Here is a 72,089-nt window from a genome sequence, read left to right as displayed (position 1 = left end):
CGACGAGGGCCAGCCTGGATGTGGTTTTTAGGCGGTTTTCCACATCCATCTAGGTGAATACCGGGCTAGTCTTCACGTCCCGCCTCAGTTACACGACTCCCAGACCTTTGAAACACATCCGCACTTTTCCATGATTTACACTGGACGCATACAGATGGGGTACTCTGATTCCGTCCCGTGGGGTGGGGGGGGGGGGGGGGGGGTACGGGGTGGCGGCAGGAAGGGAATCCGGCCACCCCTTCACATTAACATGTCAATTCCGATTTAACCACGCCAACCCCGCGGGACAAAGGTGCAAGCGATAGATAGATAGATGGGCTGCCCTGCTAGGTGGCACCCACTGTTCGTTGAGTGATTCGGTATAGTTCCGCGTTTATTCAAATCAGTGCACAATAATCGTTAAGTTAGAATGTAATATTGGCTACACGCGTTGCTTTAGCAGCGACCCAGTTATATGCGTTAATTACACACGTGATAATTGTCTTCGTTCCTACAGGAATAAAAGCACGGTACACAGTTTACTCAATAGTAATAACTGTTTTTCTGAAATTCGCATCGATACGGCTCACTTGCTAATTTAAACATACCATTCCCGTTCCCTAGCACTAAAGCCAACCCACCAGTCATGCCGTCACGTCAACAATCGCCGTTTCTGTCGTCATCGATACTGCCCCTCGACTGCTGTTTTGATAGTCGGAACATACTGTCCTACAGCAAAGACGCATTAAAACATTTATGTTCAGATAGAAGTATTTGCAATGTTTGAATGTACTGACACTTTTAACTAAATATAACGAACGAACCAAAATAATAAAAATGAGAAACAAACATTTATGTAGACATTCTAGGCTTATAATTTCACAGCTCTCAGACTGATGAGTAATATCCAAGAACTGCTAGAACAAGAGATTGGTAGGGCACCCCATTCGTGTATGAAATGCTTTTCCTTGATATTATTGCTACAATACAGCATTATTTATTTAATTTTTTCGAAGTAATTTGCGCCAGATTGAATACACCTCTCCAGCCTCCGAAACCAATCCCTAAACCAGTCCTCCCAAGTTACTGTAGGGACTAAGGCACACTCGTCATCCCAAGTTCTTAGCCGGTCCTCATCACTTGAAAACTGCACTCCCTTCAGGCTCATTTTTACAAGCGAGTACAGTGCAAAGTCACAAGGAGCAAGGTCTGAACTGTAAGAAGAATGCTCAACAAGTTTCAGTCTTGTACCTCGCAAATATTTGGTGCATGCTTTGGCGCGCAAAGCTGGAGCGTTGTGACGATGGAGGAGCCATTCTTGACTTCGGTCACAGGTTCTTCAAAGATTGAATGACTTTGGACAGGCACTGCCGAGTGTATCACTTAGCTGTGACTGTCTTCTGTGTGTCCAAAACAACACGCTGCACAATTCCACTCTGATCGGGATTTTCTGACAGCTACGAGTGCATCGCCATCTTCTATATCTACATATACATCTACATTGATACTCTACAAATCACATTCAAGTAAGGGTGGCAGAGGGTTCTCTATTATTCCAATCTCGTACAGCGCGCGGAAAGAAATAACACCTGTATCTTTCCGTACGAGCTCTGATTTCTCTTATTTTGCCGTGATGATCGTTCCTCCTTATGTAGGTCGGTGTCAACAAAATATTTTCGCATTCGGAGGAGAAAGTTGGTGATTGGAATTTCGTGAAAAGATTCCGTCGCAACGAAAAACGCCTTTCTTTTAATGATTTCTGTGACACTCTCTCCCATATTTCGTGATAATACAAAACGTGCTGCCTTTCTTTGAACTTTTTCGATGTACTCCGTCAGTCCTATCTGATAAGGATCCCACACCACGCAGCAGCATTCTAAAAGAGGACGGACAAGCGTAGTGGAGGCAGTCTCCTTAGTAGGTCTGTTGCATTTTCTAAGTGTCCTGCCAATAAAACGCAGTCTTTGGTTAGCCTTCCCCACATTTTCCATGTGTTCCTTTCAGTTTAAGTTATTTGTAATTGTTATACCTGGCTATTTAGCTGAATTTACGGCATTTAGATTAGACTGATTTATCGTGTAACAGAAGTTTAACGAGTTTCTTTTAGCAGTCATGTGGACGACCTCAAAGACCCAAACTTTGTTTTGAGTCTTAGTTGGCAAGTGATAATAGTACAGCCAAGTGTCGTCACCTGTCACAACGTTATTCGCATACTCAGATTGTTCCCTAGAAAACTTCTTTAACATCCCCCGGCACCAAGTCATACGTCACGTAATCTACTCCTCCGTCAGTCTATGCTGTACCCAGAGGAAACATAGTTTTTTTACTTGAAAATGAACATGCAGAACGAATTGCTGGTGCATTTAGCCCTAAGGTATCCACTATCTGCTTATACATCACTCGCCTGTCTTCGTCTAGCATTTTCCTCACAGCGTCAATGTTTTCCTCCGCAATTGATCATCGTGGCCATGCCGTCCTCTCAGCATCCTCCAGAGTGTAATTTACTTTTTGGAATTCTCTGTACTACCTGAAATAGTTGTACGATGTGGACACACATCACCGAGTGCAAGAGTCATTGCTTCAAAGCACTGGTCCATGTTTAAACCGCGCGCGAATTGGTACCACAAAACTGCACGAATATCACTTCGTGACCAGTATGCCATAGCAAGCACTTCGTACTAACCCTGCTGATGAATGACTGCGCCGACAGACTCTGCACAATGGAAAAAATGCAAGTATGAAGTATTCTCAACACAGCAACAATCAGCATCCTACGACTTATTGTTGCATCGTATTGCAAAACTTTGTATTACAGGGTCGGAACTGGAACATTTTTATGGCTACTTACAAGTCGCCATTCATCTTCCAGAATATTAAAAATATTCCATACCCTCAGATCTAGCCGCCTCTTCTCGCCTACGAAGTATCATCTCGACATGTTGCCTTGGCCTGCTCGATCACCAGATCTGTATCCAGCCGTCCATGAGCGACGGTAACGACTAGACCACAAGCTGCGCACTTCATATAATCATTTTACTTTTAATAGCTCCAAACAAATATTTCTAGGTATTTCGTAGCTATTATTGTTGCAGTGATTTATCGTCAGTAGCGTAATCAAGCTGTAGTGGATGCCTTCACATATTTGTGTACGATATGTGTAAGGTGGCAGAATAAATCAAGGTCAATTTTGCACCTTACATAAGAGTTTTATACATAGTAACAGGAAGGTGAATATGACAGCTAATTTACTTTGGTGGTAATGACCAGATTTGCCTGTAAGTATGTAATGGAAAAGGGATGACACTCAATTGGCGGTATAACACACTTCTATATAATGCATGTCAATGAGCAGAAGGTGAAACAAGTAGCGCGAGGGAACGTTATGTGTGGAATCATGTGCGGGCAAATGCAGAGGCTACACCCCAGGAGGCACTTCGGAAAGCTCTTAAGGGAATGGCGTCCTGCGGTGGGAGTCATCGACCGGACAGGTGACACATGCTGCAGAGCAAGTAACGGGCCACCACAAGTAGGACAGAAAGAAGCTTTAGAAAACTGTGTTTCGGAATTCCAAATGGATACGCACAAAATCAGTGACGCAATTCATCACGTGAAAAGCGAATGCTACACATGTGAGTGGGCAGCAAATATCCGACTGGCGGAAACGAACTAGGAAATAGTAAAGTGCTGAGATTTTGACACAGTTCAATGGTAGGGCCCTTGCGACTGGTAAAGAGAGTTACCACAAAATAAGAGGAACGCTCCTATTGGTCGAAAAAAGCCGTGGAGAACGAAAGAACCCAGGTGGGGAGAGAGTTCGGCTAGGAGAAAGACGAGAGTGAAATTTTGGTGGACTCAGCTCTGAACTGGTGTCAAGTGTAGAACGGAGCGCGTAACACTATGTACGGCGCAGAGGAGAAATTTGAGTGAACACTGCGTTCACAGCAGCTAACATTCAGCTAGATATTAGCTGTAGCATCATTGAGCTCCCACTGTGGAGAAACGAACCAGCCAGTTACTTAATTGTCCTTGCGAGAACTGAGAGGGCATTTTAATATGCACGCTGCTCCAGCTATGCGCGTGCTTATCACCATATGCCAACACTAGGGATGAGTGCATGTTTTCACGCATCACAAGAAATATAGGAAGAATTTCTGCTGAAAAAGTCAGCAAAGGATTAATCAGATTTTATAGGAAGTTCAGTGGACGAGAGCAACCATGCAGACGACAGCTCATCGCAGCTAAGGTAAATATCGCGCGCAGACGTGTACACTTGTTGGTTCATCACCTTGCGGTCACTGTAAACTCGAGCGACCTTGGGTAATCTTTTGCTCAATTTGTCACAAAACTAACCATCCTCCATACACTTGATTGTCATCCTAAATAGTACCAAACTTTGAACCAGAATCAGATGACTTATCGTAGTAGTGGCCAACATCATGACGTAGCCATAAGAATAATTTTGTAAAGAAACTTCTAGTTAAAATTACCATTGTTGTGTTTAGGATTATTTCACTTTCTGAGGACGCGATGCGTTCTTTTGACAACTGTCTTAACATTCAGACATTGCAAACTGTGTAAATGCGTGTATTTCTGTGATAAGTTAGCAGCATTAAACCAAAGTTATTTACAGTTTACACAGTTGTTGATCAGACACGAACCTTACACATGTCACATTTGTTTACATCCAGGCTTGGCAGCCATTCCCTATACTGGGCGTGATGTTGCTGCAGTTCGTGAGAGCCTCCTGGCGTTGCTATTTTCTTATAAACAACAGCATCGTCTCTGAACTGCCTCGCAGAGATTCTGATACTATCCACTACATCATTTACACAGATTAACAACAAATAATCCCGAGAAAATAGGAAGCATTATCATACAAGGATTAGTGGCCACAAGGTTGTTGTTTCTTCTTTTCAAGCAACTGCAACCTACGTCATCAATTATTTCTTGGATGTATTCCAATCTCTGGCTTTCTCTACAGATTTCACCTTCTGCAGCTCCCTCTAGCACAACAGAAGTTAATTCCCGATGTCTTACCGCATTTCCTACCGTCCTGTCCCTCCTTCTTGTCAGTGTTTTCCATATATTACTTTCCTCAACGATTCTGTGGGGAACCTCCTTATTTATTACCTTATCAGTCCAAGTCGTTGTAGGGAGACTGAATACCGTAAACACCCTAACGCAATGTACAAGGTGTCTGTTTAACTTGAAACAACAAAATATATCGTAAAATACGCACCGTACGAAAAAAAATGTTCCAGATGAAAAGTAAATATGTTCTAAGAGGACATCTGCCCATGCTAAAACTGGTCACTCCTAGTCCCCACACGAGGGACAGGGGTGGGGGCGGGGGCGTTCTACTTTTTATTTTCCATTGGGTACCTGCCCCTCTCCAATTTTTATTGCAGATTCGGATTCTATGACAAAAATTACTTAGAGTTTACTAAAAATAATTTTTTTTCCATTAGTGGTAAATAGTGTTGTAATCTACAAAATAAAATTTTACCAATTAACAACCGATTCTTTTGAATTTACATTACAATTTCCATAAAAATGTGAACTGCAGTTTTAATTAACTAATACTATCTTTAAAAAATTGTTGTTTTGCAAAGTAGATTGTACAGTAGAACGTCTACGTTAGACATTTAAAAATCTGGCATATAAGATACTTTTAGCGTAATATAGTTTTCTGTTCCATTCAGGGTCGGTTCGGTGAATTCCCTTGCTATTAGGATGCTTGAGCCCAATCGAATCTCACCATCAGTGTGACTAATTTCGGCGTGTCTTTTCGTCCAGCTGCCGTAACTGTCAGACCGATTACAGCACCATCCAACACGAACGGAAAAAAGGACAACGTACATACCTCTTCTATGTGGTAGCAATGGTAATCTTACTGATGACAGTGCCACTGAAGCAGAGCGGCTAAATACAGTTGTCCGAAGTTCCTTCTCTAAAGAAGACGAATTAAAATTCCAGAATTCCAATTAAGAACTGCTGCGAAACTCAGTAACTTAGAAGCAGACATTCTATATGTAGCAAAGCAGCCTAAAGCACTCAACAGAGGCAGGAAGTCTTCCGATCCAGACTGTATAGTAATCAGATTGTTTTCAGAATATGATGATACAATAGCTTCAACTTAACGATCATATACAACCGCTCGCTCGACGAAAGACCCGTACCTAAGGACTGGACAGTTGTACAAGTCACACCAATACTCGAGAAAGGAAACAGAAGTAATCCGCTGAGTTACAGATCCATTTCACTGAAGTCGATTTGCAGTAGGATTTTGGAACATATACCGTGTTCGAACATTATAAATTACCTGAAGGAAACACTCTGTTGACAAATAGTCAGCACAATTTTAGAAAATACTGTTCTTGTGCAATACAACTAACTCTTTAGTCTCATGAAGTAATGAGTATTTTCGACAGGGAATCTCAAATTGATCCCATATATTTCGATTTCTAGAAAACTTTTGATACCGTTCCTCGCAAGCAGCTTCTAGCCAAACTGCGTGCCAATGGAGCATCGTCTCAATTATGCGACTGCATTTGTGGTTTCCTGTCAGAAAGGTCACAGTTCGTAGTAAATGTAAATGTCGTGTGGCTAGAGCCTCCCGTTGCGTAGACCGTTCGCTGGGTGCAGGTCTTTCGAGTTGACGCCACTTCGGCGACCTGCGCGTCTATGGGGATGAAATGATGACGATTAGGACAACACAACAGCCAGTCCAGGAGCGGAGAAAATCTCCGACCCAGCCGGGAATCAAACGCGGGCCCTTAGGATTTATATTCTGTCGTGCTGACCACTCAGCTACCAGGGGCGGACAGTTTGCAGTCATTGACTGAAAGTCATCGAGTAAAACTGAAGCGATATACGCCATTCCCCATGGAAGTGTTATAGGTGCTCTGGTGTTCCTAATCTATGTACACGATTTGGGAGACAACCTGAGCAGCCGTCTTAAAGTGTTTGCGGATGTTGCTGGCATTTGCGGTCTAGTAACGTCATCACAAGATCAAAAAGAATTACAAAATGATTGAGACAAGATACCTGTATTTAAGAGACAATTAATTGCGAATAATGAGAAGCGTGAGGTAACACACGAGTTCAAGAGGAATCCGTTAAATTTTAGTTACATGATAAATCGCACAAATCTAAAGACTGTCAATTCAACTAAATGCCCAGCGATAACAATTAATACAATTGAGCTGGAAAAATCACACAGATAATGTTGTGGGGAAAGGGAAAGGAAGACTGCGTTTTATTAGCAGAACGTTTAGAAGATGCAACAGGTCTCCTAAGCCGACTGCTGACACTACGTTTGTCCGTCATCTGCTAGAGTAGTGATGCGCGGTATGGGATCCTTACCAGTAGTAGTGACAAAGGACATCGAAAATGTTCAGAGAAAAGCAACTCGTTTTCTATTATTGCCAAATAGGGGAGAGAGTGTCACGGATAGGAATGCAGGTTGGGGTGGCAGTCATTGAAACAAAGCCAATTTTCAATGGGGCGAGATCTTTCACTAAATTTCAGTCTCCAAATTTGTGCTCTGAATGCGAAAATATTGTGTTGGCGCCCACCTATATAGGAAGAAATGTAATAAAATAAGAGAAATCAGAGACAGCAAGGGGAGATATAAGTGTTCGTTTTTCCCTCGCCCTGATCGAAGAAGGAGCGACAGAGAAATGGTGTCAAAGTGGTTCGATGAACGCTCTGCCAGGTGTTTAAGGGTGAACAGCAGAATAGTCATGTAGATGTAGATGTAGAATGTAAACAGAAATGGCCTTATTACACTCCTTTACCTGAGCTGATTTCGTCTCAACACAATGTCAGCGAAATGTGGTAAGATTGTTCCATGTACATACACAATCTCTCGGACAGGGTGGATCCTAATGTCATCCTGTTTTTTTTTCTTTATTAATTTCATTCCCCTGCCCCACACGGGCACGGAGGGCTGGCACCAGCACAGTGTACCACTCTCTAGCCAAACGGCTTTATAAAATACAGAAAGCGGGATTCTTACATAAAAATGGAGATAAAAAGAAGGACATAAAAAACACTGGAAATGGAGAGGAAGGGAGTTAAAATACACACTAATACGGGGACATGCACTAGGGGACAGTTAAAAAGTCGACATAAAGTTAAAAGAACATAGCTGGCAATTTGAAGCGCACTTAAAAAACACTGGAGGCAAAAACAAGTTAAAAGTTGGCCACGTTATAAAAAGCACACGAACAATCACGGACTATATACAGGTCGAGTATACAATTAAAACCACAGCACTTGATGACACTGTGTAATGGCACTGAACACAACACTAACGCAGCACACGTGATAATGAATAAAAACCTGGGAGAACCTGCTGGGGGGTTGGGGGGGGGGGGGACAATGGAGAACGGGAAAGGAGGCGAGAAGGAGGGGAGAGAATGGGGGATAATATGTGACCCTGTTTGCTTTGCTGTTGTTATAGACAGCAAAGTGTCATAGTTGAGTGACTATGATGTTCAAATAACTCGTGGGAATGCAGCCAGGTGACGTCATCGACAGCTGCTGATGTTTCGACAGGAGACCACTTTGATATTTTTCAGGAAAAAGTCCAGCAGGAAAGCGTAGTGCAAAGAAATTGAAAATTTCGAATCGCAAAGCAGTTCCAGAAAGATAACACACACACTAGCACCACCACACCAATGAATGACGACCGACGCCAGAAGTTAACGGTAGTGAAAGTAACTGAACAACAGGAGAGATAGCGTTAACTCTGTCCCTTTTCTTTTTAACGAGGGAGGGCAGCATTCCACGCAAAACTTAAGCAGAAACATCCATCTCTATTTACAAGGTAACTTGCTAATTTAATTTCAACTGCTTCCTTAATAACACTATCCCACTAGCTGGAAGTGCATGTCAGAATTCCGTGGTGATATATCCATGGAGTGTCCAGTGCCAACACATTGTTCCACAACAGCCGTTTGTGACGCTTATGCTTAGTGCACCGGTCCCCCACGGTGCTGACAGGCTGACCAATACAATGAAAATGACGGGGTGGTCTCCGGTCGAAATATCAGCTGTTGTCGACGACGTCAACCCGCTGCATTCTCGTAAGTTAGGTGAAATAAAATTCGGGACTCATAGATTCAGGATGATTTGCAAAGTATCTCTATTTGGTACGACGAATGTCAGCTTGTTCTAAAGACGAACAAATATATGGTAATGTAGACTGGAAGGAGAAACTTTCCCGTAACGTAAGAATACAGTATTAATCGAATGCTTTCGTACTCTGTCACTTTGATTAAATATACAGACGTATCTTTGCGAAACGACATGAAGCGAAGCGAGCACGCAAGTAGGGAAGGTGAATGGCCAACTACTGCTTATTGCGAGAATTGTGACAAAGCGAAGCGTACCAGTAAAGGTGCCCGCGTAAAGAGAACTTGTCCCCCGTGTTCTACATCTACATATACATATATACTCCGCTAGCCACCAAGCGGTGTGTGGCGGAGGGAACAATTCGCGCCAAAGTTATATTTCCCCTCCTCTGTTCCACTCGCGGATCGCGCGAGGGAAAAACGACTGTCTGAACGCCTCAGTACGAGCTCTAATTTCCGTTATCTTTGAATGGTGATCATTGCGCAATTTGAAAATTGGTGGTCATTATATATGCTCTACATCCTCGGTGAAGATTGGATTTCGGAATTTAGTGAGCAGTCCCTTCTGTTTAGCGCGTCGTATATCTGCAAGTGTGTCCCACTTCAAACTTTCTATGAGATTTGTAACGCTCTCGCGATGGCTAAATGTACCAGTCACGAATCTTGCCCCTCTTCTTTGGACCTTCTCAATCTCTTGAATCAGACCCAACTGGTAAGGGTCGCATACAGACGAACAACCCTCCAAGACTGGGTGAACTAACGTATTGTAAGCTATTTCCTTTGTTGAAGGACTGCATCATTTAAGGATTCTACCAATAAACCGCAATCTAGAGTTCGCCTTACCCGTTACTTGCGTAATCTGATCATTCCATTTGAGATCATTTCGAATAGTCACACCCAGATACTTGACTGATGTTACCGCTTCCAAAGACCATTTATTTTGTATTCATACATTAATGAGGATTTTCGTCTTGTTATACGCAGCTGAGTAATGCTCCAATGTCTGGGATCCCCTCTACGTCGCATCAAACGAACACATGGAAGCAATTCGGAGGCGTGTCTCTGCATTCATCACCGGTCCGTTGCATTACAACGGGAGTATTACGAAAAATCTCAGTAGCCTTAGATGGAAATCCTTGGATGAAAGAAGACAGTCTGTTCGAGAAACGGTACCGAGCAGCAGAGTCGCAGTGTCCTGCAGAAGGATTCTCCAAGGGCGAAATATGGGACATTACGGCTGACACATATACATAATTTTCTTTTCCATCATCAGTCTTTCTACTGGTTTGATGCGGCCCTCCACAAATTATCCTCCTGCATCAACCTTTTCATTTCAGAGTAGTAATTGCACCTTACGTCCTCCCTTACTTACTGTATGTATTTCAGTCTCTGCCTTTCCCTACAATTTTTTAATTCTCTACAGCTACGTCTAGTATCATGCAGGTTATTTCCTGATGTCTGAACACACGTCCTATCATCCCTTCCGTAATTCTTGTTAGCATTTTCCATATATTCTTTTCTTCACCGATTCTGCGAAGGACCACCTCATTCCTTATCTCAACAGTCCATATAATTTTCAACACTCTTCTTCAATTACACTTCTCAGAGTTTCGATTGTGCTCTGTTCAGGATTTCCCCACAGTCGATGTTTTACAACCATACAGTTTTGTGTGCCAAACGTACATTCTTAGAAATTTCTTCTTCAAATTAAGGCCTATGTTTGATACTAGCCCAGGAATGCCCTCTTTGCGTGAGCTAGTTTGCTTTCCGTGTCCATCTTCCTTCGCTCACCAGGGTGTATTTGCTTGCAAGGTAGCAGAATTCCTTAACTCCGTCCACTACGTGCTCCCCAATTTTGACGTCATATTTACCGCTAATCTCATTTATGCTACTCCTCATTAGTTTCGCCTCTCTTCAGTTCACTCTCAATCTGTATTCTGTACTCATTAGACTGTTCATTCCATTCAACAGGCTCTGTAATTCTTCATCACTTTCACTGAGAACAGAAATGTCATCAGCGAATCTTATCATTGATACCCTTCCATCCAGAACTTTAGCCCTATTCTTGAACCTACCTTTGATTTCCGTCATTGTTTCTTATATGTATAGATTGATCAGTAGGGGCGAAAGATTGCATACCTGTCTTATATAGTCTTAATCCGAGCACTTCGTTGTTGGTCTTCCAGTCTTATTGTTCCCTCTTGGTTCTTGTAAATATTGTTTACTACCCTCCTTTACCATAGTTTACTCCTATTTTTCCCAAAATTTCAACACCTTGCAGTATTTGCATTGTTGAACGCTTTTTCTATGTCGACGAATCCTACGAATGTATCTTTACCTTTTTTAAACCTTGCTTCCATTATCGACTGCAACGTCAGAACTGTCTCTTTGGTGCCTTTACCTTCCATAAAGCCACACTGATCGATATCTAACATACCCTCAGTTTTCCATTCTCCTGTATATTATTCTTATCAGCAGTGTTGACGAATCACCCACTAAGCTTACTTGTCACTCTTATCTGCTATTGAAATCTTCGGATTTGTGTGGATTATATTTTTTCCGAAAGCCTTATGGTATGTAGCCAATCTCACAGACCCTACGCACCAACTTGAGTAGTCGCTTGTCTGCTATTCCCTCCAATAATTTTAAAAATTGGGAAACAATGTTATCTACCCCTTCGATCTTATCTGATCTCAAGGCTTCCAGAGAGCCTTTAAATTCTGACTGAAATACTGGATCCCGAAGGTCTATTGCCGGTCGAAGTGGTCGAGCGGTTCTAGGCGTTACAGTCTGGAACCGCGCGACCGATACGGTCGCAGGTTCGAATCCTGCCTCGGGCATGGATGTGTGTGATGTCCTTAGGTTAGTTAGGTTTAAGTAGTTCCCGGGGACTGATGACCTCAGAAGTTAAGTCCCATAGTGCTCAGAGCCATTTTGAACCTAAGGTCTATTGTTCATATGCAGACCTCTGGAACCATATAGTTTCATATGATGAAATATCGTTGTTGGCATTGGTTCTCTGTCGATTTTGATGAGATGAACCCTATTGCTGAACTGTTCATGTAACTCACTCTCCGCCCTGGCTTTCTGTTCATGGTAACTCTATACTCGTTATATAGTCTGTTGTTGCTGTTATTATCATATGTTCGTCTGACCAGAAATCCTTACCTATCCATGTCCCTTCACTGGCCCACATCACATATCTAGACTGAGCCTTTGCAGTTTGCTTTTTACATTTACTAGCTTCCCTACTATGTTCAGACCTCTGACATTCCACGATCCAACTGGCTGAATGTTACCCTTTTGTTGGATATTCCATGTTTTTCTTACCGCCACCTCCCACTGGGCAATCCCCATCTGGAGTTCCTGATACTGAACTAATCGAGAATCTTTTGCCAATGGATAGATCATCATGACACTTTTTCTCTTAGGGACGTCATGCCTTTTGGATACAAATTATATGTTTTTAATTCAGTGTTTTCCATTGCCTTCTGCTTCTTGATGCCGATGGTCATTGTTTCCGCCTTTTGCATGCAGTTTCCTATCCCAAGGGCGAGGTGTTGCCCCGAATATCTGTCCACTTCACCGCACTCTTTGACAAAGTCACTGGTAGAACGAGGGTGACTTCTTACGCCTAAAGGCTTCGGCCGCCCTTGCTGATTTTTATTCAAAATTTAAGCAGTTCGACTTCCAGTCAAAGCTGCTACCCATACAACAGAGGTACCCACAGATGCGCAGCCAGTAACTTTTCCCTCCCTCCATTTCCAAGTGGAACAGGAAACGGAATGTCTAACAGCTGTACGAATTAAAGTGTAAGCCTAATGAAGCTAAAAAGTACTCCGATGCGAAATAAAAACGAAGCAAAAGCGAGTTCTGTTCCAGCTCTTTGCTTCAAATTCGGATAAAATCTCAAGCTTTCGTCAGGAGCTGTCTGACTGTCGAGAAGCGGGCGATGTTCGCTGGTTGGCTAGGTTGCGTCGTGGTGATACCATGGAGATGTTGAGTACTACTGAGGTGGTTGCCTTCCATAAATTACATTTGTGCTCGTCCTCCAGAGTCACTTGCAGCACTACTACTCATATGAGGTGGTGAACTATGTGACTTCTTTCTCTGTGATAGGTGCATGTTTTTGTGCATTCCTACAGGCATTGAAGCTCTTATTGTTGTGACTTGACAAGACAGCCAAGCCACTAGGAGGTGAAGCCGAAAGGCACGCGTTTAAGCTCACGCAGGCTGGCGTGATGTCTGGAACAGTTAAAGGATTTGAGTCTAGCAAATAAAGTACGTAGCTGTTGGAATATTTAACTTTAATCCATAATTGGTGAACATCGGTCTGACGGTACATGCATCACAAGATAAATAGCAATTGATAATGGCGCCTTGCTAGGTCGTAGCAAATGACTTAGCTGAAGGCTATGCTAACTATCGTCTCGGCAAATGAGAGCGTAATTTGTCAGTGAACCATCTCTAGCAAAGTCGGCTGTACAACTGGGGCGAGTGCTAGGAAGTCTCTCTAGACCTGCCGTGTGGCGGCGCTCGGTCTGCAATCACTGACAGTGGTGACACGCGGGTCCGACGTATACTACCGGACCGCGGCCGATTTAAAGGCTACCACCTAGCAAGTGTGGTGTCTGGCGGTGACACCACACTTATCACACAGCCTAATTTCCACTGCTTCTCTAATCACACACTCCCAATAATTATAAGCACGGGCCAGAATCCACATCCGTTCAAACATAGTCTTGTGTTTGTTCATTAGACTGTGCTCAGTCACCGTATTGATGCTGCAAGTGATACTAGACAATGAGCACAAACTTAATTTATGGACGTAGAGGGCACCACCTTAGTACGACCCATTTCTGTTATGTCATCATGACGTAAACTAGCCAATCAGACACGTTCCTCTGGCCATAAAAGTGCGAGGCTCCCCAGTTTCAGTCAGGCTTAGCACATGATGGAAGCAGTCAACGAAAAGTTGGGATTTTATCCGAATTTGACGCTGCAAGTTAACCGAGGTCTTTGTATCCAAGGACTCCGTCGCGAAACACTTCGTAGCAAACCGGAATAACGGCTGTCTGTTGGGAAGTGTGCATCTTCACTCACACGTGAAATCGAAATCTGTTGGTGGGTGACAAGGGTTTGACACCTTTGTCGACTCAAACAAAGGCGTCAGTTAATATATGAAATGTGCAATTGTTACTAGCTTTCGTCACTTTTTATCCTCACACCAAAACGTAACTACAAATACCATGCTTGAAATTTAAAATATTTAAAAGTTAGCGATGTTTACCTTGTACATACATTGGTGAAAATCAATTCGCTGGAGCTGGAAATTAGAGACTTACTGCTGTCTGCTGTGGCGGCCTTTAGAAGTTCTTCTTCATTTAGAAGATACTGACGGAACTCTGATCAGCTCATAATTATTAGGGTGAAATCTCAGCAAAGTGAAACTATAATATGAACTGATAAATAAACTATAATAATTATGAGCTGATCAGGGTTCTGTCAGCATCTTCTAAATGAAGAAGAACTCCTAAAGGCCGCTACAGCAGACAACAGTAAGTCTCTAATTTCCAGCTCCAGCCAATTGATTTTCATCAATGTATGTACAATGTAAACATCGCTAACTTTTAAATATTTTAAATTTCAGGCATGGTATTTGTAGTTTAGTTTTGGTTTGAGGATTAAAAGTGACGAAAGCTAGTAACAATTGCACATTTAATTCGTTCATCAATCCATACGCTATCCACCAGGGAAAACATTCGTACAACGTGTGAGGTGTTCTCAGGAATAGAAAGCACAAATTTCAGTATCTTTAATAAGTTTGAGGATTTAGTTTTACTAAAGAAATGAACTCAGTTTTGGCCTGTTGCTAAATTCGAAGTGTTAAACATTTGAATAGCACTTATTAACGCTGCAAAATATATTCTGCAATTCGTCTCTGTTTTTTTTTTTATACTGTGGTCATTTACAGTGTCTATAAGGCTGTGAAAGATCCTTTCATATTTCATGCTCATGACAGCGAATTTCTCAAAAAGTGAGGTTTCGAAATTAAACCACATATTTAGATAGTTTGTGCTTCTGTGGTAAGCGCTAGCGACATCTTTCCTATACTTGTTCTGGTCTGATTTGCTGAGTCTCTTGAGATCTGATTCACATTAAACAAAAGAAAAAAAACTTCTGATCTCGATTCAACATTTTTCTTCAAGTGTTGTAAAATATCATAAAGACCTATAGGTAGCGTTTTCCAGTTTTCGATATGTAAAATTGTTGATGGAATAAAACTCATATGGGTATATGCGGACTGCTTGTAAAAATAGGGACGTGACCATTAATCTCCTTCGCCCACGCCTTTCATGAAAGACCATATCAGACGTCTGGTCTGTTCTTCTCCATGAGAGAAAAAGCACGATCGAGTAGTTGTTCGGTGTTTTAGTAAACGCCCAAGAGCTGGCAACAAGGACGACCACCATACAGGAATACGCCGCAAAATTGTTGAATATACTTGTTTAACAAAGTCAAACATCTTTCTGAGTCCTTGCGTTTCATTACGAGAAGACGAGGAGTCGTTGTAGACTTTCAATACCAGTCTCCCAAAATCGAATTTATTTTGAATGCATTTATGGCCATCTTATGAATAACACAACAGTTACAATTAGCTTCAATTATGTTACTATTTAAAAATTTTAAATTTTGGAAAACTGAGTACTGTTTTTCATGGTTCACTGCTGGATAAACTTGATATATGTAAATGTCCCAAACTGAATTCGTCTAAAATAAACTGCTGTCATAGAAGTTGAGTATTTTTTCCTTCATCTCCAGTATCTCAGAAAAATATTTTATCGACACATGAAAGCATTTATTATTACTTTCATTGGAGGGTTCTGTCGAAAAATGTGGCATGTTTTAATTAATTTTCTGTGAGTTATACCGAACGCGGAACCAACACATTTTGTATCAGTGTCTCACATTTTTTATGCGCACAATGAAGTTTTTGACTGAGTCTTTGAAAGTTGTACTTCCCAGTTCAACGCCACAATCAGTAGAAGCACAACTGTGATTGTTGGGTTGGCAGAAGAGCCAACACCGTGTTACTAGAGGAGGCCGAAATGCACGCGTTTAGCTCACGCAGGCTGGCGTGAGGTGGGAAGAACTATACTGACGTGAGTTCTGGATCATGACAAGGAATTAGAATTCAGAAAGCGGACGTAATTAGTTGGATACTTAACTTTAATCCATTAATGATGAACGTCGCTCTTGACGGTACATGAGTCACAATATTATCTGTACTTATAGTAACTGAATATGGCGCCTTGCTAGGTCGTAGCAAATGACGTAGCTGAAGGCTATGCTAAACTGTCGTCTCTGCAATTGACAGCGTCTGTAGACAGTGAACCATCGCTGGCAATGTCGGCTGTACAACTGGGGTGAGTGCTAGGGAGTCTCTCTAGACTAGACCTGCCGTGTGGCGGCGCTCGGTCTGCAATCACCGATAGTGGCGACACGCGGGTCCGACGTATAGGTACTAACGGACCGCGGCCGATTTAAAGGCTACCACCTAGCAAGTGTGGTGTCTGGCGGTGACAACACAGTGATTATACATAACTCCGTGATATCTAAGTGACAGCTCGGCAGCTGAAACTTCATTGTCAATAGAAGAATGTATTAAATAAAAAGAATTTACAATCGATTACTTTTTGGAAACTGATTAAAGAGAAAATTAGTATTTCTCTCTTAATAAATGTTTTCTCGCAGCGCCAGTACCTTCACTTTCTATTGAAAAGGAAGCAGGACACCAAGTATGCTTTGACATTCAATCGTCGTCCCCCTCAGCTAACCAACTTCTGAAATGTTCAGCCGTTGATCATTCCTTACGAAATGAGCTCATTCTTATCACTTTTTGTTTTCCGGTTTCATTGTAACTGTGTGACAGTTGTCGTCACTACACTCTCTGCCCTAGCTATTTGCATTTCCACTTAGTTAACTGAGCTTTTTAAAAGTGAATCGGACTTTGCGAAATCCCAAAATCACCGCAACGTTAATAACGCTTTTCTCTTAGGGAGGAGCGATAACACGAAACACGTGCATACTTCTCACTCGGTCACCCCGTAAATACTGCTGCCGCCTTAACGTTAACTATTTCGAAAACGGGGTAACGAAACAATTGTCTCTTTACCCATTGTTTTGTTTCTCTCCCGTGTGCTTTACACTGATAGGCTTTGGGAAGCAAGAAGAAGATGATAAACATAAGAAAATAAAATTAAAAATTATGGAATATAACAAAAGGAAAACTAAAAGTAGGACTGGAGGGTATACTGTTATATTGTCACACAGAACAATTACAGGTGGCAACTTTATGGGTGACTTTCAATACAGTGTCATTCTGGTCGGTGAATTATAACATTGCAGCCTTGTTAGCATACTGGCTTTTTTTGTCATCAGTCTACTGACTGGTTTGATGCAGCCCGCCACGAATTCCTTTCCTGTGCTAACCTCTTCATCTCAGAGTAGCACTTGCAACCTACGTCCTCAATTATTTGCTTGACGTATTCCAATCTCTGTCTTCCTCTACAGTTTTTTGACCTCTACAGCTCCCTCTAGTACCATGGAAGTCATTCCCTCATGTCTTAGCAGATGTCCTATCATCCTGTCCCTTCTCCTTATCAGTGTTTTCCACATATTCCTTTCCTCTCCGATTCTGCATAGAACCTCCTCATTCCTTACCTTATCAGTCCACCTAATTTTCAACATTCGTCTATAGCACCACATCTCAAATGCTTCGATTCTCTTCTGTTCCGGTTTTCCCACAGTCCATGTTTCACTACCATACAATGCTGTACTCCAGACGTACATCCTCAGAAATTTCTTCCTCAAATTAAGGCCGGTGTTTGATATTAGTAGACTTCTCTAGGCCAGAAATGCCTTCTTTGCCATAGCGAGTCTGCTTTTGATGTCCTCCTTGCTCCGTCCGTCATTGGTTATTTTACTGCCTAGGTAGCAGAATTCCTTAACTCCATTGACTTCGTGGCCATCAATCCTGATGTTAAGTTTCTCGCTGTTCTCATTTCTACTACTTCTCATTACCTTCGTCTTTCTCCGATTTACTCTCAAACCATACTGTGTACTCATTAGACTGTTCATTCCGTTCAGCAGATCATTTAATTCTTCTTCACTTTCACTCAGGATAGCAATGTCATCAGCGAATCGTATCATTGATATCCTTTCACCTTGTATTTTAATTCCACTCCTGAACCTTTCTTTTATTTGCATCATTGCTTCCTCGATGTACAGATTGAAGAGTAGGGGCGAAAGGCGACAGCCTTGTCTTACACCCTTCCTAATACGAGCACTTCGTCCTTGATCGTCCACTCTTATTATTCCCTCTTGGTTGTTGTACATATTGTATATGACCCGTCTCTCCCTATAGCTTACCCCTACTTTTTTCAGAATCTCGAACAGCTTGCACCATTTTATATTGTCGAACGCTTTTTCCAGGTCGACAAATCCTATGAACGTGTCTTGATTTTTCTTTAGCCTTGCTTCCATTATTAGTCGTAACGTCAGAATTGCCTCTCTCGTCCCTTTACTTTTCCTAAAGACAAACTGATCGTCACCTAGCGCATTCTCAATTTTCTTTTCCATTCTTCTGTATATTATTCTCGTAAGCAGCTTCGATGCATGAGCTGTTAAGCTGATTGTGCGATAATTCTCGCACTTGTCAGCTCTTCCGAAAGTCAGATGGTATGTCGCCAGACTCATATATTCTACACACCAACGTGAATAGTCGTTTTGTTGCCACTTCCCCCAATGATTTTAGAAATTCTGATGGAATGTTATCTATCCCTTCTGCCTTATTTGACCGTTTGTCCTCCAAAGCTCTTTTAAATTCCGGTTCTAATACTGGATCCCCTATCTCTTCTAAATCGACTCCTGTTTCTTCTTGTATCACATCAGACAAATCTTCACCCTCATAGAGGCTTTCAATGTATTCTTTCCACCTATCTGCTGTCTCCTCTGAATTTAACAGTGGAATTCCCGTTGCACTCTTAATGTTACCACCGATGCTTTTAATGTCACCAAAGGTTGTTTTGACTTTCCTGTATGCTGAGTCTGTCCTTCCGACAATCATATCTTTTCCGATGTCTTCACATTTTTCCTGCAGCCATTTCGTCTTAGCTTCCCTGCACTTCCTATTTATTTCATTCCTCAGCGACTTGTATTTCAGTACTCCTGATTTTCCCGGAACATGTTTGTACTTCCTCCTTTCATCAATCAACTGAAGTATTTCTTCTGTTACCCATGGTTTCTTCGCAGCTACCTTCTTTGTACCTATGTTTTCCTTCCCAACTTCTGTGATGGCCCTTTTTAGAGATGTCCATTCCTCTTCAACTGTACTGCATACTGCGCTATTCCTTATTGCTGTATCTATAGCGTTAGAGAACTTCAAACGTATCTCGTCATTCCTTAGTACCTCCGTATCCCACTTCTTTGCCTATTGATTCTTCCTGACTAATGTCTTGAACTTCAGCCTACTCTTCATCACTACTATATTGTGATCTGAGTCTATATCTGCTCCTGGGTACGCCTTACAATCCAGTATCTGATTTCGGAATCGCTGTCTGACCATGATGTAATCTAATTGAAATCTTCCCGTATCTCCCGGCCTTTTCCAAGTATACCTCCTCCTCTTGTGATTCTTGAACAGGATATTCGCTATTACTAGCTGAAACTTGTTACAGAACTCAATTAGTCTTTCTCCTCTTTCATTCCTCGTCCCAAGTCCATATTCTCCTGTAACCTTTTCTTCTACTCCTTCCCCTACAACTGCATTCCAGTCGCCCATGACTATTAGATTTTCTTCCCCCTTTACATACTGCATTACCCTTTCAATATCCTCATACACTATCTGTTCATCTTCAGCTTGCGACGTCGGCATGTATACCTGAACTATCGTTGTCGGTGTTGGTCTGATGTCGATTTTGATTAGAACAACCCGGTCACTGAACTGTTCACAGTAACACACCCTCTGCCCTACCTTCCTATTCATAACGAATCCTACACCTGTTATACCATTTTCTGCTGCTGTTGATATTACTCGATAATCATCTGACCAGAAATCCTTGTCTTCCTTCCACTTCACTTCACTGACCCCTACTATATCTAGATTGAGCCTTTGCATTTCCCTTTTCAGGTTTTCTAGTTTCCCTACCACGTTCAAGCTTCTGACAGTCCACGCCCCGACTCGTAGAACGTTATCCTTTCGTTGATTATTCAATGTTTTTCTCATGGTAACCTCCCCCTTGGCAGTCCTCTCCCGGAAATCCGAATGGGGGACTATTCCGGAATCTTTTGCCAATGGAGAGATCATCATGACACTTCTTCAATTACAGGCCACATGTCCTGTGGATACTCGTTACGTGTCTTTAATGCAGTGGTTTCCATTGCCTTCTGCATCCTCATGTCGTTGATCATTGTTGATTCTTCCGCCTTTAGGGGCAATTTCGCACCCCTAGGACAAGAGAGTGCCCTGAACCTCTATCCGCTCCTCCGCCCTCTTTGACAAGGCCGTTGGCAGAATGAGGCTGACTTATTATGCCGGAAGTCTTCGGCCGCCAATGCTGATTATTTACCAAAATTTAGGCAGTGACGGGGATCGAAGCCGGGACCGAAGACGTTTTTGATTATGAATCAAAGACGCTACCCCTAGACCTAGCTAGAGACAGGCAAACTCGTTCATCCTTGGGAACTAGTTCACTGGTGGCCGCTCTTTTTTGGGAACCGTTCATTTTTACTCGTTCACCGTTCACTGTGCTTAGTTTATGGTTCTTATGAAAAATTGAAAATTAGTAGGTGACTGAAGATGGGAGGCGCAAAGAGAGGGCACTTGCCTCCGCCCTGGAGTACAGAGTTTTTATTCATAAAAGAATTATCACACACCTGTAATTTTAGTGATTCTGCAAAACATCTCGTTTAGCCAACTGTAGCGTTATGTGGCTTATCGCAGTTAAATAACATAAGGTGGCGCACGAAAAACCGGCTCCGAGTACAGACTGCTCGCAAATTACGCACAATTTGTTGACCACTACGAGCAGAGTAGATAAACATGTAATAATTAGGCAGTGAAGATATAAAAAAAAAGCTAATGCAGACAACAGCTTCGAAACAATAGATGACGATTTCTGGGCGACAATGAGCAGTTTAGTACCCGGAGCCGATTTTTCGTGCGCCACTGAAATAATATTGTGCGCCACTGAAATAATATTGAAGGAATTACCATATCTCTTTACAAAATATGACACCATACACTCGATTACGAAGCGCGGGCTTCATTCGGTCTGCCTTCCGTAACAATGAACATACTCTTTTACCTTGGATCAAAAAAAGACGGAAAATGGATACTCGTATGTGCCATGGCGACGTCCTTTGCATATGTAATAACAAGAAAATCTTGCCTTTCTGCAAGTATTTCTTCTGCTGTTTATCGAAATAATGAAGTAAGCTGATACACCACTCTGTTACCTGAAAAGATAAATTCTTTGTATGTAATAAATACCACGTAATTTTTATGTAATTTACGTAATTATAAAATACATTTTAACTACCGGTCGTATACGCTGAATAGAATACGGAAAGAACCAGAAGTCCAGAGATGAAAAAAGGTTTGAAGCAGGTCCAGATGGGTGTGCGAAGCAACAAAACGAAACAACACGATACTGAACTATGAGCAGTCGGCAGTGGAACTGCGACGAGTGACTGCGCGAAGAAGGACGAGTCCGGCCGAGCGAGACCGAGACCGAGACCGAGACCGAGACCGAGACCGAGACCGAGACCGACGGGAACAGGACCGAGGCAGGAACGAGACTGGCCGATGTCCCGTTGCGGCAACGAGACCGTACGTTTCCCGTTCCCGGGAACTACAAGTAGAAAGCCGCGACAGAAGTTAACTATGAAAGACCGTTCCTTAGAATTCGTTCCTCGCTCGTTCCGTTCATCTTACTGAACCGTTCCTTTGGACTCGTTAGTTCGCGAACGACCCATCTCTAATACTGGCTACGAGACAGTGGAATGGAGACGTTGCTACCCAGCCTCACGCCCATTCTACTTCTCGATAGTTGCCGTCCTAGCGTCATCCATTTTAACTGGTCCTGACGTGCTAAATCGGATTCGTCTTTCCTGTCGAGTCCTACATCCTGGCGCAAGGACTTCACGAGGTGGGCGACGTAGCGACGTACGTCCGTGCACTGTATCGTCTTGAGAGACGCACAAGTTGTTGGAGGATGGCGTCTCGGTGGTGCACAGCATTGAAATTACTCTCGATAGCGGCGACAGGCAGGCATTCGCCATGCGTTCCTGTTACAAGGCCGAAACGTTACTGACTAACCACCCTGCTGTGCCCGTCGACTGCGTGCCTGACACGTGATGGGCTACGTGAACGCCTCTGTTCTTCTTTTGTTTCCCGTGACCGAATTTTTCTCTCATTATTAGACTCATTATTGCACCGCTAAATCTATGCTGGAGGGAGCGAGAGCAGCCTCAGGCTTCAATTTACGTTTCTGTGGAAGATCCAAGAGTTCACTCTTCAAATTCCTCTCGTAATAAGAATCAGCAACATCTACCGAGCCCACACAGGCATTAGTAACCGAAAACGAATCAGCGCATTTGCAAGCGTTTCTCCGTTTTTATTTAGTCTCACTGTTTTTGTAATCTGTAATAGTTAGTACAATTTGTGGTCGTACAACAGGTCATTAGCCTTCAATGAAAATAGTTCAAAACAGTGATAACTGTTCAAAACAGTGATAACTGTCGTGTAATTCTGCACTTAGCGGTCAATCAGGGATAAGATGTCATACTCGAGCTACTCAATAAACTCACTCAAAGACAAGCTGGTTGAAAGCAGAAATTGATAGCAGTGATATTTTTGGGGATAGTTTAAGTGTATATCAAAAGGATAGACAAATGAGAAATGGAGGTGGTGTATTTGTTGCAGTACCAGAACAACGCAAATTCACCGAGGTAGAAATTGAAGCTGCATGGGAGATTGTTTGGGCAAGAGTCGGTATCAGGGGTGGGCATAAAATGATGACTGGATTCTTCTATCGCCCATCAGACTCATCTCCTGACGTAACCGGAAACTTTAGAGGAAACCTCAGTTCACTTGTACGTAAGTTGGCCAATCGATCGGCGGATACTCCATCAATTCATCCATCAATTCATCATCATCATCATCATCATCATCATTTAAGACTGATCATGCCTTTCAGCGTTCAGTCTAGAGCATAGTCCCCCTTATAAAATTCCTCCATGATCCCCTATTCAGTGCTAATATTGGTGCCTCTTCTGATGTTAAGCGTATTACTTCAAAATCATTCTTAACCGAATCCAGGTACCTTCTCCATGGTCTGCCCCGACTCCTCCTACCCCCTACTGCTGAATCCATGAGTCTCTTGGGTAACCTTACTACTCCCGTGCGTGTAACATGACCCCACCATCTAAGCCTGTTCGCCCTGCCTGCTACATCTATAGAGTTCATTCCCAGTTTTTCTTTGATTTCCTCATTGTGGACAGCCTCCTGCCATTGTTCCCATCTACTAGTACCTGCAATCATCCTAGCTACTTTCATATCCGTAACCTCAACCTTGTTGATAAGGTAACCTGAATCCACCCAGCTTTCGCTCCCATACAACAAAGTTGGTCGAAAGATTGAACGGTGCACAGATAACTTAGTCTTGGTACTGACTTCCTTCTTGCAGAAGAGAGTAGATCGTAGCTGAGCGCTCACTGCATTAGCTTTGCTACACCTCGCTTCCAGCTCTTTCACTATGTTGCCATCCTGTGAGAATATGCATCCTAAGTACTTGAAACCGTCCACCTGTTTTAACTTTGTTCCTCCTATTTGGCACTCAATCCGTTTATATCTCTTTCCCACTGACATTACTTTCGTTTTGGAGATGCTAATCTTCATACCATAGTCCTTACATTTCTGATCTAGCTCTGAAATATTACTTTGCAAACTTTCAACCGAATCTGCCATCACAACTAAGTCATCCGCATATGCAAGACTGCTTATTTTGTATTCACATATCTTAATCTCACCCAGCCAGTCTATTGTTTTCAACATATGTTCCATAAATAATATGAACAACAGTGGAGGCAGGTTGCAGCCTTGTCTTACCCCTGAAACTACTCTGAACCATTAACTCAATTTACCGTCAACTCTAACTGCTGCCTGACTATCCATGTAAAGACCTTTAATTGCTTGCAAAAGTTTGCCCCCTATTCCATAATCTCGTAGAACAGACAATAACTTCCTCCTAGGAACCCGGTAATATACCTTTTCTAGATCTATAAAGCATAGATAAAATTCCCTGTTCCACTCATAACACTTCTCCATTATTTGCCGTAAGCTAAAGATCTGGTCCTGACAACCTCTAAGAGGCCTAAACACACACTGATTTTCATCCAATTGGTTCTCAACTACTACTTGCACTTTCCTTTCAACAATACCTGAGAAGATTTTACCCACAACGCTGATTAAAGAGATACCTCTGTAGTTGTTACAATCTTTTCTGTTTCCATGTTTAAAGATTGGTGTGATTACTGCTTTTGTCCAGTCTGATGGAACCTATCCCGACTACCAGGCCATTTCAATTATCCTGTGTAGCCATTTAAGACCTGACATTCCACTGTATTTGATGAGTTCCGACTTAATTTCATCCACCCCAGCTGCTTTATTGCACTGCAATCTATTGACCATTTTCTCCACTTCCTCAAGTGTGATACTATTTCCATCATCATTCCTATCCCATTGTACCTCGAAATCTGAAACATTACTGATCGTATTTTCACCTACATTGAGCAACTCTTCAAAATATTCCCTCCATCTGCCCAAGGCATCCACAGGATTCACCAGCAGTTTTCCTGAAATGTCCAAAATACTTGTCATTTCCTTCTTACCTCCCTTTCGAAGACTGGTTATTACACTCCAGAATGGTTTTCCAGCAGCTTGACCCAAAGTCTCCAACCTGTTTCCAAAGTCTTCCCATGATTTCTTCTTGGATGCTGCAATTATCTGTTTGGCTTTGTTTCTTTCTTCAACATAACTTTCTCTGTCTACCTGAGTTCTAGTATGTAGCCATTTTTAATACGCCTTCTTTTTCCTTTTACAGGCTGCCTTGACTATGTCATTCCACCAAGCTGTTTGCTTCATCCTACCTTTACACACTACTGTTCCAAGACATTCTTTAGCCACTTCTAGTACTGTGTCCCTGTACCTTGTCCATTCCTTTTCCAATGACTGTAATTGACTACATTCAACTAAGTGGTACCTTTCTGAGATCACTGTTATGTACTTGTGCCTGATTTCCTTATCCTCAAGTTTCTCCACTCTTATCCTCCTACATTTGGACCTGACCTCCTGCACTTTCGACCTCACAATCCCAATTTCACTGCAGATTAAATAATGATCATTGTCATCATAGAATCCCCTGAATATACGTGTGTCCCTCACAGCCTTCCTGAATTCCTAATCTGTTATTATATAGTGAATGACAGAATGTTCCCCTGCCTTCCCAAGTATACCGGTGAATGTTCCTATGATTAAAAAGGGAGTTTGTGATTACTAAGCCCATACTGGCACAGAAATATATCCTCTCCAAATTTACCCATAACCTTTTCATACCCTTCTATTCGATTTCCAATCCTGGCATTAAAATCACCCATGAGCAGAACAGTGTCCTTGTCCTTTACTCTAACAACTACATCACTGAGTGCCTCATAAAAACTATCCATCTTATCTTGATCTGTCCCTTCACAATGCGAATATACTGACACAATCCTAATTTTCTTGCTAGACACTGTCAAATCTATCCACATCAGGCGTTCGTTTACATACCTTATTGCAACTACGCTGGGTTCCATTTCTTTCCTGATGTAAAGCCCTACACCCCATTGTGCTATTCCTGCTTTGACTCCTGACATATAGACCTTGTATTCTCCCACTTCCTCTTCTTTCTCACCCCTTACCCGAATGTCACTAACAGCTAAAACGTCCAGCCCCATCTTACTTGCAGCCTCTGCCAGCTCTACCTTCTTCCCAGAGTAGCCCCCACTTATATTAATAGCTCACCATCTCATTACCATTTGTTTGTCAAGTCGTATCTTAGGAGTCCCTGGTTTGTCAGTTAGAGGTGGGACTCCGTCATCTCCAAAGGTCCGAGGCATTTTGCTCTGATTGTTGCCAGCATCATATTTAAAGTACCAGGGAAGCAGGTTGCTAGCCTTACTTGCCCCGAGTCCCATTGAGTTTTACCCCTAACGTTTGAGGGACTAACCGGTGGATTTGGTAGTCTTTGCCGTATGAGCACAAAGGTGACCACGACTCAGAATATGTCCGAGATGCCCAGCCTTATTCCAAAGTAACTGGTATCCCGACTGTCGGGACCACTTACTTGGCCACTCATACGTTGCCCGTGGTTCATGAACTAGGACATGACTACAGGAACCCACACCATGAATCACATCCATTAATTAATTGGGAAAATTACAGTTTTGTTAGTGGTTGGGGCGATAACACATCCTGTGAAACTTTACTAAATGCCTTCCCTGAAAACTACCTAGAACAGATCTTTAGGAACCCCACTCATGAAGGAAATATATTTGATCTAATGGCACAAATAGACCTGTCCTCTTTGAGAATGTCCAAGTTGAAACATGATGCGGCTGTGGCAACAATGATTACTAAAGTAGGAAGGACAACTAAAACAGCAGAAATATATATTTGTTCAGTAAACTAGATTAAAAATCAATAGTGTCATATCTCAATGAGGAACTCGAAATTTTCAGCACAGGGTGGGAGCACGTAGAGCAACTCCGGCTTAAGTTTAAAAGAATGGTTGACCATCCTCTGGGTAGATATATACCCAGTAAAACAGTTCATAATGGTAGGGAACCTCCATGGTATACAGTAACTGTAAAGAAACTTCTAAAGAAAAAGAGATTGCTGCATAACAGTTGTAAAGCAAAGTATAGGGCTATAGATACAGACATACTGAATGACAAACGTTTGGCTGTCAAGAGAGCAATGCATGAAGCCCTCAATGACTACTATAGCAGAATACTGTCAAATGATTTTTCACAAAATCCAAAGAATTTCTGGTGATATGAAAAGGCTGTTAGTGGCACCAAAGTTAGTGTCCAGTCAGTAGTAAATGAGACAGGAACTGAAATTGAGGGTAGCAAACCAAAAGGTGAAGCGCTTAACTGTGTTTTTCAATCGTTCGTTTACAAAGTAAAACCCTGGGTAACTGCCCTTATTTAATCATCGTACCAGTGAACAGATGAATAAAGTAAGTATTAGTGTCAGTGGTGTTGAGAAACAGCTGAAATCGTTAAAACTGAACAAAACTCTAGGCCCCGATGGAATCCCTGTCAGATTCTACACTGCCTTTGTGCCTAACTATAATACAACATAGATTCCTCAAACAAAAAACCGTGCCCAGTTCCAGGAAGAAAAGCTCAGGTCTCACCCGTCCACAAGAAGGGTAACAGAAGTGATCCACAGAACTACCGTCCAATATCCTTAACATCGATTTGTTGTGGAATCTTAGAGCATATTTTGAGCTCAAACATAATGAGTTACCTCGAACAGAATCACCTCCTCAATGCCAGCCAGCATGGTTCTTGGAAACATCGATCAAGTGCAACCCAACTCGCACTTTACTCACATGATGACTGAAATCTTTGGATCAAGGCAACAAGGTAGATGCATTGTTTCTATATTTCCGAAAAGCATTTGACTCAGTAGCGCACCTATGCGTATTGTCAAAAATACGATCATATAGGTTATCAAGTGAAATTTGTTACTGGATTGAGGACCTTTTACTAGGGAGGACGCAGTATGGTGGTTTGGATGGAGATTCATCGTCAGATGTAGAAGTAACTTCGGTTGTGCCACAAGGACGTGTGTTGGGACCCTTGATGTTCATGTTGTATATTAATGACCTTGTAGACAATATTAATAGTGAAATCAAGCTTTTTACAAATGATGAAGTTAGCTGTAATAAAGTACTATCTGAAGAAAGCTACATAAATATTCAGTCATGATTTCAAAGTGGTGCAGAGATTGGCAACTTACTTTAAATGTTCAGAAACGTAAAATTGTGCACAATACGAACGTAGTATCCTAGGACTATAATATCAATGAGTCACTGTAGAAATAGGCCAACGCATACAAATACCTGAGTGTAACACTTTGTAAGGATATGAAATGGAATGATCACAAAGGATCAGTCAGGTATAATATAGGTGGTAGGCTTGAGTTAATTGGTAGAATACTGGGGAAGTGCAGTCAATCTATGAAGGACATTGCTTACAAATCATTAGTGTGACCGGTTATAGACTATTACTCAAGTTTGTGGGAGCCGTAGGGTAGTACAGAGAAGGGCAGCACGAATGGTCACAGGTTTGTTTAAACCGCGGGAGAATGTCGAAGAGATACTAAAGGAATTGAATTGGAAGACTCTTGAAGATAGACGTAAACTATCCCGAGAAAGTCTATTAACAAAATTTCAAGACCCTGATTTAAATGATTGCGGTAGGGATATACTATAACCCCGTACGTGTCGCTCAGATAGGGGTCGTGAGGATAAGATTGGAATAATTACTGCACGCTCAGTGGCATTCAAACAATCATTCTTCCCGCGCTCCATATGTGAATGGAACAGGAAGAAACGCTAATAACAGGTACAATAGTAGGTACCCTCTGCCGTGCACCTCACCGTAGTTCCCAGATTACAGATGTAGATGTAAACTACGCAACAGTTTCTGGCCGTTGCGGGCTACTGAGCCGTGGTAACGTCTGCTGTGACGTCAGCTTCGCAGCTTGCTACTGCGCACACAACCCGTGATCCCTGTCGTGTACTCCAGCAACAGTGGCCTTAACACACAGCAGACCGGTATAAAAACAGTGCAGTGAGAAACACACGCAGATGATCTACAAACAGCGTCCAGTATTGTTGGCTGGCGAAGAGCAATATCGATATCACCAAGGGTGCAATTGCAATCGACGTAAGTATTCCCTATACAAGAAAAACACCACCCAATTTGTGTGCAACATTTTTTGTTCGACAGCGTTGTACCATCGTGCCGAAATAAACTGAAAAGAAATATTTCAAGGTGGGAAGATAAAAATTCGGCAGCTGCTACTTCGTCTGCACTGTTTCGACGAAACTCATTTCTACATTCATGCTTCGTCTTCAGTGTCATTCTTACTGCGACATGTTTACAATGAATGTCTGGCATTTGCCTTTCCTGCAGCTAATTTATCTGCTCGCTGCATATCAGGCCACTCCGGACGCATACAAATGTGAATGTAAACACTGCAGATTAAACGCTGTTTATTGTAGCAAAGCAAACAGGACGCAGCTGACAGACCACAACAGGAAAACGTAAGCTTCGCGTGTATGCCCCGTGACCTATTAACGATACAAAACACCTAACATGTGCTGCAACACCAGCTACATGCAAACGTACTGTCAGTACTAAATAAACAGCTAACATACGTAAACAAAGAGTACAGAAATTCTTTTTACATGCCCAGCTTCTGTCCTCCAGTGTCTGTCTGTCTGTCTGCTTGCTTGCTCTCTCTCTCTCTCTCTCTCTCTCTCAAACACACTCACACGCGCGCGCACACACACATACACACACACACACACACACACACACACACACACACACACACACACACACACACTTACACACAAACATATGTAGATACATGCAAAAAAAACACAACACAATAAAACATAATAAATGAAATACGACCTGAAGAAAAATGGAAAAAAGATTACCTAAATATTAACATTAAATCGAGATTACAAACTAGGAAGTTAGAAAGCATATCCAAACGTAATCAGGTGGTGCATGGGTTATGTATCGACATGCCCGAAGTAGTGCTAAACAGCGGACACCTCACTCATCTCGGTTTGCCTAAGTTTGGGTTCTACGAAACTGAGCTGCACGAAGCACCACCCTCGTCCACCTAACACCACAAATCCGCAGAAAGAGGTAACGTAATGGACTCGTATTGGGGGAGATTACGGTTCAAATCTCCGTCCGGTTCTCTTTATTTATCCATTACGTTTCCCTCAAGTGCTTAACCCCAGAACACTAAACTGGAAAACAGGTTTAAATGCTACTAAACCATCCTAATTATTACTACTCCAAATTTTATTCAAAGGAATACATAATTTGTAGATTACGCTTTAGTTAATTATAATTATTAGATCTCCAATGGTATGTTACATACCAAGTTAAGTACAAAATGCCCTGTTTATACCTTACTGCAGTCGTATACTTTACGAGTGTTTAGCAATCTAGGGTTATTGAAAATTCGAGAAAGACATATCGTACACAACAATGCTGTCTTATATAAACGTAGGCTTCCGCGGCCGTTGTCACTGTCCATAAACTTCTTCAGGGTATGTGATCGCATTGTCAGTGTATAAAATTTCTCCGACGTTTCGGCCACTGTTGCAAATGACCTTCCTCAGGCTATTTGTTTACTGCCCATTGAGCCGTGGCGCGGCTGGCGCCAGTGTTCTCGCACTTAGAACGGCATCGCTGCCATCGATTAAGGGTCACCATCTTTGCCTTCCGCGATTGAGGCCGGTGGTCGGGTGGTTAACGGAAAGAGAAAAAGCGACAGCGGAGTGGAGATTCGCAGGGTCGGAGGTGGCTTGTTGACGTTTACCGTGAGGCCTGTGGTACGACGCCTGTACGCTATGGGCAGGGTCAGCGAAAGATCCCGGCAGTGACTTGATGGGACCTCGGGTCTGGTATCGCGGTGGTGCAGCGTTGTGTTTTGGGGCTTTTCTGCTGCGAGGGCATGAATAGGTTCTTGTTATTAACCATTGAAATTGAGATGTGTCTATGGCGTGACGGAGGAAATGTGTGATGCTCGCCGCTGTTGCATGTGAAAACGCTTTGTCTGCCTTGTGTCTGTGCAGGAAATTATGTGAAGTAAATGGTCTCGCGGTTCTAGGCGTGCAGTCCGGAACCGTGCGACTGCTACGGTCGCAGGTTCGAATCCTGCCTCGGGCATGGATGTGTGTGATGTCCTTAGGTTAGTTAGGTTTAAGTAGTTCTAAGTTCTAGGGGACTGATGGCCTCAGAGGTTAAGTCCCATGGTGCTCAGAGCCATTTGAACCAATATTCTGCTGTTTGCTTTGTCTAAAGAGGAGCTAGTTCTGTGAAGTAGTCGTTTATATTTTATTAGTGTGTTACGCGTTGTGCCTTTTCATGTTAATTGTTTTTAAGAGGCTACAAGTGACTCTGTGTATGTTGCAGGTAGCTGAAACTGACGTGTTCACGGGGGTCGCGTCCTGACGGGGTTGATAGTGGCCCTTTTTACTACGGCACATCCGGCTATCCTCCTTCAGTACGTTTGTCTCGCTTATATCGTTACTACGTTTCTCGAGTGGAATTAGGCCTTACTGTAATCACCTTACATGTTGAGGTTAAGTATCTCCCTTGCCATGGTGCGAACCTTCGTGGATGTAGTCGGATTCTCATCTGTAAAGACTGATAGTGTTATTCATTTGTTCTCGTCACATGTATGATTATTTATCTTGTTATATTTAATGTCAGTAAAATATAAGTGTTAGCGAGGTCCGAATTGGGGCATTGTATTCTCCTCTTGTGGAAACAAATTTAAGTGATCTTGTTCCTTCTTTAAGTAGCCTTTGGATGCGTACATTTTGCCTCTATGTTTGGTGTTTTTATGGCTTCCACGTTAATTAAAATTCCAATAAAGGTAAATTTGGCAACGGAGGGTTTCGTGTATTTATCAGTGGATCCTAAATTAAGTGCACGAACCCTACCACCCATATTGACAATGCGGTCACATACCCTGGAGAATTTTATGGACAGTGTTGACGTAGTCCACGACTGTCACGGTACCTTCGATTACTGTCACAGGTTCTATGGATTCCCAGTGAGTGTGCACCACAGCATAGCACTGCCCTCTGAGTCCATGGCACGGTGCTTGTTGCTAGCAACCATTCACTGGACGGCACAGATACAACCATCTGCGTGTAACAACAAACGTGATTCATTCAACCAGGCAAACAGTTCCCGAAGTTCCTCAGTCCAATCTAGGTTACTCCGTGTTCAATGAAATCGTAATCAACAATCGTATCCTGTTCTCACATCTGCCACACACTGCCGCCTATCTCGCTTTACAGAATGGACAAGCTTCCGACCACCACGTTCTGTGATATGGTGTCGATGTCCAACACCTTGTCGTTCACGCGTAGTTTCATAGTCGTCGTATCACTTTTCGTAGACGCTCACAACAGTAGTTGGCGAACGTTCAGCCACGTCGCCGTTTCCGACATGTTCGCACCCGGACGCCAGACCGTATCGTTCTGCCCTTTGGCACATTCGCTTACGTCAACGGATGTTGCCATTTGTGACTCGTGCCGTCGCTAGAATGATCCCCCATTAGCCCCTGCTCCGCTCATACGCTTTCCTCATCTACATCTACATGATTACTCTGCAATTCACATTTAAGTGCTTGGCAGAGGGTTCATCGAACCACAATCATACTGTCTCCCTACCATTCCACTCCCGAACAGCGCGCGGGAAAAACGAACACCTAAACCTTTCTGTTTTGATGATCATTCCTACCTATGTAGGTTGGGCTCAACAAAATATTTTCGCATTCGGAAGAGAAAGTTGGTGACTGAAATTTCGTAAATAGATCTCGCCGCGACGAAAAACGTCTTTGCTTTAATGATTTCCATCCCAACTCGCGTATCATATCTGCCACACTCTCTCCCCTATTGCACGATAATACAAAACGAGCTGCCCTTTTTTACACCCTTTCGATGTCCTCGGTCAATCCCACCTGGTAAGGATCCCACACCGCGCAGCAGTATTCTAACAGAGGACGAACGAGAGTAGTGTAAGCCGTCTCTTTAGTGGACTTGTTGCATCTTCTAAGTGTCCTGCCAATGAAACGCAAACTTTGGCTCGCCTTCCCCACAATATTATCTATGTGGTCTTTCCAACTGAAGTTGTTCGTAATTTTTACACCCAGGTACTTAGTTGAATTTACAGCCTTGAGAATTTTACTATTTATCGAGTAGTCGAATTCCAACGGATTTCTTTTGGAACTCATGTGGATCACCTCACACTTACCGTTATTTAGCGTCAACTGGCACCTGCCACACCATACAGCAATCTTTTCTAAATCGCTTTGCAACTGTTACTGGCCCTTCGGATGACCTTACTAGACGGTAAATTACAGCATCATCTGCGAACAACCTGAGAGAACTGCTCAGATTGTCACCCAGGTCATTTATATAGATCAGGAACAGCGGAGGTCCCAGGACGCTTCCCTGGGGATCACCTGATATCACTTCAGTTTTACTTGATGATTTGCCGTCTATTACTACGAACTGCAACCTTCCTGACAGGAAATCACGAATCCAGTCACACAACTGAGACGATACCCCATAGGCCCGCAGCTTGATTAGAAGTCGCTTGTGAGGAACGGTATCAAAAGCTTTCCGGAAATCTAGAAATACGGAATCAACTTGAGATCCCTCGTCGATAGCAGCCATTACTTCGTGCGAATAAAGAGCTAGCTGCGTTGCACAAGAACGATGTTTCTTGAAACCATGCTGATTACGTATCAATAGATCGTTCCCCTCGAGGTTTGAATACAGTATATGCTCCAAAACCCTACTGCAAACCGACTTCAATGACATAGGTCTGTAGTTCGATGGATTACTCCTACTACCCTTCTTAAACACTGGTGCGACCTGCGCAATTTTCCAACCTGTAGGTACAGATCTATCGGTGAGCGCCACACAGCGCCGACTGGCGGTATTCAGTCTCGTGATGGGCAGCGGTCTTAGTGTTTCGGCTTCTCACGGTGTGTCATCAGCATTATACAATTATTTGGCAAACACGGGCGGATAAGGACTCCCTTCGGAATTTTTCTTGCGTTCCATTTACATTCTGCTCCATTCATGCTATCGCGCATATTTTAACTTCTTCGAAGCACTTTCCATTCGATCGTCGTTTCGGTTTTTTCCACATGCCTTGGACTCCAGCAAGCAAGTCTTCCTTTTAATATTTTCAACATTTCGCGGCCCTGTCAGCAACTGTATAAATATTAATTTTAAATTAACAACAGCCTCAGTTGCAATGTTTACCTAGATTTACCTAGGTTTCAGTTGGGATAACCCAAACTTCCTCAGAATAAAAGCAACACGATTTGTCCATAATGGACAACAACAAAAACTAAAAACTATAATATCCGTTGCTGGCGTACTGCGGTCGCGAAGTGGGGCCGACGCTGTTTCCCAGATAAGCTATTGCTATATGACAATGTATTACCATAGTATAGTTTTTAGTTTTTGACGTTGTCCATTATGGACAAATCATAGTTCCTTTTATTCTGAAGAAGGTTGGGTTATCCCAACTGAAACCTAGGTAAATCTAGATAAACATTTCAACTGAGGCTGCTGTTAATTTAAAATTAAATCTTCCTTTGTCTATCTATCCACACTTCACTGGTCACATCTCCTACAAACTCCGTTTCATTTTTATTCTTTGCATGATTACGTATTCCTTCTCAGTCTGTTCGCTGATTCATTTGTTTCTTTTCCTATCTCTCTCAGCTATTGCCCGGTTTAATCTGTACAACGTCCGCCCCCGGTAGCTGAGTGGTCAGAATGTCAATCCTAAGGGCCCGGGTTCGATTCCCGGCTGGGTCGGAGATTTTCTCCGCTCAGGGACTGGGTGTTATGTTGTCCTAATCGTCATCATTTCATCCCCATCGACGCGTAAGTCGCCGAAGTGGCGTCAAATCGAAAGACTTGCACCCTCCGAACGATGTACCCACACGACATTTTTATCTGTACAATGCCTGCTGGGTAACGCTCAGATTGAATGGATTTCGCGTGAAAGTCCATCTGTTGTTCCTATTAGTCAAAACTGATAATACAACCGGGTCCTGAACTTCCGTTTCCTGAAACAGTCAAAATCCACTTATAGATCCTCTTTTTAATTTAGCAAATTTCGCGAGGCCATTTTACTCTCCTACTTAATTTGTTTCCTGTCCATCCACTACTTGTCTTCAGCAACAGTTGTGAAGTAAAATTTTGTCTTAGATTTATAGATCTGAAAAAAAAAACATTTGACTCAATTACAAAAAGAAAATTGAACTCACAGACTTTGACAAAGAACTCAGGAACTCAGCTTCCACTATCTGATCAAAAGTATCCACATTCCCATTTGTGGAAATTAAAGTGGTGTATGACCACCTATGTTTCGAGCATTTGCAGACTTAGAGAAAACTTTTGACAATGTTGACTGGAATACTCTCTTTCAAATTCTGAAGGTGGCAGGCTTAAGATACAGGGAGCGAAAAGGTATTTAAAATTAGTACAGAAAACAGATGGCAGTTATATGAGTCTAGGGGCATGAAAAGTAAGCAGTGGTTGGGAGGGAAGTGAGACAGGGTTGTAGCCTATCCCCGATGTAATTCAATTTCTATATTAAGCAAGCATAAAGGAAACAAAAGAAAAATTCAGAGTAGGAATTAAAATCCATGGAGAAGAAATAAAAACTTTGAAGTTCGCCGATGACATCGCAATTCTGTCAGAGACAGCACAGGACCTGGAAGAGCACCTGAACGGAGTAGACAGTGTCTTGAAAGGAGGGTATAAGATGAACATCAACAAAAGCAAAACGAGGATAATGGAATGTAGTCGAATTAAATCGGGTGATGCTGAGAGAATTAGATTAGGAAATGAGGCACTTAAAGTAGTAAACGAGTTTTGCTATTTACGGAGCAATATAACTGATGACGGTCGAAGTAGAGAGGATATAATATGTAGACAGGCAATGGCAAGGAAAGCGTTTCTGAAGAAGAGAAATTTGTTAACATCCAGTGTAGATTTAAGTGTCAGGACGTCGTTTCTGAAAGTATTTGTATGGAGTGTAGCCATGTATGGAAGTGAAACGTGGACGATAAAAAGTTTAGACAAGAAGAGAACCTTTCGAATTGTGGTGCTACAGAAGAATGCTGAAGATTAGATGGGTAGATCACATAACCAATGAAGAGGTATTGAATAGAATTGGGGAGAAGAGAAATTTGTGGCACAACATGACTAGAAGAAGGGATCGGTTGGTAGGACATATTATGAGGCATCAAGGGATCACCAGTTTAGTATTGGAGGGAAGCATGGAGGGTCAAAATCGTAGAGGGAGACCAAGAGCTGAATAGACTTAGCAGATTCAGAAGGATGTAGCTTGCAGTAGGTACTGGAAGACGAAGAAGCTTGCACAGGATAGAGTATCATGGAGAGCTGCATGAAACCAGTCTCTGGACTGAAGACTACAACAACAACAACAACAACAACAACAATGATCACACAATGTAAGCTTTCACAGCCAGTACTGACTTCACTCGAAACTTTCGGCCTAAGAAGCCACGGTCGATGCATAAAACCTTCTCCTAATGTTTCCTCTCTGGCCGCGGGAGACATCTCAAGAGGTTCGCCGCTTTACCTCTAATGTCGTCTCCCACAGTGCGAGAGCAAATGTTAAGAGAAGGTTTTATACATCGACCGTGGCCTATTGGCCAGGAAGCTTTATGTGAAGAAAAATGAGATGTGTCCACCCTTCCCCTTTAGTGCGGTTTGACTCTGCTAGGGATAAGTTCAGTGAGGTGTCTGGATGTTTGTCGAGGAATCGCAGCACATTCTTCCTCTAGAGGCGAAACCAGTAGATGTAGCGATAATGGGCGATGAGGCCTGAAGTCTACGTCCTAACTCTACCCTTTTTTTTTCTTTATTGTGATTTCATTCCCCTGTCTCATACGGGCAGGGGAGGGCTGTCAACGGCACAATCCGTTGCTCTTCAACCGAGTGACGTGACAGCTAGTACTAGAAGAAAATGTTACATATAAGGTGAAAAAAAGGGGGACATAAAACAGAGTAAGGGGAGATAATGGAGGTAAAAATACAATGACACGGAGACGTTCAAAAAAGTCGACATAAGGCTAAAAAAACACAGTTGGCAATTAGCAGAACACAAAAAAGACACTGAAATCACATGCACAGGTTAAATGTTGGCCACAGTATTAAAAACACTCCAGAACAACACACTTTAAACCCACTTGGAGTACACGTGATGAAGAATAACACTGCCAGGTGGGACCAGCCGAGGGAGAGGCCTGAGAGGATGGAAAAGGAGGGGAGATCAAGGTGCAGCAGGGGAGGGGGCGGGATGAAAAGAGCAGGGGCGTCAGCAGGTGCATCAAGAGGCAGGAGACAGGTGGGGCAAGAGAGGAAGAGGGAAGGCAGGAGGGAGCGCAGAGACACTGAAGGGGAGCACAGGAAAGGTAGGGGGAGTAAGAGGGGAAAGCCACTTAAGTGAAGGGAGGGGGAGGTGAGGGAGTCCTGAGGAGGAGACAGGAGGAAGATGGGGTTAGGGTTGGTAGCAAGGGTAGATGTCGGCTCGAAGCTCACCATCAGGGAGGGGTAGATGTTGGAAGTTGTGTTGGGAAAGGAGGCAGAGGGTTCCAGCCTGTTCAGGAGGCGGCTAAGTGACCAGCGGCGATCGCTCGCAGTCTGAGAAGAGAGCGCTCGCGGTAAGAGGGGGTCGATCAGACTTTAAGTGGCACAGTGGGAGTGTGCTGTCTTCAGAGCGATGACTACATGTTAGCTTCACCGCAAACGGATGTACACTGTGGTCCAAAATTAAAACTGCAAACCACTGTTTCGCCATCTTGTGTCTCATTCACTATATAATAATACAAACTGTCAACAGACGTCCATACAATCGTGTTCTGCAAGGTCTATGGCATTCTGGGCAACGAACAACCACGCCAACGATGACTTTAGGGCATCTGTCAAACGAGATAGTGTTTGTTGGGTAGTCCCACATTCACAATCGCTGTGTACAGTCACAGTGGGTGGCTTATGGCACAGAGAAGGCGCCTACCAGACTCTATGTGGTGGAGGACCATAAGAAAAACGGGAGCAGGATAGTTGTAAACTGATGTGGTCCGACGGCTTAATGTGAATCGTTCTGCTGTTTCTCGGATGCGCTGACACCAGGGCAGGGCCGACAACGTGGGGTTATCAGAAAGAGAGGACCTTTATCTGGCTGTAAGGGCTCAACGGTGCGACTGTATTACGGCACGGCAACTGGCATCTTCACAAAAGAGAACATCTAGAATGGAGTCACCTGGACAGGAGAAAAATGGGCCAATACGCTTTTCACAGATGAGTCTGGATTAGGTCTAGAGAGTGGCTCAAATGGCTCTGAGCACTATGGGACTTAACTTCTGAGGTCATCAGTCCCCTAAAACTTAGAAATACTTAAACCTAACTAACCTAGGGACATCACACACATCCATGCCCAAGGCAGGATACGAACCAGCGACTGTAGCGGTCTCGCGGTTCCAGACTGTAGCGCCTAGAACCGCTCGGCCACACCGGCCGGCTATAGAGAATGATTCTCGACGGATTTGCATCTGGAACGAAAGGAGAGCACGATTTTTGGACCCAAACATTGTGGAAAGAGACCAATATCGAGGAGGATTCCTAATGGTGAGGTCAGGGATGACGTGGACCATTCGAACACCTCTTATTGAAACTCTACTGGTGAATCGGTAAGGTTCAATTGCTGTCAGATATCGTGACGGAATTGTGGGACTTCATGAGCGGTCGTTGTGAGGTGCTGCAGGCCCAGACTTCATGTTGACGGACGATAATTCTCCACCTCATAGAGCACAAGTGGCTGATGTTTTCTTGGAAACGGAAGATATTGCATGCAAGGCGCGGCCTGCTCACTCTCTCAATTTGAATCCCATAGAGCACGTCTGGGATGCACTAGGGAGTTCGGTTGCATCACGTCAGCATCCACCAATCACTCTCCAAGAATTACGAGCAGCTCTACGGGACGAATGGGAGTTACAGCCTCAACATGAGATTGATGACATCATTTACAGCATACTCCGTCTTTTGTCAGGCCTGTATTGCTGTCAGAGGCGGCCACACCCCGTACTGCGCACATTAAACAGTTGTCGGAATGTTTGAGCCATTCCTTTAAGTTGGAAAACACATAGAAAATTTTTATCTACCATTATGCATGTTGCAATTGTTTACGTCTAGTATTCTTTACATTGTTTCTACTTTATTATCCTCTGTTGGTACTGTTTTGCGGAAAAATAAAGGCAACCTTGCAAAATTTCCATTTGTTGCTTTAATTTGGGACACCAGTGTAGTTACAGCGCAATTCTTAAAGCGAAGAGTGACTCATTTTAAATCGATGAAAAGTAAAGCATTATGGCCACGTTAGAAACTTCAAAGCGTAGATCAGTCACAGCAAATCAATTCAAAACACGTCGGTGTAGGATGCCCAGCTGCAGTTAGAACTTATAGACCGACAGTGCGACAAGCAGTTGAGCGACAAGTTTCATAATAAAATAAGTCTTGTAGACTTGTACAAAAATGTTTCTCAACACAAATTTGCTCTACTTTACAAGTTTTGCGGCTGCGATTATGTCGATGTAGAGACCTAGATACTTGTGCCTGTGACTCTTTTTCCACACTGAAGTGAATAAAATCTATGCACAGAAACTCACTGACAGACTTCAACTCAAGAGCTTGTCTTTGAATTAGCCGTGCTCAGGAAGTAGTACCAGACATTCATGTTCTAGGCAAGGGAAAATAACAGGTGTTATTCTTTGTGAGTCAGTGTTTTTACGTCGAACATGAGAATAAAATACTCAAGATAAAGAACTCGATATCAGATTAAACTCCGTCCGAAAACGACATTCATCAGAGGGCTGCATCAGTAGTAAGAAATACACTCCTGGAAATGGAAAAAAGAACACATTGACACCGGTGTGTCAGACCCACCATACTTGCTCCGGACACTGCGAGAGGGCTGTACAAGCAATGATCACACGCACGGCACAGCGGACACACCAGGAACCGCGGTGTTGGCCGTCGAATGGCGCTAGCTGCGCAGCATTTGTGCACCGCCGCCGTCAGTGTCAGCCAGTTTGCCGTGGCATACGCAGCTCCATCGCAGTCTTTAACACTGGTAGCATGCCGCGACAGCGTGGACGTGACCCGTATGTGCAGTTGACGGACTTTGAGCGAGGGCGTATAGTGGGCATGCGGGAGGCCGGGTGGACGTACCGCCGAATTGCTCAACACGTGGGGCGTGAGGTCTCCACAGTACATCGATGTTGTCGCCAGTGGTCGGCGGAAGGTGCACGTGCCCGTCGACCTGGGACCGGACCGCAGCGACGCACGGATGCACGCCAAGACCGTAGGATCCTACGCAGTGCCGTAGGGGACCGCACCGCCACTTCCCAGCAAATTAGGGACACTGTTGCTCCTGGGGTATCGGCGAGGACCATTCGCAACCGTCTCCATGAAGCTGGGCTACGGTCCCGCACACCGTTAGGCCGTCTTCCGCTCACGCCCCAACATCGTGCAACCCGCCTCCAATGGTGTCGCGACAGGCGTGAATGGAGGGACGAATGGAGACCTGTCGTCTTCAGCGATGAGAGTCGCTTCTGCCTTGGTGCCAATGATGGTCGTATGCGTGTTTGGCGCCGTGCAGGTGAGCGCCACAACCAGGACTGCATACGACCGAGGCACACAGGGCCAACACCCAGCATCATGGTGTGGAGAGCGATCTCCTACACTGGCCGTACACCACTAGTGATCGTCGAGGGGACACTGAATAGTGCACGGTACATCCAAACCGTCATCGAACCCATCGTTCTACCATTCCTAGACCGGCAAGGGAACTTGCTGTTCCAACAGGACAATGCACGTCCGCATGTATCCCGTGCCACCCAACGTGCTCTAGAAGGTGTAAGTCAACTACCCTGCCCAGCAAGATCTCCGGATCTGTCCCCCATTGAGCATGTTTGGGACTGGATGAAGCGTCGTCTCACGCGGTCTGCACGTCCAGCACGAACGCTGGTCCAACTGAGGCGCCAGGTGGAAATGGCATGGCAAGCCGTTCCACAGGACTACATCCAGCATCTCTACGATCGTCTCCATGGGAGAATAGCAGCCTGCATTGCTGCGAAAGGTGGATATACACTGTACTAATGCCGACATTGTGCATGCTCTGTTGCCTGTGTCTATGTGCCTGTGGTTCTGTCAGTGTGATCATGTGATGTATCTGACCCCAGGAATGTGTCAATAAAGTTTCCCCTTCCTGGGACAATGAATTCACGGTGTTCTTATTTCAATTTCCAGGAGTGTATTACGTTTGTTACTTCCGCCACATGTTCTTAGCTCCATCAGTGAAAATAAATGTAAGTTTTATTTCATTTCCATTTCTCATCAACCAAAACGTCTTAGGGAACAATTTTGGCACAAAAGTCATAATTATTCACCGTGAAGCGATATGCAGGGTGACAATTATTGGATTATATGAAATAAAGCCGTCATAACTTTTGAACGATTTGCGTTCCGATGTTGAAACTGCATGGTTGGCCGCGGGGCACGATGGAAATTTTTTGCCACCAATCTGTTTGGTTTAGCTACGAAGTCTACTTTCATTTCGATGGGTTCGTCAATTAGCAAAATCGGCGCAATTTAGGGACTGCGAATCCACATTTCGCGGGTGACTGTGTGGAGTGCAATGTCCAGTCACAGAGTAATCGGTGCGATATTCCTTGATAGCACAGTGAGTACCGAACGGCATGTGAAGGTTTCGGAAGATGATTTCATCCACATTATCCAAAGTGAGACTGGTTTGGACAAGATATGGCACATGCAAGACAGAACTGGACCCCATCGAAGAAGGAGAGAGTTTGATGTCCTGGAGGAGCACTTTGGGGACCGCATTGTGGCTATGAAGCACCCAGAGTCCACTGGCATGGGCCTTGATTGGCCGCGACATTCTCCGGATCTGAACACATTCGACTTCTTTTTGTGGGACTGTATTAACAGCCAGGTGTACAGCAATACCCCCAAAACCATTGCTGAGCTGAAAACATATTCAGGAGGTCGTCGACAGCGTCGATTGTCCAACACTTCAGCAGGTCATACAGAATTTCGCTATTCGTCTGCCCTACATCATCGCCAATAATGGCAGGCATACCGAGTATGTTATAACGTAAATCTGAATATCTGCGGTGACGTTTACGTGTTGAATAAAGTGTGTGCACGCTGTAGTTTGTTACTAATTTATGTTTTTTTCATATAGTTCTATAATTGTCTCCCTGTAACTCCACAAGCCCAACGTTAGCGGCTTAGAATAGTCTCGTTGACAACAGATTTTCGTCCGTAGTTGCCTTGTTCCTAACCCTCCCTTACCCTAAACCCTCGTTTGCCAACCACATGTTGTCGGGATCTGGCCGGTTGCTCACTGATGCGCCACGAGCGCGAGCCAGCTCACTTGAGCAGATCAGAGAGCAGACCTGTTTTAACTCGTCCCAGAGGCGTTCCATTGAGTTCAGATCGGTAACCTGAGCAGGCTAGTCCATTCAGGAAAGGTACTCTCCACCAACTATCGCCTCACAGATGCTGTTTTGTGACAGGTTGCACAATCATGCTGATCCAAGCGATCATCGTCGCCAGACTGTTTCTCTACTACGCGCAGAATACTATGCTTCCGATTTTATTAAGGTTATTTTACACTACTGGCCATTAAAATTGTTACACAACGAAGATGACGTGCTACAAGGTTGGCGCTGGTGGCGATACCTACAACGTGATGACATGAGGAAAGTTGCCAAACAGCAGATGACCGCCTTTGCACGGTGAAACGTTGTTTTTATGCCTCGTGCAAGGAGGAGAAATGCGTACCATCACGTTTCCGACTTTGATAAAGGTCGGATTGTAGCCTATCGGGATTGCCGTTGGTCGAGATCCAATGAGTAATAGCAGAATATAGAATCGTTGGGTTCAGAAGGGTAATACGGAACGCCGTGCTGGATCCCAACGGCCTCGTATCACTAGCAGTCGAGATGACAGGCATTTTATCCGCATGACTGTAATGGATCGTGCAGCCACGTCTCGATCCCTGACTCAACACATGAGAACGTTTGCAAGACAACAACCATCTGCACAAACAGTTCGACGACGTTTGCAGCAGCATGGACTATCAGCTCTGAGATCATGGCTGCGGTTACCTTGACGCTGCATCACAGACAGGAGCGCCTGCGATGGTGTACTCAACGACGAACCTGGGTGCACGAATGGCAAAACGTCATTTTTTCGGATGAATCCAGGTTCTGTTTACAGTATCTTGATGGTCGCATCCGTGTTTGGCGACATCGCGGTGAACGCAGATCGTGTATTCGTGATCGCCATACTGGCGTATCACCCGGGGTGATGGTTTGGGGTGCCATTGGTTACACGTCTCGGTCACCTCTTGTTCGCATTGACGGCAATTTGAACAGTGGACGTTACATTTCAGATGTGTTACGACCCGTGGCTCTACCCTCCACTCGATCCCTGCGAAACCCTACATTTGAGCAGGATAATGCACGACCGCATGTTGCAGGTCCTGTACGGGCCTTTCTGGATACAGAAAATGTTCGACTGCTGCCCTGGCCAGCACATTCTCCAGATCTCTCACCAATTGAAAACGTCTGGTCAATGGTGGCCGAGCAACTGGCTCGTCACAATACGTCAGTCACTACTCTTGATGAACTGTGGTATCGTGTTGAAGCTGCATGGGCAGCTGTACCTGTACACGCCATCCAAGCTCAGTTTGACTCAATGCCCAGGCGTATCAAGGCCGTTATTACGGCCAGAGGTGGTTGTTCTGGGTGGCGATTTCTCAGGATCTATGCACCCAAATTGCGTGAAAATGTAATCACGTGTCAGTTCTAGTATAATATATTTGTCCAACGAATACCCGTGTATCATCTACATTTCTTCTTGGTGTAGCAATTTTAATGGCGAGTAGTGTACTTTAACGAAATGATAACCTCATTTCCGCAGTACCATAAATTGACGAAGTAGTTTACAATAAAACTCCAGGTAGGAATGACTAACACACACGCCATTCTTGAACATTACTCACGTGACCAATTACTTCACTGTACAGTGTAAAAAATTTTAAAATTAAGCAAAAATTTAAAATTAAACAACAAAAACCGGTGCCCGTCAGTTAGTGACGTCTATTGTATGGCATTCATACACTTGAGTCATATGACACCACCTGCCTTGCGCATGACTCACACTGAACGTCCAATCACAATGTCCTTTCTGATGCGAGGCGCTACCCCTTGCGGAGGGGACTTTTTGTACCACCAATTGAGCCCGCTCTCGAGAATTGCACGTGGGAAGAATGATGGTCGGTGAGCCTCTGTACTGTCTCTAACTTTTCGAATTTTCTCCTCGCGGTCATTACGCGAGACGTACGTGGAGGAATGTAATACGTTGTCCGACTCTTCCCGAAAAGTACTCTCTCGAAATTTCAATAGTAAGTCTCTCCGTGAGGCACAACGCCTCTCTTGTTACGTCTGCCAATGGAGTTTCTTGAGCGCCTCGCGCCGGCTGGAATACATGGTGACGAAGTGCGCCGCTCTTCGTCGAATCTTCTCTACTCTCTTCTATCAGTATTACCTGGCAGGGACCCCAAACAGATGAACAATACTCAAGAATCGGTCAAACAAGCTCTTTATAAGCAACTTCCTTCGTGGATGAGTTACATTTCCTTAAGGTTCTGTCTATGAATCTGACAAGGGAACCTCCCCATCGCACCCCCCTCAGATTTAGTGATAAGTTGGCACAGTGGATAGGCCTTGAAAAACTGAACACAGATCAATCGAGAAAACAGGAAGAAGTCGTGTGGAACTATGAAAAAAAAAAGCAAAATATACAAACTTAGTAGTACATGCGCAAGATATGCAACATCAAGGATAGAATGAGCTCAGGAGCGCCGTGGTCCTGTGGTTAGCGTGAGCAGCTGCGGTAGCAGAGGTCCTTGGTTCAAGTCTTCCCTCCAGTGAAAAGTTTACCTTCTTTATTTTCGCAAAGTTATGATCTGTCCGTTCATTCATTGACCTCTTTGTTCACTGTAATAAGTTTAGTCTCTGTGTTTTGCGACCGCAACGCAAAACCGTGCGATTAGTAGACGAAAGGACGTGCCTCTCCAATGGGAACCGTAAACATTTCATCGCAAGGACATAGGTCAACCGACTCCTCCACAGGAAAACACGTATGATATATTCTATACGACACTGGTGACGGCAAGTGCGTCACATTACAGGAATATGTCGTCGACCCACCTAACTTGTACACTTGGCGAATGGGTAAAAAGATTCTTCTACCTTGCCCGATTTAGGTTTTCTTGTGGATATGATAATCACTCCCAAAAAAGTGATCAAAACAAAGAGTTTGTCACATAAACTGAAAATAAAAAATTAAACTTTTCTCTTGAGGGAAGACTTGAACCGAGGACCTCTGCGTCCGCAGCTGCTCACGCTAACCACGGGACCACGGCGCTCTTGTGCCCGTATGACCCTAGATGTTGCATATATTGCTCATGGACTCCTCAGTTTGTATATTTTGCTTATTTTTTCATAGTTCCACACAACTTCTTTCTGTTTTCTCGATTGATCTGTGTTCAGTTTTTCAAGGCCTATCCACTGTGCCAACTTATAACTAAATCTGAGGGGGGTGCGATGGGGAGGTTCCCTTGTGAGTCATGCATCTGCTTTTCCCACTATTTGCTTTATGTGGTCATTCCACTTAAGGTCGTTCTGTGTAGTTACTCCTAGATATTTTACGGTAAATACTGTTTCCAGCGATTTGTAGCTGTATAGAAGTGGATTTCTTTTCCTAGTATACGTAATATATTTAGTTTATTTGCGTTCAGGGTCAACTGCACCATTCATCAGTTCTCTGGAGGTCATTTTGCAAATCGGTACTATCTTCTAGCGTTGGTGCTTTGTTATGGACAATCGCATCATCTGCGAACAGCCTTAAAGAGCATCTGACGTTTTCTACTAGATCATTTGTATATATTGTAAACAGTAACCGTCATGTCACACTTCCTTGAAGTACTTCGGAAATTACCTTTACATCTATCGACTCTGTTCCGTTAAGACCGACATGTTAAGTGGAAGTCTTGAATCCGGTCGAAAATCTGCTCCGATACTCGATAAGCTCGGTTTTTTATTTATTTTTATTTCACTAAGCAGCAGAGCAGGACGGTGTCAAATGCCTCCCTGAAGTCAAGGAACACGGCATCAACCCGAGCGCCATTGTGTACGCCGCTGTGGATATCATGGAGGAAGAAGGGAGCTGAGTTTTACAGGATCTCTATTTGCGGAATACATATTGATTTTTATAGAGGAAATTTTTATTCTCCAAAAACCTGGTAATTCTTGAGCATAAGACATGTTTTACAATCCTAAAACAGATTGACGTCAACGATATAGGTCAATTATGTGCACCTGTCCTACGGCCCCCCTTAAAGACGGGAATGACGTTGCGTTCTTCAAGTCCACAGGTACCCATCGTTGTTCAACCGACCTACGATAAGCTACTGCTAGCAGGGGAGCAATTCCTTTCGCATATTCTTTGTGGAATCTTAAAAGTACCTCATCTGGTCCTGACGCCTTTCCACTACTAACCGATTGCGATTGTTTTTCTATTCCGCTATCGGTTATCTCAATATCTGCCATTTTGACCTTGGTATGACGGTTGAAAGGAGGGACCGTGTTACGATTTTCCGCGGTGAAACAATTTCGAAAGACCGAATTCAGTACTTCTCCCTGTTATCCTCCATTTCGGTGCCAGTATGGTCACTGAGTGAATGAATAGATGATTTTGACCCGCTTATTGGTTTCACATCAAAACCTCTTAGGGGTTTCTACTTAAATCGGTTGACAAAGTTTTACTTTCAAAGTCATTGAACGTTTCTCCCACTGTTCTGCTTACGCTCACTTTCCCGTCGTTCAGCTTTTGTTTGTCAGCTAGGTTTTTATTTCTCTTGAATTTGATGTGAAGTACTCTTTGTTTACGTAGCAGTTTCATAACAGAGTTATTAAACCATGGTGGGTCTTTCCCATCCCGTAAGACATTACCCAAAACAAACTTGCCTATGGCATACTGCACGATGCCTTTGAATTTTTTCCACTTGTTCTCCGCATCTCCTTTCTCATCGCCGAATATTTGATGCTGACTGCTCAGATACTCTGAAACTTGTATCCTGTCACTCTTGCTAAGCAAAAATATCTTCCTACCTTTCTTAACATTCTTTGTAAGACCCGTCGTCATAGACGCAATCCCAGCCCTAAGAACACTGATGTCTCCCTCTACGTTAACTGTTTCGATAAGTTCTGGTCTGTTTATTGCCACGAAGTCTAAGAAGTTGCCCTCTCTATCTGCTCAAAGCAATTTTGGAACAAGACATATAGAACAATGTCACAAGAATCCCTGTCTCTGGCACCAGTTTTCATAGCATGATACTTCCAATCCATACCTGGAAAGTTGAAGTCTTCCCCTATTACGACGGCCTGGTCAGGAAAATTATGAACGATATTCTGCAAGTTCTGACTGAAGCACTCTGACAGTAAAACTCCTGACCCAGACGGTCTAGAAAACCATCCGATTACCGTTTTTGTCCGATCTTTGACATTTAACTTCACTTAGACTAATTGGCAATTGGAATCCGTGAAAAAGTTGCTAGACTTTATCTAATTTTCTACTGCAATTAACACGGCGCCACCACTGGCGACTAACATATCCTTACGATAAATGCTCCAGTCTGAACTTAGGATTTAGTTGTCACTAACGTCCGGTTTCAACCAACTTTCTGTTCCTAATACTATCTGTACATTATAACCTTTAGTAAGCGATATTAATTCTGAGACCTGTCCTTGGGTGCTCCCGCAGTTTATTAAAACCGTATTAACCTTTTCTATCTCTAATCTGCGACGACGAACACATTGTCTGAGGACACGGTGGCTAATTTATCAGGCAAATCGTCTTTGATCCCAAGGGAGGATGTAACAACAACGCTCTGTAATATTGTACATACACTCCTGGAAATGGAAAAAAGAACACATTGACACCGGTGTGTCAGACCCACCATACTTGCTCCGGACACTGCGAGAGGGCTGTACAAGCAATGATCACACGCACGGCACAGCGGACACACCAGGAACCGCAGTGTTGGCCGTCGAATGGCGCTAGCTGCGCAGCATTTGTGCACCGCCGCCGTCAGTGTCAGCCAGTTTGCCGTGGCATACGGAGCTCCATCGCAGTCTTTAACACTGGTAGCATGCCGCGACAGCGTGGACGTGAACCGTATGTGCAGTTGACGGACTTTGAGCGAGGGCGTATAGTGGGCATGCGGGAGGCCGGGTGGACGTACCGCCGAATTGCTCAACACGTGGGGCGTCAGGTCTCCACAGTACATCGATGTTGTCGCCAGTGGTCGGCGGAAGGTGCACGTGCCCGTCGACCTGGGACCGGACCGCAGCGACGCACGGATGCACGCCAAGACCGTAGGATCCTACGCAGTGCCGTAGGGGACCACACCGCCACTTCCCAGCAAATTAGGGACACTGTTGCTCCTGGGGTATCGGCGAGGACCATTCGCAACCGTCTCCATGAAGCTGGGCTACGGTCCCGCACACCGTTAGGCCGTCTTCCGCTCACGCCCCAACATCGTGCAGCCCGCCTCCAGTGGTGTCGCGACAGGCGTGAATGGAGGGACGAATGGAGACGTGTCGTCTTCAGCGATGAGAGTCGCTTCTGCCTTGGTGCCAATGATGGTCGTATGCGTGTTTGGCGCCGTGCAGGTGAGCGCCACAATCAGGACTGCATACGACCGAGGCACACAGGGCCAACACCCGGCATCATGGTGTGGGGGAGCGATCTCCTACACTGGCCGTACACCACTGGTGATCGTCGAGGGGACACTGAATAGTGCACGGTACATCCAAACCGTCATCGAACCCATCGTTCTACCATTCCTAGACCGGCAAGGGAACTTGCTGTTCCAACAGGACAATGCACGTCCGCATGTATCCCGTGCCACCCAACGTGCTCTAGAAGGTGTAAGTCAACTACCCTGGCCAGCAAGATCTCCGGATCTGTCCCCCGTTGAGCATGTTTGGAACTGGATGAAGCGTCGTCTCACGCGGTCTGCACGTCCAGCACGAACGCTGGTCCAACTGAGGCGCCAGGTGGAAATGGCATGGCAAGTCGTTCCACAGGACTACATCCAGCATCTCTACGATCGTCTCCATGGGAGAATAGCAGCCTGCATTGCTGCGAAAGGTGGATATACACTGTACTAGTGCCGACATTGTGCATGCTCTGTTGCCTGTGTCTATGTGCCTGTGTTTCTGTCAGTGTGATCATGTGATGTATCTGACCCCAGGAATGTGTCAATAAAGTTTCCCCTTCCTGGGACAATGAATTCACGGTGTTCTTATTTCAATTTCCAGGAGTGTATAAGTAATTCTTCGCTTCTGATTTTTCGATAAACTTGTGTAATTGATGTTCTGATTTCATTTCTTTTTTGCTTCATGCCATTGTGTTAAGAAAACTGTAAGCAAGTTTCCATGTGAATATTAATGTTTATGTCAAATGTCAAGTAATATCGTGATAGAATTGAAATGTAAGAAATTTTGGAACTGTTGTAAGATGTTTAAAATTGTAACTGTGCGTCTGGTCCATACGTAGGCAATGTGTTAGGATATGCAGAATGCAAAACCTCGGGTGAATACCCGGTCGGTCAGGGAGCGGTAAAAGGTGGATGGCAGGCGAGCGCGGGAAAACGCACGCGGGGATTGCACGGCACAACGGGCTCAGTAGTAGTTGGAGTTTGGCACTGGTTTTAGCAACACCTTCCGGAGCGAGGAGGCTCTCCTGGAAGACGTAGCTTCATTGAGACGCGGGTATGCCGTTCCGACCCCCACACAGCATGGCAAAGTTCCATAGGCACTAAATGGAAAAGTATTGCGACGCTAAGAAGAATCATAGCTGTGGTTGTATGTGTGCTCTGTGCCTTGTCATCTCGCCGCCCGCCAACCGCCGCATCGATACTAGCTGGTTGAAACTTTTAGTACTGTATTCGTATGGATCAGAGAGTGAACTGTGCAATAATAACCTAAATTTTCCCAGAACTTTCCCATCATTTAATTATCCTCACAACTAACCTAGGCAGGGTCCTTTCCAAATGTTGTGCAATCCGAGTATCCCAAAATGAAAATTAAAATGTGTTGATAATAATTATTTGCAGAACTAGGTATGTTATAATGGTGTTTAAAGAAATGTTTTGATAATGAGCCAGTAAATGAATAACGAAAGTCTAACGAAGTTGAAAGATAACTTTAATATTGATATAGTAATGAAGTTTATCATTTCGAGCCGGCCGCGGTGGTCTAGCGGTTCTAGGCGCTCAGTCCGGAACCGCGCGACTGCTACGGTCGCAGGTTCGAATCCTGCCTCGGGCATGGATGTGTGTGATGTCCTTAGGTTAGTTAGGTTTAAGTAGTTCTAAGTTCTAGGGGACTGATGACCACAGACGTTAAGTCCCATATTGCTCAGAGCCATTTGAACCATTATCATTTCGAGAGAGATATAAAGGTATTAAATGAGCAGTAAATAAGATGAAAAGAGTAGTAACTTATATACTGGAAATCTTGAACGCATAATAAATTCAGTAATCATTTTTTTTAATACAGCGATCATAACAGTTTCAGGGTCCCCCTCCCCCTTTTTTTATTCTTTTAATTCTGAAGTGTTCTAAATTGGTTTGACCAGCAAAAGTTAAAGTCAATATAAAAGTCAAAATTTATCAGTGTTTTATCTTTATCAAACTTGACATTTTGTGTGTGGCACGAAAGTGATATTTCTAGGGTAACCTATGCCCGATTTTAATCAGATTAATAGACAGTATAAAGTTTTGTAGTGTACATTATAGTGTAGTGTTATGTATTCATGGTTTTTCCATATCAGTACAGAACGTGAAACTATCAGTTCAATAGATTTTCTGGTTCTAAAATTCTACTATATTACGCAGTGTTACTACTTGTTGTTTTGCATGAATATCTACCAACTTGTACAGGGAAGAAACTCAGTTAATGCCTAATTAGTCTGGCGACCGTATTATTATCAAATTGGTAGCTTCTTCTGGGTTGCTTTTGATCCATCCTTGCTTGATGGATCATTGTTATTACAGAGTGGGTGTAAGTCTGATTTGCCACCATTCAGGTACACGCCGTAGATAACTATACGAAAATCCTTTCTCATAAGGTGAACCCCGCTCACTTACCATAGCACAGGCATTAACGAGTACTATGTGTCACGCGGAGGTTACAAGGAATTCTCTGACATGTCCATGAGGTCTGTCTGGTCTTGGTTTAGCTGCAGTTAGTCCTTCGCTTTTCCGCTTCAAATCATATCAGCAGCAGTCAACTTGGGTAGCTTGACATTCAGTGATCAGTCCAGTTTTGGAGTCACAGAGCCCCCTGGCAGACCTAGGGCACTGTCACCACATCTCTGCTGACAACACGTTACTGCTGCCCGCAGTGGCGGAGCGGTTCTAGGCGCTACAGTCTGGAACCGCGCGACTGCTACGGTCACAGGTTCGAATCCTCCCTCTGGCATGGATGTATTTGATGTCCTTAGGTTGGTTAGGTTTAAGTAGTTCTAAGTTGTAGGGAACTGATGACCCCAGAAGTTAAGTCCCATAGTGCTCAGAGCCGTTTGAACCATTACTCCCTGCCTCTTTTATAATGGTGGGTCTGCCTCTCGTGACATATAGTCGTTAGTTCCTCATTACTTACAAGGAGAAGTGCGACCGAATTTTAGAAACCATCTATACCCTAATGTAGGTTAAGATCTCAGGTATCACACGCTGCAACCACACCCCTGGTGGGCCATCGTTTGCGAGTAATTTCTGGGAAAAAGGATTTCAGAATTTTCTGTGATATTCAGTAGCGTTAACTGCATGCATGAGATTGTGGGTTCGAATCTCATCAAGTGCATTATGATTTTTATTTTTAAATCTTTACCGAAATTACCTCGATCATTAGTATTATTTAATTAATTGGTTTAAGTTGAAAAGGTACAGTAGTTTCCGCTCCATAAGCAGCAGATTTCGCTGCTCGCTCGCACCGGAAAATACAAACAGAGGCGGCTCCATCGCCAATTTTATTGCACGACGCGGCCGCCCGCGGGTGCAACAGAACCCATGTGGACGGGTGGAAAGGAATGTGTCAGGCTTCACAATACGTATTTATGTGTGTCGTGTATTATGCATTTCTTGTACGGGAATGTGAATCTGCACATGAACTTTCCTAATCCTCCTCGCACCTTTCCATAAAGCGTGGCCAAATCTTAGTTAGGGAGTAGTTCTGTAGTATAGTAGTGCCAACCTTACTCCGGTAGGGGATCAGAGAGACAGCACAAGCAGGTCAAAGTCAAAGACGTTCCTGTGTCACAAGATCTGGGGTGGAGAGGTTGGTCACGGCCAAGTGGTTCGACCATCCCCTCCACCGGAGCCCAGGAAGACCTCTGGGTGCCCACGATACTCTGAGTGTTACAGAAGACGGGTGAGTGAGCAGACGTGCCCTCAGTGCGTATGTCTCAATGTTCACGCGTGGAAGAGAGGTATTTGAATATTTGTACTAGTTCTTTTATTTCCAACTTCGGATTGTGTTAGGAAATGAATGTTCTCGTTTAATTTCGGAAATTTGACCCCTGTGTTAATGTATTTGGTCCCCATTTTGCCCGTATCCTCCTCGCATAGTGGATGTCCCACGTAAAATATTGGGAGACTTTGGTGGTGTACATTTCGTCAACGCAATGTGCGTGCAGATTAGTATACAATATACCCGAGCTGTAAGTTGTAAAACTGTAATATCTCTAAACTGGAACAATTGCTGCAATCGCTGTAAAGTCGAGTGATAATGTTTAAAATAAATAGGTAATCAATTGTCATCAATCTTTAACATACCCTAAAAAAATCACAAAGGAGTCAAATTAAAGGAATTCATTTAAAATAAAAGCTATAGAATGCAGGGACACACACATCAGCGTGTGAGACCTCCAGCCCCTTGCCTAGTATCGTACAGAAAGGGCACGCTCTCTAGGTAGCGCCCTCAAGCTCCCCTCCTCAGTTATCCGTTGCGAAATTTTCATTCAGGGCTTCACGACAGTAGCTTTCGTCTGGCGTCCCTAGGCAAGGGGGTTTGACAGTAATCTTTCAAGATATAATTTCTTTCTATTCCTTTGTCACATCTTATCATTTGTTTCATTTTGTTCCTTATACCATAAGTTTTTCAATCTGAACATCTGTGTATATGAATTTAGTTATATTTGAAAATTCCGATCTATCAGTTAAAAGAAAGACGAAATAATATTTTTACATTTGTTCGATGGTGTGAATAATGCTTTTTTACCAGATGTTTACCTGTCTTGCATGGTAAACATTTGAAACAGTCTAAATACTTACAGCACTTTGGACAAAACAAGCAGATGAAGATTTAAATGAAAGACGGAGTAAAACGAAATTCAAGCAAAATGATAAATAAATGTAATGAACGCAATAATGTGGACGATAAAACAGGGCAATAGAACAAAAGAAGTTAAATCGAAATTAATATATAAAATTAATTAAAACCCCATGTACAAAGATTTCAAGTGGAGAAAGAATGATGGGAAGAAAAATGAGAGCAAATGAAGAAGTTGATATTACGATTAAAGTTATGTGACAAAGGAATGGAATTAAAAAATTACATTTAAATCAGTTAATTCAATAAAAATGATGAACTACGTTATTTCGATGAAAAAGTTACTGCATCTCATGAGATTCGAACCCACAACCTCCTGCATGCAAATCTGTTAATCTACATTTTTTTTGCATTTTGTTCGTTATTGTTCGTTGTATTTGGTCGTAGCGGACACCACATGACATCCGTTTAAGTTCGTTGGTGATCCCTTCACCCAGCTTTTTATGACAGAGACCAACTAGCTCTCTAACCTAATACGCTAAGCTACCAAGCTCTTGTCCGGTACACCACGCAACCACACTGCTACTACTACATATTTAACGCAACTGCGTATCATAGAAAATTCTGAATTTTCTTATTTTCGACGATTACTCGCAGACGAGGGTCCACCAGGGTGAATGGCTGCAGTGTGTGATACCTGGGGTCTTAACCGACATCACGGTATAGGTAGTTTCAGAAAGTCGGTTGCACCGCTGGGGATCTCTCCTTGTTAGGGAAGTCTGGCGACTTTTGATAAAGTGTACGTGTCTATTTTCTGGGTGTATTGTAGTTTTCGTGCAGTCATCTTGTAAAGCCCCTGAGGTACTTCCCAAATCTGGACCAGTAAAGCTACTCCGTGAGTAAAGTTTTGGGATTTAATTCAGGATACTGGCGCAAAGACTGGCGATTAGCAACTTTACGCCATCAGCTCTCCTCCCCGTACCTGCCAAATACTAACACTGAAGTTTTCCAACACCTGGATTCGAATCGGCTTCCCTCCAAGTCGAGTGCCATCGCACAATCTTGCGTTATCGTCGTCAGCTGCGGAGGCGGGTCGTCAAAGTTGACATTAGTTAAAACTATATAGGTAAGTTTATTGCGTTGTCTTTCCGTTGGATATAGTGACCATATGCTTACAACGGGTAACTGGCAAAGTGAGAAGTTACCTATCGCACACAACTGTGTCGCTATACAGCGAAAAAAGGATACATGCAGTTTTAAAGCTTTAATAACGTCAACTGATGTAATTTCAGCCAGAAAAAATTGGGTTCAGATCACGTATTTCATCAGCCTCAAGAGAAGCGAAAGGTATCGTTTATTTACTTTCTATTGCATCCACAGCGCTGCAATATTTTCGAAAGGACAACATTTTCCGTCTGGACCGTTATTAATTCTCTATTATTCCGATTCCTGCCTATTGTGCCATTCCCAAGCGATAGCTCACCATGGAGTGCGCCAGTGCTTAATGGTTCCTTTTAAGAGGGCACTGCCCTCGTGTTAATCATGTTTACATACTCCGCGTATGAGACGCGTCACGCATGTAAAAGAATGCAGCATTTCATGTAAGAATTGCTAACGAATTTATGCCATCTACCTACGCAATTTTTGGTGTGTGTCCACTAGTGTGATACTTGGTGGGCGCAGAATGAGAATCAAGTGTTCAGGTGAGTAGCAGAAATGAAATTAGCGATAAACGTAACATCAAAATTGGAACAACTTACTAGACTAAGAGAAGTCCGCTAACTTGGAAACAAAATAACACATGATAGCGGAAGCAAGTCGAATTTAAGTAGACTAGCACATGCAGAAATGGCGTACCTGTCCAAAAGAAGTCTAATAATGTCAAACATCGGCCTTAATTTGAGGAAGAAATTTCTGAGAATGTACGTTTGGCGCACAACATTATATGAAAGTGAAAGACGGACTGTGGGAAAAACGAAAAAGAAGAACACCGAGGCGTTTCAGGTATGGTGCTACAGGTGAGAGTTGGAAATTAGGTGGTATGATAAAATAAGGAACAGCGAAGTTCTCCTTAGATTTAGCGTGAAGAGGAAATCGTCGAAAACACTGACAAGGAGAAGGAACAGGATGATAGGACGTGTGTTAAGAATTCAGGGAATAATTTCCGTGGTACTTGAGGGAAATGTGGGAGTTAAAACCTATAAGGAAGGCAGAGATTAGGATACATTCAACAACTGATTGAGGACGTAGATGAAGAGTCTGGCACACGACAGGAATTCGTGGAGGCCTGCACTAAACCAGCCAGGAGGCCCATCCAGTGAACGCTTTCACCACGGAACGTCTCAGCTGCTGGCGCGTACACCCGGTTATATGGTCGTGCTCCGGGTGCAAGTCTTTCGATTTGACGCCACTTCGGCGATTTGTGCGTCGATGGGGATGAAATGATGATTAGGGCAACACAACACCCAGTCCCTGACCGGAGAAAACTACGACCCAGCCGGGAATCGAACCCGGGCCCTTAGGATTGACATTCTGTTGCGCTGACCACTCAGCTATAGGGGGCGGATGTTGTGTTCCATGAAAGGCTTTCATTTCTGATGTTTCTTCCAGAGCTGCGCTGGACATCCTCAGAAGTGTTCCTGGTCCCGCTGATTTCTGCCGGCTGACTCGTCGCGCGTCGCAGAGCGATACAGATACTGTGAATATTTGCACATGATCAACTCTTCAATCAGGAGATCATGAAGTAACTTTTTCGAAACTAATGTTTTATATAGAATTACGAAGTACACTGAAGAGCAAATGAAAATGGTACACCTGCCTAACATCGTGTAGAGTCACCGCGAGCAGGCAGAAGTGCCACAACACGATGTGGCATTGACTCGACTAATGTCTGAAGTAGTGCTGGAGGGAACCGACACCTTGAATGCTGCAGGGATGTCCATAAATCCGTAAGAGTACGAGGAGGTGGAGCTCTCTTCTGAACAGCACATTCCAAGGCATCCCACATATGCTTAATAATGTTCATGTCTCGAGAGTTTGGTGGTCAGCGGAAGTGTTTAAACTTATAAGAGTATTCCTGGAGCCACTCTGTAGCAATACTGGATGTGTGGGATGTCGCATTGTCCTGCTGGAATTGTCCAAGTCCGTCCGAATGCACAGTGGACATGAATGGATGCAGGTGATCAGACAGGATGCTTATGTATTTGTCATCTGTCGTATCTAGACGTATCAGAGATCTCATATCACTCCTGCACACACCCCACGCCAGTACAGAGCCTCCACCTGCTTGAACAGTCCCCAGCTGACATGCAGGTCCATGAATGCATGAGGTTGCCCTCCCCCCCTCCCCCCCCCCTCCCCGTAGTGTACTTTGTGTTTGAGGTGACGAAATGTCTCCTTAACGTGGAATACGAGCGTGTGCTGAAAAGTAAAACATCCCAATATTTTACGTGACAACTCTTAAAGATTTTTAAATAAAACAGACGCTATAACGTTCTACATCTTTATTGTTCATGTCTACATATTTATTTGTCAACACAGTCACCGTGGTGTGGAACATTTCTCCCAACGAGAGACTAGTTCGCTGATGCCGTCAATGTCGAATGTTTGCCTTTGTTGACGGAGCCACACCCTTACTTCCGCTTGCTGCGCTTCGTCACTATCAAAGTGAACTCCTTGAAAGTCTTCCTTGAGGTTTGCAATCATAAAAATTGTGGGGCGAAATCGCGACTGTGTGGAGGACGAAAGCTGACAATGAATGCAAGGCGTCAGATTGTTGTCGCAGCGCTCGTCTGTGGACTGGCATCGTGATGCTGATGGAAAGGGTGATCCATGTCTGGAACAACTCTTCGAACTCGAAACTCAGCCACAGCACGCTGTTTCTTCACGCACCGCCATGTTACACGGTACAATTCGGAACCCTTAGCGGCAGAGGGATACAAATCTGCTGACGTGTAGGTAGAATAAAGATCAAGAATGTTAACGTTTGTTCAGATAAAAAATTGTGTACCGTTACTTTTTAGTACGCCCTCGTAGCAAGAAGTGACGTCTCAAAGCTTGAAGGAAGCCACGTCAACGTTAGTTAACTGAGCCCGTGTGAGGACAGTTTTAGTGTATTCCCAGAGGCAAGTCAGTGTTTGAGCAGAGTAGCACAGTACCAGCGGAAGTACTCGTAGAGGTAGGGCACGGTGGTGTCCCGCAGGTGGGCGTCCCAGACGCTCCACTTCTTGGCGACGACCACCATGTCGACCTCGCCGGAAGCCACGTGCGAGGCGATGCGCGTCCACGACTGCTCCGGGTACGTCACCAGCCGGAAGGTGGCGCCCGTGCGCTCGGCGAACGCTTCCAGTAGCAGCAGCTCCAGCCCAGAGTTGACGCTGGAGTTGCCCGCGACCAGGCCAGTCCGCACCCGCGCCAGCTGGGACCTGCCCTGCAAAGTGAGGCCGCACGTTCAACACTTCTGTCAAATACAGAACTGGAAAATGAAAAAAGAACACCATTGAGCCGTGGTAAAAATTGCTGTTCTGAAGAGCTCGTCGCAGCGCGTAGTGTGAAGCAGTCGCTCTCCGTTTCTGGCGGTGGCGCCGCTGTGGCAACCGCAGCGTTGGCGTCTCCCTCTGGTGGGAAAGGGGGAAGGTTGCCTGTTCACGTGCATTTAAGGGGCGCTATGAGCTCGCCAGTGGGTCAGTCTGGGTCAGTCTCTCGTCCGCATTTGTTAGGCAGTTAGTGTGTCTGTCGTTCGGAGTGCTAGTATGTGTCGTTCGGATCAACCTTTGAAGTCGGCGAAATGTCTTTCGATTCCGCCAGTAGGAGAACTCAGCCCGGTCGGGGCTTAGTTCCTGCATCTGAGCCTGCGCGTTAGGCCGCCAGTCTGCCCGAGTTTGCTCAGGCAATGGTCATTGGCGGTTGGATCGAACGGTTGGTCGCTCACGCGCTGAGATACAAGATGACTTGTCCGTCTTGAGCGTCGGCGCATGTGAGGTCGCCACATGAGTCCAGTGGGCCGCGGCGTATAGCGAGGGGTAGTGACTTCGCGGTCGATACGAGAGCAACAGGAGTCAACCCACGACATCAGTCTGGCCGGTGCGAGCTGCGACGCCGTGAGACGGGAGATCAGAGCAGCTTCCTGCGTCCGTTGAAGCGGCTGGCAGCGGACGGTTCGGGAGAGCGATTTGGGGGTGCTGCGCCAGGTCTTCTCGACAAATCGCATTTTACAGAAGTTAAGTGATTGGTGATATGTTGTTTGATTTACTCTTGTTAGATGCTACTTGTTTTCACCAGCCGTTCTGCTTTGGGGTCGTCTCACCATTCTTCACGGTTTTGCCCACCCACGGGAAGGTGGTTGTTTATAAATTGGGTGGTCCGTTTTTCCCTTGTGGAGAAGGGGTGGGTTAGAGCAACCTGCGGTTCGGGTTGTTCGGTAATTTCCCTAGCAATCTACCGTACGTAGTAGCTGCCTCTGTCATGATTGTCGGATTTGGTGTGTTAACGAATTTATTGCTTGTAGTGTAACGGCCTAATACCTGAAATATATATTGATCTTTGGAAACTTTGATAATATTGCCTATGATCTTGAGAGGCGGTATCTGTGTACTGTAGAGCATCTTAACTATTGTTTGGCCAACTTTGTAGAATTTTATACGAGATTGCATTTCATGGGCTTTTATTTGAATGATCGTTTTAGTATATGAAGTTGCCACCCTTTCACCGTAAGACTTTTCTTAGAAGTTAAAATCAAGTTGCACCTTCGGTGGCAAGGTTAATATTTTGTTAGTGTTCTGTACCATTTCCATCCCTCCTATGGGGGGGGGGGGGGTGCATAGTTTGTGTAAATTGTTAAAACTCTTAGTTTAAAGTAATCTGGTGTGTTGCAGATTTGCACCAGTGTAGTCTTTCAGAGGCTGTTGTGAGCGGTCGTAACTACGGCCGTGTCAAAAGGGAGTGGCAAGGTTCTCTGCCCGAAAGCTCATACAGTCAAAACTTGTTTCTTTCTGCATCTGAATAAATTGTAACTTTGATATTTAGAGAGTGCTTTCTGATTACAATTTTAAATCCGTTTCTTTTAAAAAAATACTTTTAGGCACTATTAAAGTGAATAAAATTCCCATTTGTTAAAAGAATTTGGTTATGATTTCATCAGTTACTCCCTGGCAACTACTTCCATGCTTACATAGTGTGATTATGTGTGTTTATGTTCTTGATGAATCGCTAGTTAATAAAATAAATTCTTAAGAATATTCTTTGAAAATAAATCACGGTTCAACCATGAAATCATAGTTCCAGCAGAAGGAAATTTTATTGCCACACTCTTGAGGATGTATACAATAAATCATCGCACCAGCAGAGCTGTACACATGTGACTGCAGTCAACAGGGCTTGGGAAACATCAGTGCTAGTACACTGTATACCCTCCTTTTGCTGGAATGCAGACTGCAGATCTCCCATGGAGGCAATTGTAGAGGTGACGAATGTAGTCTTGTGGAATGGCCTGGTGCCTAAATTGGACCAGATTCCCTGCCGCTCTTCCAGACCGCTCGACGTGATGTTTCACCAGTCCCAAATTTGGTGAGTTGGTGACAGATCTGGGAATAAGTAGTCCAGTGTAGTTGATGTACGCCTGGAAGATCAATCTGGTGGTATGTGATACGTGTGGACGACCACCATGTCGACCTTGCCGGAGGCAGCACATCGCCTCTTGGTCCGCATCTCATGATCTAGTGGCTAGCATTGCTGCCTCTAGATCGTGGGGGGTCTCAGGTTCGACTCCCCACCAGGTTGAGGATTTTCCTTGCCTGGGGACTGTGTGTGTGTGTGTGTGTGTGTTGTCATCATCATCATCATCATCATCATCATCATCATCATTCGTGACAGTGGTTCGAGTGAATTGTGAAAACTTCGTCAAAATTGGGACTTTGTATTGGCGCTGATGACCGAGCAGTTGAGCGTCCCATAAGTCAAACATCACCACATCGCCTCTTTTCTGAGCGAATTTTACTACACCGTATTGAATGATGTTCTGGATGTACCGTGTAGTGCTCAATATTCCCTTGATGATCATCAGAAGGGAATGGCCAATGTAAAATATGGGTCCTCACACTGTGGTCCCAGGTGCTGACCCATTGTGCCTGTCCAATATGGCAATTCGCAAGATGCGATGGTCTCGGCGTGCACCTGTACATCGCCGCTATTCAGACCGACGCTGATGGACTTGTGCACCTATTGCTCACCACTGGCAACAACATTGATGCACTGTCGAGACCTCTCGCTCCACGTGAAGCGCAGTTGCGCTGTGTGGTATAATCATCCAGCCTTCTGGAGACCCACTATACATCCTCGCTCAAACTCCGTCACTTGCACAAACAATTCACATCTACACTGTTGCGGCATATTAACAGTGTTGTAGACGCAGACAAAGCGTCGTATACCACAGAAAATTGGATGATACTGGCTCTGGAAGTGAACACCTACTGGAAAGCTCGCAACATTAAACGCTGATAATGCGGTTCCTGTTTTATCCGCAGCACTGTGTGTTTGATCATTGCATTAACTGCCCTCTCATCGTGTCCTGTGGCTGTATGGCAGATCTTAGTCACTTACGTCAAGATGTTCTATTTTCATTTTCCAACAGTGTATAATACACGAACCTGACGCTGCATCCCATAAGGCTCAGTGGACCAGGACAGTACAGTAGTGTCATCTATGTTGCCTGCTGACTTCTTTGAGATTTGCAAAAATAGAGAAACCCCTATGTTCAAATACGCAAAATGCTCAGATTAGTGTAACATGTAATTCTGCACAAATTTTGGCAAGTACAAGCTGAGAAAGAGCACACTTTAGTCTTAAAAAATAAAATTTACGGAAAACAGCCTTTAAAGCTGTCAATGCATTCCAGTACCATAAGATGGGTTGTTTCGACCCTCTTGCACCACATCTTGCAATGTCCTTTTTCCTGTTCGTCTGCATTCTCTAGCCTTTATTTCAAGGTGTTTAACAGGTCTGTCTGATGCCCTAACTCTCTCTTTACCTAAATTTAACATTTGTTTCCCTGTGAAGCGACCAACAGTTTGTAGCAGCCTTCCCACGATTTCACCTCGTGCAACATTTCCTTCATTGAACGTTGTCACTGCATCAAAGACATCAAAATGCAGTGTACTAACTGACACAAACACTGTCCCGGGAATTCTGACCCAGATTATGCTGTTGGTGATCTCGTCAGGATTGTGGTGCGGCCATGAAGGCATTTTTTCAATATTCTTACATCTGAGAAATGTCTGGAAGTTTCTCTCACGATCTCTATTATGGCAAAAGGTACAGCTATTTTGTGAATAAATTGCTCACCTTTTTGCTGTGTTCCATTGTATTTTCACCATGAATCTCTTCCTGGAGGACATAGATCGTTAAGGGTTTATCTTCTGTTGAAAAGAAATGAAACAAAATTGCCCATACGGCTTTTCTCATATCTTCTATGCAACTAACATTTCGCGTGATGCCATGCCATACTAATTTTGGGTTTTGTCTGTGATAGATTCTATGAGTCTCTTATACCATCTACTCTACGCCGTCTTCCAATTTCTTTCTCAAGCTTGCAGTTTTCTGTCGTCGCAGCCCCATCCCCATTCGCTTCTGTATCTACATCTACATCCATAATCCGCAAGCCACCACACGGTGTGTGGCGGAGGGTACCTTGAGTACCTCTATCGGTTCTCCCTTCTATTCCAGTCTCGTATTGTTCGTGGAAAGAAAGATTGTCGGTATGCCTCTGTGTGGGCTCTAATCTCTCTGATTTTATCCTCACGGTCTCTTCGCGAGATATACGTAGGAGGGAGCAACATACTGCTTGACTCCTCGGTGAAGGTATGTTCTCGAAACTTCAACAAAAGCCCGTACCGAGCTATTGAGCGTCTCTTGCAGTCTTCCACTGGAGTTTATCTATCACCTTCGTAACGCTTTCGCGATTACTAAATGATCCTGTAACGAAGCGCTCTGCTCTCCGTTGTATCTTCTCTATCTCTTCTATCAACCCTATCTGGTACGGGTCCCACACCGGTGAGCAGTATCCAAGCAGTGGGCGAACGAGTGTACTGTAACCTATTGCCTTTGTTTTCGGACTGCATTTCCTTAGGGCACTTCCAATGAATCTCAGTCTGGCATCTGCTTTATCGACGATTAATTTTATATGGTCATTCCATTTTAAATAACTCCTAATGCCTACTCCCAGATAATTTATGGAATTAACTGCTTCCAGTTGCTGACCTGCTATGTTGTAGCTAAATGATAAGGGATCTATCTTTCTATGTATTCGCAGCACATTACACTTGTCTACATTGAGATTCAATTGCCATTCCCTGCACCATGCGTTAGCTCGTTGCAGATCCTCCTGCATTTCAGTACAATTTTCCATTGTTACAACCTCTCGATATACTACAGCATCATCCGCAAAAAGCCTCAGTGAACCTCCGATGTTATCCACAAGGTCATTTATATATATTGTGTATACCAACGGTCCTACGACACTCCCCTGCGGCGCACCTGAAATCATTCTTACTTCGGAAGACTTCTCTCCATTGAGAATGACATGCTGCGTTCTGTTGTCTAGGAACTCCTCAATCCAATCACACAATTGGTCTGATAGTCCATATGCTCTTACTTTGTTCATTAAACGACTGTGGGGAACTGTATCAAACGCCTTGCGGAAGTCAAGAAACACGGCATCTACCTGGGAACCCGTGTCTATGGCCCTCTAAGTCTCGTGGACGAATAGCGCGAGCTGGGTTTCACACGACCGTCTTTTTCGAAACCCATGCTGATTTCTAGTCTCCAGAAAAGTCATTATACTCAAACATAATAAGTGTTCCAAAATTCTACAACTGATCGACGTTAGAGATAGTTCTGCGCATCTGTTCGACGTCCCTTCTTGAAAACGGGGTGACCTGTGCCCTTCTCCAATCTTTTGGAACGCTAGGCTCTTCTAGAGACCTACGGTACACCGATGCAAGAAAGGGGGGCAAGTTACTTCGCGTACTCTGTGTAAAATCGAACTGGTATCCCAGCAGCCTTTCCTCCTTTGAGCGATTTTAATTGTTTCTCTATCCTTCTGTTACCTATTTCGATATCTACCATTTTGTCATCTGTGCGACAGTCTAGAGAAGGAACTACATGACCTATACACGCCAGTTCTGTGATAGTTCCATTTTCTCTATACGTCTTCTCTTCTTCAACTGCGTTGAAAGCTTCTAATCCCCATCTCCTAAATAACTGACGAATCTTACCTTCGTCAACTGTTTAGATTCTTGGAAAATTTCGAGATCATCTGCCACCTCTATGCCTTCACTCCTGGCAGTGTAGCTTGCATTACGGTTCTCACCATATTGTTTTTCTTTATTTTCACATGCACGGTGTTTAGACATGACAGCAATACGTAAAACTTTTCCTGTGTCCACATTTGCATATGTTGCTATACGCCTTTTTTGCCAGGATCCATCGAAGACAGTTGAAGTATTTCTGTTATTTTGTGCAACAGCCTCTTCTGTAGCACGATGCATATATTTTATGACAACGTATTTAACAACAGCACAAATCTGTTCAACACATTTTGCAAATATAAGAGGACGAGGGGGCAAATTTATTTGGCCACACAGCGCGGCACCACCCGCTGTACCTTTACCAATAGGCCTCAGCGGAAAGACCAAAGGCAAATTTAGGTAATAGGCCTTTGATCTTTGATTACAATATTTCTGAGAAACAGATGAATTACAAAATGTGGTTCTGAAAATCACATGTTTCACATTCAACTTGAATATACACTGAGGTGACTAAAGCCGTGGTATACCCAGTAATATCGTGTCGGGCCATCTTTTACCCAGTGAAGTACAGCAACTAGACTTGACGCGGACTCAACAAGTCGTTGGAAGTTTCCTGCAAAAATATTGAGCCATACTGCCGTCCATAATTGCGGAAGTGTTGCCGGTGCAGGATTTTGTGGACGAAGTGACCTCTCGATTATGTCTCATAAATGTTCGATGGGATTCATGTCGGGCAATATGGGTGGCGGAATCACTCGCTCGAACTCTCCAGAATGTTCTTCAAACCAATCACGAACAACTTTGGCCCACTGACATGATGTACTGTTATCCATATAAACTCCATCGTTGCTTGGGAACATGAAGTCCATGAATGGCTGCAAATGGTATCCAAGCAGCCGAACATAACCATTTCGAGTCAATGATTGGTTAAGTTGGACCAGGCGACCCCGTCCATTCAAAAATGGTTCTAATGGCTCTGAGCACTATGGGACTTAACTTCTGAGGTCATCAGTCCCCTAGAACTTAGAACTACTTAGATCTAACTAACCTAAGAACATCACACACATCCATGCCCGAGGCAGGATTCGAACCTGCGACCGTAGCGGTCGCGCGGTTCCAGACTGTAGCGCCTAGAACCGCTCGGCCACTCTGGCCGGCAGTTATTTCACACAGTGTTGTTTATCTGTTAGCACCGACAACTCTACGCACACAACACTGCTCTCGGTCGTTAAGTGAAGGCCGTAGGTCACAGCGTTGTCTGTGGTGAGAGGTAATGCCTGAAATTTGGTATTCCTGGCCCACTCATGACACTGTGCATCTCGGAATATTGAATTCCGTAACGACTGTCGAAATGGAATGTCTCATGTATCTAGTTCCAACTTCCATTTTGCGTTAATTTCCGTCGTGCCAGCATAAACACGTGGGCGTGTTATACATGAATAACATGAGTACAAATGACAGCTCCGCCAATGCGCTGCCCTTTTATACCTTGTGTACGCAATACTGCCGCCATGTGCATTATCGCTATTCCATGATGTTTGTCATCCAAGTGTAGAATCTAACCCTTCTTTCAGCCCGCGCGGTTGGCCGTGCGGTCTAATGCACGGCTTTCCGGGTGGAAAGGAGCGCCTGGTCCCCGGCACGAATCCGCCCGGCGGATTTGTGTCTAACTCCGGTGGATTGTTTTTTAGGCGGTTTTCCATCTGCCTCGGCGAATGCGGGATGGTTCCCCCTTATTCCGCCTCAGTTATACTATGTCGGTGATTGCTGTGCAAACAAGTTCTCCACGTACGCGTACACTACCATTACTCTACCACGCAAACATAGGGGTTACACTCGTCTGGTGTGAGACGTTCCCTGGTGGGGTGGGGGGTGGGTGGTGGGGTGGGGGGGGGGGGTGGGGGGGTGGTCCACCGGGGGCTGAACCGCACAATAACCCTGGGTTCGGTGTGGGGCTGCAGAGGGGTGAAGTGGACTGCGGTAGTCGTCGTGGGGTTGTGGACCACTGCAGCTGCGGCGGTTACGAAGCCTCTTCGTCGTTTATAGGTCCCCGGTTAACATACAATTCAATACAACCCTTCTTTCAGTTTTATTTTGCAGACCTCACTCATCACACTGTTTACAAACTGCACTAGTAAAAATATTACGCACAATATTTTCATATTACATTATTTTCACTACAAAAAGTGGTTCAAATGGCTCAGAGCACTATGGGACTTAACATCTCAGGTCATCAGTCCCCTAGAACATAGAGCTACTTAAACCTAACTAACTTAAGGACATCACACACATCCATGCCCGAGGCAGGGTTCGAACCTGTGACCGTAACGGTCGCGCGGTTCCAGACTGAAGCGCCTAGAACCGCTCGGCAATCATCGGCCGGCAATTTTCACTACACTCTTCTTCAGATGTACTATATTGCTTTAAGTTCTTAAACTTCTTACGAGCACTCCTACGTTGCGATTATGGTTGAACATTTGGTTTCGCTTTGGGTTTTTGCTTTTTAAAAATTTTGAAATGATTCCTACCCATGATTTTTATATTTGCAAGGACCTTATTATTGTATACTAACAACATTAATAAATTCACTGAAGAAAGCAACCATACAAAAAACCAATAATACTTTCATGCATACTCAAAGAAAACTGAGCCGTGGTGTTTTGCTGGCGCGCCAGCATATTTGCAAGTACCTAGCCTTCGCGCTCTTCTCTTTGCTTGTGACGCGGCACTGAGTCTTTGCCGGAGGGGTTACACTACTGGCCACTAAAATTGCTACACCAAGAAGAAATGCAGATGATAAACGGGTGTTCATTGGACAAATATTTTATATTAGAAGTGACATGTGATTACATTTTCACGCAATTTGGGTGCATAGATCCTGAGAAATCAGTAACCAGAACAACCACCTCTGGCCGTAATAACGGCCTTGATACGCCTGGGCATTGAGTCAAACAGAGCTTGGATGGCGTGTACAGGTACCGCTGCCCATGCAGCTTCAACACGATACCACAGTTCATCAAGAGTAGTGACTGGCGCATTGTGACGAGCCAGTTGCTCAGCCACCATTGACCACACGTTTTAAATTGGTGAGAGATCTGGAGAATGTGCTGGCCTGGGCAGCAGTCCAACATTTTCTGTATCTAGAAAGGCCCGTACAGGACCTGCAACATGCGGTCTTCCATTATCCTGCTGAAATGTAGGGTTTCGCAGTGATCGAATGAAGGGTAGAGCCACGGGTCTTAACACATCTGAAATGTAACGTCCACTGTTCAAAGTGCCGGCAATGCGAACGAGAGGTGACCGAGACGTGTAACCAATGGCACCCCATACCATCACGCCGGGTGATACGCCAGTATGGCGATGACGAATACACACTTCCAATGTGCGTTCACAGCGATGTCGCCAAACACGGATGCGACCATCATGATGCTGTAAACAGAACCTGGATTCATCCGAAAAAGTGACGTTTTGCCATTCGAGCACCCAGATTCGTCGTTGATTAGAGCATCGCACGCGCTCCTGCCTGTGATGCAGCGTCAAGGGTTACCGCAGCCATGGTCTCCGAGCTGATAGTCCATGCTGCTGCAAACGTCGTCGAACTGTTCGTGCAGAGGGTTGTTGTCTCGCAAACGTCCCCATCTGTAGACTCAGGGATCGAGACGTGGCTGCACGATCCGTTACAGCCATGCGGATAAGATGCCTGTCATCTCGACTGCTAGTGATTCGAGGCCGTTGGGATCCAGCATGGCGTTCCGTATAACCCTCCTGAACCCAGCGATTCCATATTCTGCTAACAGTCATTGGATCTCGACCACCGCGAGCAGCAATGTCGCGATACGATAAACCGCAATCGCGATACGCTACAATCCGACCTTTATCAAAATCGGAAACGTGATGGTACGCATTTATCCTCCTTACACGAGGCATCACAACAACGTTTGATCAGGCAACGCCGGTCAGCTGCTGTTTGTGTACGAGAAATCGATTGGAAACTTTCCTCATGTCAGTACGTTGTAGGTGTCGCCACCGGCGCCAACCTTGTGTGAATCCTCTGAGAAGCTAATCATTTGCGTATCACAGCATCTTCTTCCTGTCGGTTAAATTTCGCGTGTGTAGCACGTCATCTTCGTGGTGTAGCAATTTGAATGGCCAGTAGTGTAACTGGAGGCTCTCGCCAAGGACGGCAACAGTTGGCGTTCGATGTTACCTGAGGCAGCAGTGCGCTGGAGTGTTGCGGGAACCGACCACGTGTGTGCGGCAGCGTGGTGGAGAGCCTTTCTTGCCGCCTGTGAGGAGGCTTGTTGCTGGCTTGGGGCTGCGTGCTGCTGTTTCCGGACACGGCTGTCTACGGTCATCCGCTGCCTTATTGCTGCCTGCTGTACCCGACGCAAGCAATTTCAGACGTCCATGGAAAAGCTAAGTGAGATTGTAGTTAGGGCATGTGTGTGAAGGTGTTGAGGACTGCTATCTCACTTCTGGTCTGTAAGCGCATGGGTGTTACCATGGATGAAAAGATGTGCCTAAAAAGACTTCATGGTGTTTAAGACACGTGTTAAATATTAACATAATGCACGAGCGTGCCTCTTCGAGTTCGTGGGAAATTGTTGTTTGATGTGATACGTAATCAGCTGCAAGGCCGTAATCTGTTTATCAAATATACTGCATTCGAGTGTTTGGTAGCCCTAGCGTAGTGAGCCGCCAGAAAAACTTATAATGAAATTTTCAGAATTGTGCTCGTTACGCTTTTCACTGAACAGTGGGGCACAAGAGTTCACGTAGTTTAATTGTGACTAAGACCGGAGTGCCCACTGGCCTTGCTAGTAATTGAAAGTTTTATTTTTAATCTCTTAATAGCAGGCAATTTTCCTTAAGGTAATTCATAAGATTTGCGCTGTTGGTTGTACCTTGCCTGTGTAGGTCATTCATAGTGGGGCAAAGGCAGTGTGCCGTTTTATTAGTGAATAATTTAACCTGTTATTTAACACCTTTTGGTGGTTGTTTACATTGTCCCTGCAGACCTGTTCTGTGCGCTTGTTAAATGTTACAGATGGCTGGCTGGTGTTTTGGAGTAAATGTTACCTTCCCACCTATGGGTACCGGGGCTGTGAAATCGTGGGTAGTGGGAGGTGACTCCGGGTCGAAGCTCGAGAAGTAGGTCTTGTACGAACTGCTGGCTTCCGCCTTCGCTTCTCCAAGTTAAGTTTTCATTCTGTCTTCGAGCGGCCTGGCGTCACTCCAAGCTAATTAATTTTGGTGCTAATTATGTTTACTTAGGTATTTACAATATTTATTAAACTTTGAAGTGCAACATACAACTGTGAATTAAATCAAGCCGTCAGGCGCATAATTGTTAGTGGTTTTAAAATTTCCTTATGCATGAGATACACTTTGTTTCATAAAAGGACATTGGTAGCAGATTCATCAAATTCTTATGTCTTACTATTCTTATTACCTAAAGTAATTAGGATTAAAATGTTGTTTTAAAGGAATTTGTTTATATGATTGTTAAATAAAACGAGTGATGACAAAAGGCGCCCAGTCCTTCCTATTTGGTTCCCTATAGCCTAGTAGAATAACGTCTCAAAAACCATGAAGAGAACGAAAGCAAAGTAAACAAATGAAGATGTGTTTCTGTGCAATGAAGCTAACGCAATAATGTCGCTAGTGTCCAAGAAATATGCCCTCGCAGATATTTAATTTTAATTTGAGAAATGTCAAATATACATAGTCACTACTACACAGTGTTTTGTTTAAATGAAAGAATAAACCAGAAATAAGGTAATATTGTATATATCGCATATATCATTGAAAAGGGGATGAACGAAAAAGGAACAAAAATTGAAAAATTCAAAACTTCAGTTGGTACGGAGCACTTAAGGATCATTGCACAGTGTCATGGACGTTCCGCAAGGGGTGGAACCATCCACGTAGCACTTTCGCAGTACGGGCCGCTTAGATACACAGAAACAAGCTGGTACTTGCACAGTCCTGCGAATACCGCTTGCAGACGAAGCGCGAAAGCTTCACTTCAGCATTTCAGTAGCGCGGTAATAAGACTGATCAACAGAATATTTTGAATATTTTGTACAATGTCTAGCGAGTTCGATATTGGTGTTTTAGCTAGTGACTTTGAGAGAAGAGATCAAGTATGGGCTGCATCACAAGAATATTATAATAACCGAGAAATCAATTTGAAGCAACGGCAAGAGATTAGAAAATTTGAACGAGGCAGACCGGTAGGATTGTGGTAAGTCACTCAAATTCTGTCCCGAGGGTAACAGTGTGGCGACAGGAAGTTCATCCGACCACCCCTTAAACTAACCATGCCAGATCCGTTAATAAACATGCCGAATCTGCGCCGATGTGGGACAAATGCACAAGAAAAAGAAGCAGACAGAATTACAATTAAAGATTTATGGGAACTAAGCAGCTCAGTTTCTGTACAGCAAAATGGATAATTACTAACAAGGGAACCTCCCCATCGCACCCCCCTCAGACTTAGTTGTAAGTTGGCGCAGTGGATAGGCCCTGATAAACTGAACACAGATCAATCGAGAAAACAGGAAGAAGTTGTACGGAACTATGAAGAAAATAAGCAAAATATACAAACTGAGTAGTCCATGGGCAACATAGGCAACATCAAGGATAATATGAGCACAGGCGCGCCGTGGTCCCGTGGTTAGCGTGAACAGCTGCGAAGCGAGAGGTCCTTGGTTCAAGTCTTCCCTCGCGTAAAAAGTTTAATTTTTTATTTTCAGACAGTTATCAATCACACATAATCAACTTCGCTCTACAAAATTCCAGGACATGTGCAGTATTTGACGGTCTACACACGGTAAAATTTGAAAACGTTAAAAACATATGTTTTGACAGAGCACAGGGAAAACTGTGCGACTGTGAAACTGTTGCATTCATTTGTTGCAGTTTATGTGACAAACTCTTATGTTTTCATCACTTTTTTTGGAGTGATTATCTCATCCACAAGAAAACCTAAATCGGGCAAGTGTACAAGTTAGGTGGGTCGACAACATAATCCTGTCATCTGACGCACATGCCGTCACCAGTGTCGTATAGAATATATCAGACGGATTTTCCTGTGGAGGAATCGGTTGACCTATGACCTTGCGATCAAATGTTTTCGGTTCCCATTGAAGAGGCACGTCCTTTCGTCTACTAATCGCACGGTTTTGCGGTGCGGTCGCAAAAAACAGGCACTAAACTTATTACAGTGAACAGAGACGTCAATGAACGACCGGACAGATCATAACTTGGCGAAAATAAAAAAATTAAAATTTTCACTCGAAGGAAGACTTGAACCAGGGACCTCTCGTTCCGCAGCTGCTCACACAAACCACGAAACCACGGCGCTCTTCAGCTTTTGTTGTTCTTGATGTTGCCTATCTTACACATGGACTACTCAGTTTGTATATTTTGCTTATTTTTTTCATAGTTCCACAAAACTTCTTCCTGTTTTCTCGATTAATCTGTGTTCAATTTTTCAGGGCCTATCCACTGTGCTAACTTATAACTAAATCTGAGGGGGGTACGATGGGGAGGTTCCGTTGTAAAAAGATTCCATATAACCGAAAAATCCAGTCTTAAGACAGTTGGATTTTGTTGAGCAAAATTTTTATTCCTGCCAGGGCACAGATCTTATATGCAGGTTGTTATAGGTTTAAGTGCAGATATTTTCGTTGGTAACAGTACAGTGTAAAGAACAACATTACATCGCCATTTAAAAGCCAGTAATTATAGCTACTAGGAGTAGTTATGTTTTTAGGTTGGTTATTATCTTCAAGTACATGTGTTTTTTTTCCCCTGGACAACATGTCTAATGTTGAAGTGTGGTGGCATGGACGCAAAGCGGTTAGACTATACTGACTTAGTAGTGCAGGTTGTAAATTGCGTGACATGTTTGTGGGAAGACTGCTAGGCGCAAGAAAAACACAACATACACAGTGACGTACTTCATACAATACGCCCAGTTTACTGACAGGTGCGGCTTCTCCATACCTTAGAAACTGGTAACATGCAGCCTGTCTTCAAATTTGTACCCAACAAAAGAACGAAGAGATATGGGAAAATAATTATAACATTTGTTTTTACAGTTACGCATTTTGGAATACAGTGTGACGAACTATCCTACTGTATGTCTGTGTTCTGCGGTAGGACGCTCCC

This window comes from Schistocerca piceifrons, chromosome 5 (assembly GCF_021461385.2).
Source record: "Schistocerca piceifrons isolate TAMUIC-IGC-003096 chromosome 5, iqSchPice1.1, whole genome shotgun sequence".
In the NCBI taxonomy this organism is placed as follows: Eukaryota; Metazoa; Arthropoda; class Insecta; order Orthoptera; family Acrididae; genus Schistocerca; species Schistocerca piceifrons.
This window is presented reverse-complemented; position numbering follows the sequence as displayed.